Source organism: Topomyia yanbarensis, chromosome 3, assembly GCF_030247195.1.
Source record: "Topomyia yanbarensis strain Yona2022 chromosome 3, ASM3024719v1, whole genome shotgun sequence".
Taxonomy (NCBI): Eukaryota; Metazoa; Arthropoda; class Insecta; order Diptera; family Culicidae; genus Topomyia; species Topomyia yanbarensis.
The window spans coordinates 235981344-236046254 of NC_080672.1; the positions used below are offsets into that span (position 1 = coordinate 235981344).

Below are 64911 nucleotides of genomic sequence, written 5' to 3' on the forward strand. Positions count from 1 at the left end.
ATCGCCAAAGCGACAACCACTGTCATCAAAATGAGCCATAACAAACCTTTGACACGTTCAGTTTCATCTTCTGCTGGCCTCAACGTTGAAGGCAATGTCAACAAACGTTCTAGAGAAGACATAACTGATTTATCCCAGGATAGCAACGAGATCTCAACCATAAATGAGCTGTGGAACAATATTCAACAAATGTTCAATAACACAAATGCTCACATTGAAGGTAAAATCGATTCTTGCAAAGCTGAGCTTGGAAAACGTATCGATGGTCTGGAGAATCAGCTCGCGGAGCTCAAAGGAGAGTGCAGTGCTGAAATCAAAACTGTGGCAGCCAAAGTGGATGATATTCGTGTTGACCTCGATCTTGCAGCAAATAGTGTGTGTCGACTAGAGAAATCTCAAGACCTGATCATATCTGGAATACCCTTTTTGAATGGCGAAAATTTAAAACAAATATTTCGAAGGATTGCATCTCATCTTGCCTATGATAACGAGGATATACCCCATGTCGATCTCAAGCGCCTCGCGAAACTACCTATTGCAGCAGGAGCATCACCGCCGATCATCTGCCAATTTGCGTTGCGCAATGTCAGAGATGACTTTTACAGAAGGTACCTTAGGAGTAGAACAATAACGCTTCGTCACATAGGACTGGATAATGACAACCGCATTTTTCTCAACGAAAATCTCACTAAAAGTGCAAGAGAAGTACGTACGGCAGCTGTTAAGTTAAAAAAGCAAGGTCGTGTACAGAAGGTATTCACAAAGGATGGCCTTGTATACGTTGCTGTGGCTGATGGTAATCCGGAGGCATACTTCGCCGTAAAGGATCTCTATAGTAAATTAAACCTTTCCAAATAGTTTCTCTTTTTCTACCTTTTTTCCATGTCTCCATCCTAGATTTCCTTGTATTCTTCCCCTCCTAGAAGTACTAAAACCCTTTCCTAGTTTATCTCACTTCCTATACTTTTGTTACATCCATGACTCCAATCCTCTCTTCCCGTGATTGTTCCCTCCTAAAAGTCTGGACATCGTTGCTGCTGCTGCTGTTTTTGCTGCTGTTGCTGTTTTCTGCTGTTGATACAGGTCTTTGTACCTACGACCGATGCCGGCTAAACTGTGCCACACGACTTGTTATTAGAAGAAATTTGTATAACGTTAGGTGTTGTCTCTCAGTCATATTAAAATCGTGTATAGTTGGTTAGTTTTCGTTACGTGGTTCATCGGCTCCTCATACATGATAATGGATAACAATTCCAATTCGAACAGTCTCATACCAAGAGCTGTATTTAGTGCAATTTTAAAAGATGATAAGCTCAACATGTGTCATATAAATGTACAGAGCCTTTGTGCGCGTAAATTTTCCAAGTTCAATGAATTGAAGATGAACTTTTTGAATGGCAGAATGGACATTATATGTATGACAGAAACGTGGCTAGATTGTACTGTTAGTGATTCCATGGTTTCAATTGATGGTTATCGTTTGATTAGGAATGATCGAAATCGGAATGGAGGTGGCATTTGTGCTTACATAAAAAACGATCTGTTATGTAGAACAGTTCGTAAATCTTTGTACAGTGACATACATTCGAATGGTTGCAAAGTGGAATATCTTTTATTGGAGTTTCATATCGCTCATGAAAAATTTATGTTAGGTATATACTACAACCCGCCCGAGTCGAATTGTTCAGAAGTTTTGTTGGGGCATCTGGAAGAGTACACTATAAAATATGAGTCTACTTACTTCATTGGTGATTTCAACACAGATTTACGTAAGTCAGTTAGGAAATCGCGCGATTTCCAAGACGTTCTCTGCAATATGGCGTACACGTGTGTAAACTCAGAGCCAACTTTCTTCCATCAATCTGGCAGCTCTTTGCTCGCTCTTTGCTAGCTGTTTTAAGACTGAGAGCAACAAACAATAACATAAGATCTAATTCTATAGTGATATCAATTGTAACATTAAAAAAGGCAATTGCCTTACGTTACATTATTATGAATAAATAAATAAATAAATAAATTAATTAATACAGATACTATAATCAATGCAATATATATATATATATATATATATATATATATATATATATATATATATATATATATATATATATATATATATATATATATATATATATATATATATATATATATATATATATATATATATATATATATATATATATATATATATATATATATATATATATATATATATATATATATATATATATATATATATATATATATATATATATATATATATATATATATATATATATATATATATATATATATATATATATATATATATATATATATATATATATATATATATATATATATATATATATATATATAATGTAACACGATATTTGGGATGAAAATAATGCATATAACAGTGTATCAGCCGCCGTTTTCATCTGTTGTATAATAACATAGTATAAATGATAAATTTATGTAAAAATATAATAAAATTATGAATATAATGAAATTACTACATGCGTCTAACTGCGAACATTGGGATTGCTAAAAAATTATAACAAATAGTATTATAAATACTATAAGCAAAGCCAATCGAAGGAAATATGATAGTAAGTAATGTACAGCATTTAATATAATAGTTATCATAAATAAAATAAACATGACCAATATAAGTAACATTTTGTTCTGGCCTGATAAGAGTCCTTACAACCAAGCAATTAAATAACATATGGCAGTATTGTATGTAACATGACAATATTGCTGAAATCAAACTATAAAGAAATAAAAAATGAAATAAAATAAAGATTGATAAAATGGATATTATTAATTACAATGTATAATATAGCACTTAACCACACCTTACTGCTCAGTAATGACAATACTGGCACCTCGTGTAAGGTGCCCTTATGCCTGTCAGTCCCCTGTATTGTAGCGCTCAATCATTTTTTGTTGTTGTCTGCTTTATCGCCTCATTCGGCCTTACAATCACAATCCGAACCTAAAGCAGGAAACACGCATGATGCACTATACTCGATCACATGAATACATACAAAATACGGGCCGAAAAAAAACACGATACCAATGCAACCACGATATTCAGAATACTAAGGGCAGCTATTCCGGGCTCTCGCTCCGCTAATATTATAGCACTCTGCAAATAAAAAACGAACACACTACAGACCAAACGTCCTGCAGCGCACGTGTAGATGCAATCTATTTTGGATTAAGCCTTCGCGACAACCACAAATGCAGGCCAATTGACAAGATTGAGGTTACATCGGGTAGAATTTGATGAGGTTAAATTAGATGTCGAATTGCAAACATCGCGCTACACGTATGTTGGCTTTACTGTATTTGTATCCTAGACATCAAAAAAGTCAATTCCTGAAAACATCACTGACATATAATAAGAACAACACTCCCTTTAGCAACCTCCACCGTCCATGAGATTTTAACAGCTGCGCAATTCCAGCCAACAGCATTCTGAACTAGTGGTACTATCTCTTCCGAGCTATACCTTGGGTCTACACAATTATTTATTCGACTACCCTCACACTCACAGACTGCAGTAATTAAGCTGGACGTAAGCAAACACAAATCAACATGCAATAATATGTTCATAAACAAACCAATTAAGTCTCACAGGGCACCACTGCTGAAGACTGCAACGGTAACGAAGAAACAGGACCAAGGATACCGGTTCGGAAATGAACGAAAACAATCAAATAAAAAGCACACTTTGATTTGGTAACGTTGCCAGTTTCATTTTTTTCGCCGTATCGAACCTGTCAAAACGAAACAGACGAATTGGGTTGTGTAATTTGTTTGTCGGTGAGCCGAAAATTGATGACCCTTTTGTATGGGACCTTGGCGTATCTAATTTGTATTTGCTATAATGGTAAAACCGTGATTTAAAAAAACAAATGAAAGTGAAAAAATGAAAGGTAAGTATTTTAGAAAGCTTGAGGCTCTTATTCTATGGAATGATTTTTGTTTGGGTGAAAACACATATTAAGCCGTATGAATAAAAACTAGCATTTGCCCAGCTTCTTGAGATTCGAACAGTCGAGCAGCTGCGTTGAGCATTTACTCAAGTTGGTATGAATAAAACTTTGCTTTGACAGTTGCTTTCTCAATTTGAGTGTTTGCTTTTCGAATTTCTGATTCCGTATGAAATCTTGAGTAAATGCTCAGCGAAATTTAAGCAAAAGGTAAAAACTGTTGAGCATGCTCGTTTGCATGCTAAAATTTTTTTTTTTACTCAAGATGATAACAAAACGAACTTTCTCGTGAGAAAAACACTGTCGGAATTCAGGAATCAGAATATATTGGCTCAAATGGCACGTTCCCCGGACATAGTCGGGGATTTGTGCCTAGTAACTGGTACATTTCGTTCCCCCTTTTTCAAATTTGTTGAATTTTAAATGCTTTTAGCCCCGATTTCTTGTTAGCTGCCGTTTGTTCAAAGAGATCGTAAATATTTCTTTTGAATGGGGGAGCTCACCAAACAGAATTATGATCGTTATCAAGTGATTTCTAGATTTCATTTAAATTTCATTTGATGTAAAAATCAAATTATATAATATACATCTAGCGGAGAACGATGAAGGGCTGGAAAAGTTTTCTTGCGAGCAATGCGATAATCGAAGTATCCATCAGTTCTAAATGCAATAAAGACCATTGTAACGCTTCTGAGCGTTCTTCCAAATCAATGTTTCTAACCATTCGATGCAGTAAAAATCCACTGAACACAAGAACGACGAATAATGACCTGTAGTTTCTAGTAACTAATGTAGTAACGGAACAAAGAAAATACGGCTTTGGAAAGGCATACGTGCAGCTGACATAAATGAAACTAGAGAATAAAATGACATGCACGGAGAACCAAAATTCAGCTCAGATGCGAAAACTTTAGTTGATTTTCTGAATTTAATTAGTAGGACAACTAAGAAAATTCTCAATTTGCTAATTTTGATTAGTTGCTCTCCATCCTCCTGAATAGAGCTAAAATGCTAGTTGGAAATTCTGTTTTTTTCTCTTAATTTGGCGAGAAAATGATGCTGTCACTTTTAGCGAAGACACATTCTTCGTTTTCTCAACTATATTTTTTGCTGAATTTAGTGCTATTTTCTGTTAGTTTCAACCAATACATTTTCTAAATTCAAAAACTTTTTGCTTTAAAATCAACTATTTTTTGCTAGGGGGAAATCACTTTAAACTTAGTCTGGTTCCGAACCCTACCAAAAAAGTTTAGGCGGGATTAGAAAAGTTTAATTTGGGATCTTTCAGGATTAAAATAGTGTATTTTAATGGGTAAGATTTTGAAGTGACAGTGACAGCTCTAATAGTCTAGTTTTGTTATTGTTATTGTTCCTCGCAAAATGAATTTAAAAAGAGTTGATAATTATTTTCAATTATCTGTCGTACCTGGCCCTGATTCATGTTCCAAAAAATACTCCTTTTCATCAACCTTCCAACGGAAACCTATTCTGGTGTATCCTGTTTGAACAGTGAACCACGAATCTTCCTGATACGAATTGCACGAACAATCACACGCGCGATGGAGAATCCGATCCGGAGTGCGATCGAAAATGTGCCAACAAGGGCGTCTGTAACGAGGACATGATCTGCGTCTGTCCCTAGGGTTACATGGGCCGGTACTGCCAGACGGCACGAGGGTAACTGTACCGCGCCGGGAAACTGTTCCCGCCCATCCGGATACCAAGGCCAACACTGCGAGTATAGTAAGTTTTTTCATTTGATATTTGTGCAGAGGGGGAACAACTTGACAGCTCCTATACAAATCGTTGAAACCACTTTATTTGGGTCTGTGGGTCTAAAATGGCGGTTCAAACTTTATTCAAGAGCAATTTCTAAAAAAGCGAAAACTTGTTCACAGCGAAAATTTTCTTGTTCAGACTTTTGTACTTTGGATAATTCATTTTTGAAGACTTTTTGGGGGTTTAGTGTTGTTTTGTTATAAAAATAATGCATCTTTATTCCGATGCATTATTTTTAAATAATTCATGATTTTTTGGAATCATCAGCATACAAACCAGCGGCACTTATACTAGTTAGTGAGCACCTTCATTTAGTCTTAAGGTATTAGGTAGTAATATTTGTATTGCAATGTAAAAAACACACAATGGTACTGGACTGTTTTTCTCCCTCTCCGATAAAAATGAGTGGTCATCACTTCTGAATTTCGTGGAAACCTTTGCACCGTAAATGTCACAGCGGCTATCAGTTAGATGCTATGCTGTCAGAAATAAACAATCGAAGTCAATCCCGCCTTGTTAAATGCGAAGTGAAAAATAATCAAAAAACTAATGTATTTAAGGATTAACGACAAACTTTCGAAAATTGTCATATGCGAAAGATGTTTCAAGGGCAACGGGAGAAGAAAAAGTTCACACTAGAAGCGTACTCAAATCAAATCATGCATTTTACATTCAGCACAATTTGTAATCCGTTTATGAAACTCCAAAATTACGAATTCACTTGTTTGTATTTATATTAAATTATTACGCTGTTTTGAAATGATCATCTTGGTTACCTCTTCCGAATGTAAATAAAGAAAACAAGTTCGTAAAAGACGTCACGGAATTATTTTCTCACATAGAAATATACAGTATCACAATTAGTGGACGGCGTTCTATGGTGGCGACATCATTCGAAACACGGTGGTTTCAAGCAACTTAGGCTAAACGTCAAGTTGCGGGAGGGTTGTATTTGTGATTATTCTCAAAGCAGCTAATTAATTATTGATGAAGACTATGTGTTAGTCATTAGACACATTTTTTGAAAAAAGAAAATCGAAAAGTGACGAACCAGCTTTTGCGAAAATTGATTTGAAGGTTGTGGGTGCTTTAGATAAAGCACCCACAATCCTCGTTAACACTAATAAAATAAATTACAAAATATAAATTAGATTCAACCCAAAAAAATCCATTAAAATCGTTTTTGCACCCTTTTCGATCCAAACTTCTTTAAAACCCACAGGCATCTGCTCGGAGAAATGCCTCGAATGTGCAAAGTGCATGCAAAAGGATAAGTGCGAGTATACTAAAGCTACCAGTACACTGTTTGTAATAACGTCAAATATTTGACATCTTTCGTGAAATAAATTTGAACTGTACTGGCTCTTCAAATATTTGATCAAACACAGTTTGCCAAATTTTTCATTCGTGTTTGTCAAAGCGATTATTTGTCTATTTGTCAAACAGTGTACTGACCAGTTTGTCAAAACTTCAAACAGTGTAACGCTGCAGTTTGTCAAACTTGTCGATGGAGAAGTTTGTCAAATTTGTTGATGGAGAAGTTTGTAAAACTTGTTAAAGGAGAAATTTGTCAAACTTGTTGATGGAGAAGTTTGACAAACGTGCTTTGCTCATTCAGGATAGCAAAATACGCCGTACGCGAAAATGATTTGTTTTGACAGAATTTGTTGTCAAAACGAAAAAAAAGGTTTGAAATTCGGCTGATTGATTGATTGTTTTATTTACGTGGCTTTAAATAATTCATTCGCCACGTTAAAAAAAATCGGCGCTATTTTGATATTGTTGGTATTTGTCTTTCCAGGAAAATCATGCCTCAAATAAATCGGAAAGGTACAAACTATTTGAATTCAATTGTTTGATACATGCTGAAATGTAAGCAAATGCCATTTCTTTTGAATCCTTTCCGATAGTTCACCAAGAATCAGCTGCTCTTGAAAAGCATACAGCAGTTGAGTATACTGCCAGTCTTGCGTGGTATTATTGTCGAATGTATCTAGTTGAATTCTACATCCTGGTCGGACCGTAGCCTGTGTTGACTATTGTTATTTCATCATAAAGTACTTAATAAGCTCATGGAAGTCGAGATGATGAAGAGTCTGTCGATAGCGATTACATCGAATCCATCAAACGGAACCTGCGTCTGGCGCTGGATATTTACGCTATGTTGGTGCGCCAAATACTACCCAATAAACGGATACCCTATCCTCGCCCCTTGTCAAAAACATGCTCAGGACTAATTGCTCAAGTTGCCCGGTGTTGTGCTTGGTAGCTTTAACAATTTGGGAACGAGAAAGTTATTTTAGCTTCGGCAAATCGCCTCTCCTTCGTCCGTCTCCAGATCTCTCAAAACCTCTGTCGAACTAGAAAAACTCTAGTAAGAGAACTGCGGAGAGAAAAACAGCATTTTTGGGAACGTATGCCCCGGCATTGTATGGCAACACGTCCAATGTTATAAGGATAGGCAATGTTCGATTGGATTCCTTTTTTGACAGCTAAACGCGAATCCAATCGATCCAAAATGGAGTCTCCGCAGTTCTCTTTCTAGAGTTTTTCTATGTCGAACCGTTTGTGTTTGGTTTTGTTGCTCATGTGGTACACCCCGCTTTGCTGATGCTTGAATGTTTGGCTGTAGATTTTACACGAGTACACCTTTTCCTTCACGTCGGTATTAGAAGCCTTGCATTTGGACACATATGTGTTATACTTTTTACCACAATCGCGACAATCGACCAGTTTCCCGGTGGCATGCAACTTCTCGTGCAGCCGGAAACTTTTCGCCGATCGGTAGACCTTGCTACATACTCATTTGTGCTCGGACTGCACGTCGACTTCGCGTCCTATACCATTATCTGGTTGTGTTGGGTTCGCAGGTGCACCGTCAGATTGTAGGATTGAGTGAACCCTCGGTCGCAGTATTCGCACACGTACGGAGTTTTCCCGGATGTGCAACCTGACGTGTATCTTCAGCGTTATCGATTGAGTGAATGTTTTCGAACAGTGGGGACACATTTGAAGGGCTTTTCACCTGTAACAGTAAACAGTATATAATTGGAATTTACAGAAAAGAAAATAAGTAAAACCTTATCCTACTCGTATGCCATCGAATGTGCGTCGTCATCCGGTACTTGTCCGCAAACTCTTTATTACAATATGGACATCGGTTCCGAATGGGTAATGAACGATCCTTCTTTAGCAGCAAACCAGCAGATCCCTTTTCTCCCTTCGAACTATTTTGTTTCATCTTGCGATCCGGATCCATAAATCGACGAAAACGCTCTGCAAATCACCCATTTCAACTTTTTCCTCTCTCATCCCGCTAATAACGTAAATCTTCCCATTCTCTCCTTTGATGCGCATTTCGATTTTTGGTTCCAAAGGAAAATGTTTAATTCATCAGCATCTTCCACTGCGTTTTCGATATCTGATCGCTCATCGTCCGCGTCCTCGTGTACTAACTCTGGATCCACTTTGATGTCAACTTCTTCCGCGCTAGGCCAAATCTGAAAGCAGCTTTCGGAAATAATTAGCTGCTGTGTGAGGGTTCGGCGGCATTTGTAACATGTAATGTAGTTAGATTGCACTAGCGAAGCAATGGAGAAATTTGGCATCGTCAGGGTGCACCTCATTTGTTCCTTTCGGTCTTCCGTAACGGCAAGCACGCGCCGAAAGAGTGCTCTACATAGGCCAGCGCAGAAACCACACCTGTCGGAGATGTGGGAGGAATATGGCCACTTAACTGTAAATGTGAGAAAGTACATAAACAAGTGAGCAAGAAATGCAACTAAAATCCATACCGTGTTTATCGCTGTTTTTTATGTCCAACAATACAAGAGGATTAAATATTTTTCAAATTCCCGTTCTATTAATTTTTTGTCCAATTGAAGTCTGCCTAAACTTTTTTTGGGTAGACCTTGTTGCTGTAAAGTTATATGCAATTCCTTTCACACACGCTAATTGGGGTTTTGTTTTCCTCCAGCTGACATACATAAAACTCAACCAATTTAAACGTTCGAAATAGCTCGCCTGAAGTATTTATAATGGTGTTGAAATGCTCTGTGTCGCTGTAAAACTTATTCAGGAGACGTACTCTATAGATATCTGACGTTTGAAATACGCACACCAAGATCTCGCAATTTTATACTACCGCCCTCCCCTTAAGCCCAGGAGTGGTTTGTTTTCCTCCCAATCCAAACGTCAAAACGGCACAGTACCAACGCAGCTGGATAAGTCTATACCGGTTGGTCAGGTTCTATCATAAAAAAAATCCGACCGAAAAGCTATTTTCGATTTGTTTTCCTCCACCTGTGATTGGTGGAAGAAAACAAATCGTCGAACACACAAACGCAGTTACAGATTGCCAAGTACTCTATAAAATGAAAACAAATGAAATGAAAATTTCAATCATATATGAACAGCATGCTTTGATCGAACAGCGCTTCCAAATTAATTTTTCTTCTACAATTCGACCTGTCAACACGAAGGGTAGACAAATTTAATTGCGTGGTGAGTCATAAAATGATTACCCTTTTATATGTGACCTTGGTGTATTTAATTTGTATTTGATCACACTCTGCATAATCACGAACAAAGGAGTGTGATATAGTTGCTTCGACCAATCATAAAAATGGTCGGCATCCCTGCGCTAACACAAATATTTCATGTGTTTGCACTCTTGAAAATTCATGAAGTTCAAACAACACAAATTTTTTTCGCATGGCGATTTGTTTGACGTATACGCCGGTTTGACTATATTTGACAAACAGTGTACTGATCCATCAAACTTGTTTTATTATGTTTGTTAAACAATATTAGGCGTAACGTCCGGTAACGCATCAATGCAAATATTTGATGAAAAAAGTTTGTTAAACAGTTGATCTCGTGTACTGGCCTTGTCAAATTTGTTTGTCAAACACGTTTATTTGATCAAATTTTGCTTCATCAAATATTTTACGTTATGACAAACAGTGTACTGGTAGCTTTAGTTTTGCGTCCAAGACCCTCACCAGCACAGAGAAGAAGTATGCCCAGAACCAGCGCGAAGCTTTGGGTGCTGTTTGGGCCGTAGAATATTTTTCGCATTTTCTACTAGGATGGCAGTTTACGTTGCGTACGGATGCCAAGGGCATAACCTTCATTTTAAATAGAACCCGAGAAAAATCTAAAAGGGCACTGAGTCGAGCAGATGGTTGGGCGTTACGACTCAGTCCTTATCGCTATGATGTTGAGTTCATACGTGGCCTTGAGAACATTGCTGATCCTTCTTCTCACCTATATTGTGGACACGATGAGGCTTTCAACGAAGAAACAAGTCCGTGGGAAATTGCCCATTTGGAAGCAAACACTGTTGAATTTTTTACTGAGACGGAAATTAGAGACGCTACTAATCGTGATACCACACTCCAGCGGGTTGAAGAATCACTGGAATCGTCAGATTGGCCTAAGGATCTACAGGCATATAAAGTTGTATCGAGTGACTTATATTCTAAGGAAGGTTTGCTCGTAAAGAACGGTTGTATCGTGGTACCCGAGGAACTTAGATTAAAAGCTCTAGAAGTGACTCACGCAGGGCACCCACAAACTGCAAAATTTCAAAGCATCCTGCGTGAACGTGTTTGGTGGTCTGGAATTACAGGTGATGCGGAAAAGTGGGTGAAATCTTGTGACGCCTGTGCAGTGAATGGAAAACCAGAGAAGCACACACCCATGGAGCGAACACTGGTCCCTCGTACTGTCTGGGAAGTCATTGCGATGGACTTTAATGGACCATATGCGAAGTTTGGAGGCATATCTATCTTAGTAATCATTGATTTACGATCCAGGTTTGCAATCGCACGTCCAGTCAAATCTACAGCGTTCACCAAGAAGATCCTGGACGACATATTTGTAAGGGAGGGGTTTCCGAAGTCTATAAAAACAGACAACGGGCCTCCATTCAATGGGGCTGAATATAAGCAGTATTGTACAGATCGTGGTATACAAACGATCTTTTCGACTCCTTTCTTTCCTCGGCAAAACGGACTAGCTGAAAGCTTTATGAAAGTCGTCAACAAAGCTATGTCCGTGGCAGTGTCTAGTGGGAACAGTTATGTGACGGAGCTTCAGAACGCAGTTCATGCCTACAATGCCGGTGCTCATTCTGTTATAAAAGTGCCCCCGGAAGAAATAATGATGGGTCGCAAAATTAAACGGAGGCTTCCCTTGTTGGAGCATAAAAAGTCAGCGCACGTCGAGGAATTGCTTGATTCGAGAGATTATGAAGGTAAATTGGAAGGAAAAGCACGAGAAGATAGACGTCGAGGGGCGAAATGCTGTTCAGTAAAACCTGGCGATACGGTGATACTTGAACGACATTCAAGGGAAAAGGGTCAATCTCGTTTCGATTCAAAACGGTATACTGTGTTAACAGAGCAAAATGGGAGCCTACTTCTTACTGACCAGGAAGGACACACTGTAAAGCGTCACGTAACTAAAACAAAAAAAGTTCATCAATGGAGAAACATGCAAAAAACAAATGCCCAACTAAATGCCGAAAATCAAAATGTGAGATGGAGATGAAATTGTATAATACAAGAACAACTTTGATTTCTGAAAAAATAAAAAAAAACAAGATCTTTGCTGAAGTTTTTTTTCTTGTTTTTCCTGTAAGAAAAGGGGAAATGTGTGGTGTGAAAAAGTCTACTATAGTAGAACCCAGTGGCAATATGAACCGGTCTATTGCACGTTAGCTTGTATGTGTATTAACGCACCGTTTGAGCGAGAGAGTCTGCATTGTGTTCGTTGCATTGACCATTGTATGAAATGCCTTAACCTCACAAATTTGACAGGTGCTGGTCCTTTTGTTTACAGTTTGGACTTAACAAATGTGGAATCCATTAAAACAAGCTTAGTGCTAATAATTAATTCCCAAGAAATTTTACCGCAAAACTACTTACCGATTCAGAGAACACTAGAAGTAATTGATAAACAAATAATTAGTTCACTTATTTGATCTTGCATATACATTTTCCTACAGTAGGGAATAGGACAATTTAATTGTATGACGTTCTATAGAACATTTATACTTCCAAAAACATGATTCCCAATATATTTCAAGTGCTTCCCAATATATCTTTTTGAGAATATGAATAATCTCTAAGTTAAGGGTAATCAACAGGACCACCACCTGTCACATTTAGTACATGACGTCACTGTGCAATGACCAATTGCTTCGGTCGTTTGTCTCACACTCCACGATATTACGGCACTCCCTAGGAAAGGGTTTTTTTTTTGAAGGGGTCCACGGCCGGAACTCTATGTCCCGTAATTTTTGATCCAGAGCCAAAAACCAAAGCTTTTTAAACTTCTTAGAACGACAGCAAGCGGTGTACGTAAGATTTTTTCTATGTCTTGATTTTTCGCGAAATGGCACATTTTTTAGTCGAAAAACGCTGCAAACGTGTTAAAAATCGACACAAAATTGCTTATTAAAAATTATGCAATGAAAAAATTAAATCCCACGTACATCGCTGGAGAAAGTAATCTTGAACATGCTGTAAAAATTTTAGGTTGATCAAAAATCATTTGTTCGAGTTACATTTTCGGCCTGATCAAAAAAAATTATTTCGAGAAAAACACGGTTAACGTTTTCAGTATACTCGGGGTATACATAAAAGGCGTTGCGAAAAATTTGAATATTTATTTATTGTTTTCGCGATTCATTTTTTGGAATATTATTTTCAGCATCCTAAAGCACCATTAAACAAAATTCAAACAATAAATAAAAATTAAATGTATAAAAAAATCTACAGTGCTGTAACCCCTTGAAAGTACTGTACCGGTCAAATAGAAGCGCTTCTAAATTGGCACGTCATTATTTTCAATAACGCGCTATCTTGTTTTATGTGGACTGTATCTCGGAAAAGTTGGTTATCGGATAAGACTCTTCTCGTGTGAGTGGGAGAGAATTACAATGCCTGCGTATGATAATAATCGAAAACGAGTGTAATACCAGGACATTACTTGTAATGGATCACTTTACTTTTTGGCGTCGCCAAATTCGTAATCAAAATAAGTTAAATTACCATTGAGTTATTCAGTCGAACAAAAAATAGGCCGGTCCTAATGTGGATGTACAAATCCCGTCTTACATCTGTTATACGATTAATCTGATCCTACAGATCATTATAAACTTTGTTTATACCAGCCGATACATTGATACGTAAAATGTTTTCCTTGTTTGCCCCTAGGCTCGAATACTTCAGGTTTCCCACGGTAGTGTAACAACACTCTATAAACTCGTAAGCTTTACCAAGCAATGAAATCTTCAGTAGAAAATCATATAAGCTTGAAATAATGGATGGTGGTGGCATCCACACAACACAACGCAACAACCAGTGCAAATTAAATCAATCTCACCCGCACTGCCGCTTGTGAGACGAAAACAAACCAAAGATCACACGCCAGTGAATACACCACAGCGACTCTGGGGCGCGCGCTGTGGCGAATTTATCTGAGCGCGCCACTGAGAATTTCAAGAGCTCTTCTCCACACTCTAGATCGTTCCAGTGTTGGGTGTATGAAAATTTACCTCTGCCATCAACATGCGCTTACACATATCAAATACGGTGGTGTATATGAACGAAAGAGAAGCGCTCTCGTTTTGTTTGCCAGAGTGTGGGGAGTAATTTCAATTTCTCTTTACTGCACAGAGGATAGGGACATCACTGATGTCCCGGAATAGAGTTGTTCTGAAAACCTTGCCGCAACACACCTTGATTTTGTTGCTCTCGTAGCTGCGCTTCAATTTGCTGTCGCTGTATCTGCTCCTGGTGTAATTGTCGTTCCAATTGCTGTCGTTGCTGTTGCATCTGATCAAGTGATTGTTGAAACTGCTGTCCTTGCCGTTGTTGTTGAAGTCTAAGCTGCTGTTCCTGTCGTAGTTGTTGCTGATGCTGACGTATCATCTATTGTTGCTGCTGTAATTGCTGCTGCTGTTTCTCCATTTGCTGTTGATGCATTTGCTGTTCTTGTTCACGCTGATCGTCCGAGACGGGTTGATTTATCGGTTGCTGCAATTGTTGTTGAAGTAACTGTTCCTGAAGTTCCTGCTCTAATTGTTGTTGCTGCTGGAAACCTTCTTTTATGCTTGATTGAAGCTGGGCGATCTTGAGCCGTTGAAGAGTCTCTGGATCTCTTCTTCTGGATCGGGGTCGTTCTCTTGTTGTTCTGAATTCACAACCGACATATTCACTAAAAAAGCTTCAATTCTTTCCAGAGTTTTGTCGATCTTTACCAGCTTTTTGTTAGCATTTGCTGTGATTAATGAATCCGATATAATAGACAGTCTGAATCTGTAGTGTAAAAGCCTTGACCTGTAGATCTTTATCTGACCTTCGTCCTTCTTCCGTAATGCTGATTCCAAAGCCTGTCTAATTTGTGGTAATTTTGCTGGACACTGGTATATGCTATCGACGTCCGAAAGCACGTGTGAAGACGATGTAGGTGTAAGTGCTCCTCCATTGTTCTCCTTTCTGATGAGTTGTGATAGTTTTGTGATTTTCCAGTTGCTATCTTTTCATCTCAAACCTTGAACTGTTCTCACCATTAGTTCGAAATCCAATTCTTCTGGGGTGAGATACTCCAACTCCATGATGATGCACTTGTTGATGATCCACCGAAAAGTTATTTATTACTCACTGATCACTCACCTGACTGTTCGTTCAATTTGCTGTACGCGAAAGTGGGTTTTTTATTTGGGCGCCATTGTTACAAACTTGCAGAACGAGACCAGACGACGCAAAATCTGACGACTGCAACAGCGGACTAACTGACAGGTATTAAGGCAACCGTCACTTCAGTAGGTCTGGCCCGTCAATGTCACTCGATACAGGAGTATCAGTGGCCAACAAAAGGGTTAAGGTAGCGGAATCTAAGCTCAATTAAGCAAAATAACACATGCGAGGTACGGTAGAGATTTTCGCTTAACTATAATCTATCTATAAACAACATGCGCTTACATCTATTTTATACATACAATCTTCTTTCACTAAGTCTTCAGCGCCTTGTACTGCATTGTGTCGGTGGGGGCCCGTTTTCCTGCAACTGCTGCTCTGGTTTTTCCGCCTTCGCAGCGTCGCATCCGTTGTATCATGCAATCGGCTGACCTCTCTGCTTGTAGCAAATCTGCATTAACGTCCACTCTCTAGCCGCGTCCGCGAACCGTGTTTCGCACCCGTGTGTCTTATTTGTTACGCGGCTCTCACACACTCGTTGTAGTTTGTGGCGCGACCACGCATACGTTAGGGATCTCGCCGTCCTCTCGTTCGATGAGTAGTGTGGAACGTATGGCTTGAGCAACAGGGTTAAGTGATTGTGGTCTGCTCTGCTTCACATTAACTGCCCTGGATCGGTATCACCGCTCGGCTGTTACCGTCACACGATCGTTATCGTGCGGGTGAGAATTAAGTGTTCAGCCTGAAAACAAAAAGCCCTCTGACGAAGTTTTTCTCGTTGTTTGGGATTTGTGAGCCACTCATACACAAACTATTGTACCTGATGAAGGGCTTTTGGTCTTCCTTGTGGTATCGCCTCGTGATATCGCATGCAATTTGATGGTGTTGGGTGATCCTGCACTGCCACACTTGGCTCTTTCCATGTGCTTCTGGATGATGCGAAATGATTAAAACTCATTCAGAGTTAATAGTTGTGTCGGATTACCTGTGACCTTGAGATGTCAAGCAGCAGTTCTTTCCGTCTGAACTGTACGTGGTCTTTGATCGATGCTACGACCCAGATATCATCCGAACATGCAAAAAAAGCTGTAACCAACACGTTAGAATAGGCACGATATTGGCATTAACTGTTACCTTTTAGGGATGATTCACGTGATGACAATGGATTTCAGGGAGATCGATTTCCACGTGTTCGATTATCGAAATGACGTGTATGCCTTGAATCTTCAAATACAGCAAGTTAACATCAGTTGTATAATGATGTTCTGCGGTTTACATTCCGTTTAATAGCTGTGCTGTCCAGAGTACAGTAGAAATTTGCGATCCGATGGGCTCAATTGCTCACATTGCGAAACCTTCAACAGCATGCGCTGTTCACCACACACCACTTTTGTTCAGACTGTTTTAATTGTACCTATCCATGCGGCTTTGAGACCAAAGATCCTCGCTGCGGTACAAGAGCGGGAACGATATATGTTTGATCATTTCGTGTGAAAGATAGATCGTGCATCTCTTTTAGAATTGGCTGCGTTCTGGTTCTAATTGTGCACTCTGAGAAATATTTTTTGTATTTCGTCGACCGAATCTAAAATAAATATTGACGCAATTGAATCAAACTTGATGGAATTGCTTTATAGCAGAAAAAATCTGTCACGTTACATAAGATACTGTGTTTTCTTAAAAATTAATAAAACTTTAAAGTTTTCACAATACAGTCTCAAAAAGTAGACCCAAAGTAGTAAGAAAAAATGCAGGTTAGACATTGTATGCATGGTGCTGTTGTGGTACACAAAACTTTTTTGAATTTTTGATCTGTCGCGTTACAAGTTATTTGGTTTCCATTACTTCACAACTGAAAATAAGCAATAATCCGTATTCATCAAAATTTTTCAAGCAATATCATCAAATTTAAATTAGACTACGATAGAAAAATGTGGTTGTAAGCAAAAAGTTGAAAATTTGGATTTTGTTTACCTTTTTATCTCCTTACGGTCTTTTAGTCATTTTCAGGTCATGCAAGTAGCATCAAAAAACTTTCATAAATGACAGACATGAAATTTTTTTCTGGGATCACCATTCATATTTTTTAATATTAGAGGTTATATACATACGGAAAACACAGTTTGACGCAAAATTTGATAAAAAAATAATTTCGCCTGTGGTTGCCATTTTCGGAGCCTTGACCACTATTCACGCTTGTGCTATTTATTTTAAAGACGGAGAATCGGACGATTTGAGTTTTACTAGTTTTATTTCAATTGCTGACTTCACTAAACATAATCATGTCGCAGTTCGTTTATTTTTTACTTTTACTCAGATGGATCAGGAAGCCAACACAAAAATAAAATGACGGCATTTAATTTGTGCAACATGCAAAAAGATTTTGGCATTGATGCCGAATGGATTTTTTTCGCAACTTGTCATGGAAAGGGTCCTTGTGATGCTTTGGGAGGAGTATTGAAACGAAACGCTGCGAAAGCGAGTTTTCAAGGCCATCATATAACAACAGCCCAAGAACTTTATTCATGGGCTATTTCTAAGCCAGATTCAAAAAATACACTATCAGCTTTTTCAGAATCCGAATACAATAACATGGAAAAAAAAGTTAAAAAATCGTTATACACGTGTAAAGCAAATTTTGGGAACACAGTCATTCCATAGTTTTAAGCCTCAAAATGAAAACTATATTATTGTCAAACGGTTTTCATTTTCGACGGAAGAAATATGTATTAAACTGTAGCTAAAGAAATGAAATACCTTGTGAAAAATAAAACGAATAGAGCTTTAAAAATGTTTCACTTATTTCTCTTCGTGCTTCTTCTGTATTTTTGATACAAAAATAAATCATGCCGAAATATGACCCTTTTAAAACCACCTGGATTTTTATTGAAGTGGAATTTCTAACCAAAGATGACGCCCGGTAAAATTTTTTTGAACGCAAGGGTCTGCAATGTCTGAATTTTCTTTACGTGGTTAATGGACAACCCCCAAGTTGAAACGAATGTTGCACCCAGCTTGTAAGTAAATCATAGATTTCTTTATTCACAGCTGCTGTAACTCGCTGGAAGTGTATGGTGAACTACCATGCGATTACATCGTTTCCATGAATGTGGGGTGTATACATTATAGTGGTTCGCGGTTATATGGAAAACTTCAAAATGATTTAAACTATCGGGCACAGCCCTTTTTGAGTTCCTTTTGTGGTCCCAAATGCATGTGCAAAATTTGGAAGCAGCCGGTTGCATTGCGTTCAAAGTTTGTATGCGATTTTATATGCGGAAATCAACTATTTTGCATTTACGTTAATAAAGATCGCCATTTCACTGAATATGAAAAACCAGCTTTATAAAAATATAGTTCAAACCTTGGTTAACAACTTTCTGGAAGACGGTGGCTAGCTACGAGTTTTCAAAAAATTGTTAAAACGATTCAAAACTTACGTTTCAATCCAAATGCAGAAATTTATTATATTTCCAACACTGCCAGTGCACCACCGACATCGACATTTAAAACTTAAATAAATGAGAATACAGTCATCACAGAGACTTGTTACGTTTGAATGAAATGTTCAGAATGAATTGCTGAATAACATACGCACTTAATTTTATTCTACCGAATCCCAGCTTTTTTCGCAACGTTTACCGAGTTTTACACAGCCGAGCACTCAGCTAACAAAGCTTTCACCGAGATCTCAGTAGAAGTGTCGTTTGTTTTGATGAAACTCAGAAAATATATCGCAGAAAATTAGTAAATTAAAGCCATTTTGCTGAGATATCAGTTTAAAAATGTTACTGGCTGTTCAGCTGTGCTGAAATTACCGAACTGAATTGGGTGTGTAGACGTAGTCAGAAAATGAAAAGAAAAGGGGGAGGCGATTGTGTACTCCCCAGTTTTTTAATTTTTTAGATTGTTTTGTATAAGACTAAGAATTATTACGTCCTTGTAAATGTGAACGACTGAACCTTCTTAATATTTTGATAGACCCAAATATCACTCATACTACAATCGCTGCTATGGGACAACATTTAGGATTTACACCTAAAACTTATGTGTTGCTCTTGCTTGCGGCTGAAACTAACCCAGTTCTGGAAATCCTCTTGGGTTCTAACCTGAAGTATATTTCAGATTTTCTAACATCATCACTGGTTTGTGTGAACCTAACTCAATTTCATCAAACACGTTTGTTTGAAGTAACTATCCTGGTTACGTTCCTAGATCCACCAACGAATATGCAATAGAAATAATTCCGAGACATGTCAATAGATTCCAAGGAATCTATTGATATGCATGTTATTTTTTTCTCTGAACGGCTAAGAAATAGGGTTCTAAAATATGTAAAACATATAAACCGTAGTACCATTTTAAATGAGATAACAGCGGAGCCCTTAAATAGTACCACCCAAACACGTAAGATTAATTTTTAATTCGGCGGTATAAACCTGCGTTGAAGATGTACTCCTTATGTTATACTAAACTATCTAAAAAGGGGACTGGGGAGTACACTAGCCCCGCCCCCCTTTCTTTTCATTTTCTGACTACGTCTATGTTATTCAGCAATTCATTCTGAATATTTTATTCAAAGGTACCAAGTCTCTGCGATGATTACATTCTCATTTATTTAGGTTTAAAGTATCGGTGTCGGTGGTGTACTGACAGTGTTGGAAGAAATAATAAATTTCTGCATTTGGATTGAACCATAAGTTTTTAAATCGTTATAATTTTTTTTGAAAACTCGTAGCTAGTTATCGTCTTTGACAATGTTGTTAATCAAGGTTTGAACTATAGCTGGTTTTTCATATTAAGTGAAAGAGCGATCTTTATTAACGTGAATGCAAAATAATTGATTTCCCCCTATAAAATCCCATACAAACTTTGAACGCAATGCGCAAACCCGGGAAGCAACAGAACGCTCCCAAATTTTGCACATGCATTTGGGACTACAAAAGGAACTCAAAAAGTGCTGTGCTGGAAAATGTCATATGTCGAGCCACTCTAGTATACATAGATTTTTTATTTAAAAAAAATATCTCCGAGGCCTCTAGATCTGGTTCAAAAGTATTTTTGGAGATGTTGTGTAGAATTGAATGATATATCAAATAAAAATATAAAAGTATGGAGTATTCAAGTACCCTCGCAGTATATATATATATATATATATATATATATATATATATATATATATATATATATATATATATATATATATATATATATATATATATATATATGTATATTATATATATATATATATATATATATATATATATATATATATATATATATATATATATATATATATATATATATATATATATATATATATATATATATATATATATATATATATATATATATATATATATATATATATATATATATATATATATATATATATATATATATATATCTATATATATATATATCTATATATATATATATATATATATATATATATATATATATATATATATATATATATATATATATATATATATATATATATATATATATATATATATATATATATATATATATTTTTTTTTTATATATATGTATATTTACGAAACGTTTTTCATCCGACCTTTGACTTCAAGATTATTTGCTGCTTCGACGTACCATCATAAGGGGACGCGGACGATAGTGACGGTCTCATGGAGTCATCGCGGATGAAGACGTGCTTGCAGCTTTGTAGATCACGATGCACAAAGACGTCACGTTTACCGTGCCATGCTGTTGCTTTTGATTTAAGATTCTGCATGGTCTCTCGTAGCTTGATGACGAAATCTGTTTCGCTGTTATTGGCAGAGTTTTCGACGAAAAACTCGGATGGTATTCGGAGAGTAGAACCATACACCATCTCAGCAGGGGATGCTCCGATGTCTTCCTTGTGGGTTGTTCGCAGGCCAAGTAAGATCATCGGTAAGTGATCAGACCACCGATCGGGGTTATGGTACAGAATTGCTGCTTTAAGTGTACGATGCCACCGGTCGATGATGCCATTCACTTGCGGATGGTACGCCGTTGTTCGCAGGTGGCTGATCTCTAACATGCAATCCAACTCGGAGAATAGAGATGATTCAAACTGCCGTCCTTGGTCGGTAGTGACGTAGATAGGCACGCCGAATCGAGCAATCCATTCGGTGACGAGTGCATGAGCGATCGTCGGTGCAGTCATGTCTGGAACGGGAATGGCTTCTGGCCATCGAGAGAACCGGTCGATGATGGTTAAGCAGTAACGATAACCATTGCTTGGGGGAAACGGTCCCACAATGTCTACGTTGATGTGAGAGAATCGACCAACTGGCGGCATATATTGGGTGACGGGCGATTGAGTGTGGCGAGTCACCTTGGACCGTTGACACTGCAGGCAAAGGCGAAAGGGATGCTGTCTTTCCTTACGTTAGATCAAACGAATCGTTGGGTCATCAATTTAGCCGTAGCACGTGTACCAGGATGGTAGAGATTGTGCGTCGCTTGCCGTGCAGTGTTACGAAAAACTTTCGTAATGAACGGTCGAATTTGATTGCCAGAACAATCACAAAACAATTATTTTGAACAGCCTGGAATGGTATAAAGCAATAGTTTTAAAAAGGTATTTTGTTTACCTTTAACAATGTTTTGAATCTCCTCATCGGTTTGCTAATCGTCAGCAAAGGCATCGAAATCGATGGCGGGGACGGCTTGAACTGCATCGATTCGGGACAATAAATCGGCTACGGTGTTTTCCTTGCCAGAAATGTGTCGGATGTCTGTCGTAATCTGCCCGATGAAGCCCAAGTGGCGTGCTTGACGATTGGAGGCCTTGTCGAGCTTCTGATGGAAAGCATATACGATTGGCTTGTGATCCGTATATACGTGGCAACTGCGTCCTTCCGCCATCTATTTAAAGTGTCGTATCGCAAGGTAAATTGCAGTTAGCTCACAATCGTAGGTGCTGTAACGAAGCTGAGCCGAGTCAATTTTTTTGGAAAAGAATCCAAGTGGTTGAACGTTTCCATTAACGATTTGGTGTAGAACTGCACCGGCTGCGTAATCGGACGCCTCCACACAGAGAGACAGCTCGGCCGACTTCGCAGGATGTGCCAGCAAGGTTGCCTCTGCGAGTTGCTGCTTGCACCTTTCAAACGCTGCAGTGGTTCCGTCGGTCCAGGTCAATGGAGTTCGATCGTTGCGTTTATTACCTGGAGTGAGCTTCGATTGCATTTGGCATAAATCGTCGATAAAAGTTGATCATCGCCAAAAAACTAGACGGTTTTCGAAAATTTTGAACAGCTTTCACTCATTCTCGAAGAGGGTAGATTCCTGCGGCAGTGACTGAATGACCCAGAAAGGAGATTTCCGCGCAACCAAACTCGCATTTTGCAACATTGATTGCTAATTCGTGTTGTTTTAATCTCTCAAACAACTGGCGCAAATGATCGCGATGTTCTTCCGGCGATGACGAGGCGATGAACAAATCGTCGATGTATGGGAAGACGAAATCCAATCCTCGAACGACCTCGTGGATAAGTCGCTGGAATATCTGAGCAGCGTTCCGCAGACCAAACGTCATAAATGAAAACTCGAAAAGTCCGAATGGCGTCGTAATGGCCGTTTTGGGAATGTCTTCAGGATGAATCGGTACTTGATAGAACGCTTTTTGCAGGTCAATTTTTGAGAAAATAGTTTTACCTTGCAAAATCGCCGTGAAATCCTGCAGATATGGCAGCGGGTATCGATCCGGAATCGTCTGGGCATTGTACAGATATCTTTTAGTGAAATGTATTACATGACTTTTTACTAGTAAAACAACTCAAAATTTGCATTTTTTGGTGATTTTTGTAATTATTCTAATTATTAATCAACTAAATTTATCGTCACTATTGTTCATTTGGTGCCCCTTAATACTCTCTACAACTTATTATGATACTTTATCCCTATCGCTTTTTAATTCACTGCAATTTAATAGTTAACACAGCATGACCTCATCACAAATGCAGTGGGTTCGAAATCATTGTTTTTGCATATGAAACGAGAAGATAAAAATGATTTTGCTTCGAAACTAAAAGAGATAATTGAATGGAGCCAAAGAAAGAATTGTAGAACTTGCTGAGATGCATTAATTCCATGATAATAATGGTGAAGTTTGTTATTTACTATTTTAAGAAAATAACGAAAATGCTAATAATAACAATAATACTATGTTCACACTACAGAGTTAAAACACGTTATAATAATTAGCAACAAGGAAAGTGTCATCAAGATATCCTTAAAACACGATTTAACTCGTAGTGTTAACGTAGTATAACTTTAAACTAATTAAGTTCTAAAAGAATACTAAATTCACTTAACTGAAAGGTATTAATGCATTTTTCTCTGCAAATTTTTCTGGCTTTCGTATAAAAATAAGAAAAGGTACAATAAGTGCCATACTTTTTCAATAAGAGCTAGTATTAGTGAATATGAGATAAAAATATCCAAGTTCAATAACCCAAACACACACACACATATATATATATATATATATATATATATATATATATATATATATATATATATATATATATATATATATATATATATATATATATATATATATATATATATATATATATATATATATATATATATATATATATATATATATATATATATTTATATATATATATATATATATATATATATATATATATATATATGTATATATGTATATATATATGTATATATATATGTATATATATATGTATATATATATATATATATATATATATATATATATATATATATATATATATATATATATATATATATATATATATATATATATATATATATATATATATATATATATGTATATATATACAGTATATATATATATACAGTAATGTTTCGATTATATCACTATGCGTTTATATCAATACTCGTTTATATCACGGTTTTATCTCGATTATATCACGCTTTTTGAAAAACAGACAAGGCACACTACGTTTTGATCAAATTAAGCCACATGTTGTGTCCTGGCACTTTTAGGATTTTTACATTTGATTTGCTTATTTACTTGTAGGGTAATGAGCCTATTATTGGGTTTCGGACTATTTCGTTAAGGGTTTATATATGATGAGGTCGGTCAAAAAGACGAACTTTTCTATATACCTTAAAGTATAGAATCTTAAGAAAGTATCTGAAATTTTTATAGAGGTCTAAGCAGTAGAAGCAAAGTTATAGCGCTGTTCATCTTGTCCATTTACGTGAACGGAGGGCGTGGCGCGAAACTTTAAACGTGAATAATCTCGACATCATGTTTTACCAAAAACGTTGTTGCAATGTCTTCTAGGAGTGTCGAAACATCTTTCGGTCGATTCCAATTTTAGTTTAAAATTCTTATTTTTCGTGTCCTTCCCTGCCCTTTTGCTCAGTAAGGGGAATGGGCGCGTTGTGACAGGTTGGTCGAGGCACAATTCGATTGTGAGTCAGTGAATGCATGACGCACAAAAGAGCCTGAGCCGATTGCAATTACTGTCAGGGATCAATCGAAGACTTAGAAATGGAAACATGTATGTCATTAAAATCGGTTTAGTTTACATAGTTATAATTCGCCAACCGCTTTGGGTCACTAAACTATAATATACTATAATTAAACGCAGTGTATGTATCTCAAAATATGACTAACCATATTCCTGTTTCATTCCGTTGAACCATTCTGAGTGGCCAACATAAACTTATTTTTTCATAACACTCACCTTTTTCCTCTCTGTATCGTTTTAGTATTTTTTTTCTTCTCTGGAGAAGCGGACAAGATTTACTAAGGCTTAATGATGTGCAAAAACCCATGCATAAGATTATCAAGAGTGAACAAAAGGATGATAGCTCAGTATATCGCTGATCGAGAATCTACAATTATATGCCCACATAATACTGGCACCTCAAGTAACATTCGATTCCTCGATTCCACAATGCTGAGAAATAAGTTCTCAAAATATCTAATATTTACTGCTTGTTAATGTCGCACAATTCAGCGCACCCACCGGAAGGTTAAGTAAGAAATATCTGCTGATATATCTTTTATCCTGGGAGATTCGGAAACAATGAATGAAACTAAGAAACACATACATATATGCACACATGAATATAAGCAAAAACAAAGGAAAAGAAATATACAAGTGCACTGGCGCCGGAGACTCCTGAAGGCACTGAAACAAACAAAAAAAGGGTAGAGTATAAAGGATAAGAAAAAATAACCCATGAAATCGTGGACACAATGAGCTTACTAACAAAACGGAAAAAGGACTAAGAAAGAAGAAAGAACGAAGGGAAAGTACCAACTGACCCATGACAGGCAGAGAACGCCGACATAAGCGGGGATTAAGGTAATATCAAATGTGCTAATCCACTCGTACCTTACAGAGAAAAAAGGTGAAATCTGAAATCTAAAATAGCATCCATACTCTCAAAAGAACAAGGAATGATGATGAAAAATAGGCGGTAAATATTAGCGTAAAGGTAAATTAATGGAACGGAAAGGTAAGAATGCAACAACCAATGATAATAATAACACAGAGAACAGACGTCCATCTTCAGCATTCAACTTGTGTAAAATCTCTAACGGTTTCGAAGGTAGTTGGGATATCCAAACCAGGTGCGCTACTGTCGTCATGTTTTTTTGTGGTTGAGTTCGACAGAATTGACAACGGTTATTCCTCTACCCAGTCAAACTAGTCCGAAACCGGTTCGGAATGCCAACATGAATTCCAGCTCAAATGCATCAACCGATAGAGTCGGAATCGGTTGTTTTCTTTGAGCAAGATTTCATACTGAAACCATTCAGGATTTCGAACCGGTTCCAGAATGGACTTGACGGATAGTTGGGATAGGTTGGTGTGGCGGCGCTAGTGTTTATCGTATATTAATTCAAATGTTTACACAAGTTTTTTAAATATTTTTGTTCGATCATGGATGTCTGTTCTCTGTGATAATAATGATATCAAATGACATTCTTTATATTGAAAAAGGTGTTTAAATGGCGCCCATGCGCTAATTCGTCCTAGTTTAAAATTTGGGTTGAGGGGGCACGCTTTTTTGGATTAGGGCAGAAATGCCGATCAGACCGGATCTACACCAAAAATGTACTATAAGGAAAACTATAAGGAAATTCTTATTTGTCGTGTCCTTGAGGGCCGTCTGGTGTATTGGGTAAAAAATCGACTTCTTTTTTATTCGCTTAATTGTTAGTTATCCGCAGAAAAATTTAGCAAAATAATGAGAAAACCAAAATACGCAAGATATGGTAGGTATGCCGAGATATGCATTTTCTCTTGAATTGATTACCTTTTCTTTTGAAAGGACACAAAAAACAATTGGAGATGGGACTAGTTCTATGGATGTTGAAACAACGACAACTTAATCGTAGTCTCTTCGAATACACTGATTTTAATAGTCATGATATTTGTCCAAAACCTTAACGTGCCAGATTCCTTCAAGTTCAGCTTTGGGTGGTTCAACAACTTTATGAAATGGTAAAGTGAATCTGTGTGGAGAAAAATTATATGACCCAATGCGTTTAACAAAGATGGCAGACGTTGCTCTAACCAAGGACTGCAAATGGGTAGCTTGATAATAGAAACATGGCAAAAATAGGCTCTTTACCCTACTATGATTTATTCTTTTTGACTAACTTTAACTTTTTATTACACGGTTAAATAAAACAACCTGCAGAATAAGTTCTTTTAACTTACTTTTGAGTTGTGCGTCGCTTTCGCACTTATTAGTGTTGTCAAAAACAAAAGGAGAGATTCGACTCAGTCGAGGTCTTCCGTGGAGGAAGGTACTTTTGAGTTGTTTGGGGTGAACTCAAAATTAGGTAAATTCAACTTAAATTTGACTATAAAAAACCTATCAATGAGTTGTAATTTTTACTGTGGTTAAATGGAAACTACCTTCAACACGGTTTACCTAATTTTAAGTTCCCCCACGATACCACGAGATTGAGTCAAAGGAACTCAATTTTAGGTAGTTTTTCGTTTCCGTGTACTTTTTGTTTATAGAAGCAAATGGGTTAATGCTTGAATGTAATATAGCAACACTGCCAAACATCATTTTGATATTCGCGATCTAAAGCTGGATGTAGACCGCAAGATGGCATGAAAGTGCAATGATGATGTTTTTACTTTCAACTGTCAAAACACATTGAAAATTAAACTTTGAAATTCATAAACTCAATCAAAATTATAATCAAATGTGATTTCATCTAATGAAAAGAAAAATTGATGAAGAAAATATGTTTCCTACGTTTGAAAAATATCTTGATGGTAAATACACCACTAAGAATTCGTTCTTCCGGTTTCAGTTTATGCTAAAATGAAATTTAAAGATTGAAATCTCAATAAAACACGATAGTGGGCGAAAATCACTGGATTAAAGAGTGCAGGTATTGAAAGTCGAGGTTATCCACTGATAAATCCAATTTCTAAGTAAACATTTCGCGTATCTAAATCAACCGACATAACCTCAACAATACAAAAATAATTCCGGATCTCAATAATTCGTAATAAAACGTGAACCAAGTTATTTGCATGAATGTTTAAATACATGCAAACATCTTTTTTCTGTAAATCACTACCAGCTAGTGGGAGATAGGATGGTTAACACACACACACACACACACAATAATTCGTAATAAAACATCGAGTTCGAACTGAATTTTTTGGTGCCAAACGAAAGAACGAGTTTTTTCTTATCACATATAATTAATTTTTTTGTGGAACTATGTATTGTTTATCTTAAAACAATTAAAATAGTACAACCGTCCTACATCATCAATGCAAGAAAATATTTTTATCATCATTTGACTGGTATCAATAATGAAATCTAGTTGGCGCGTCGATCGGATAAGTTTCACGTTTGAGAGCCAATCCCTGCAGTAACATTGCGTCCCAGTTAAACTCCCCTCTAAGAACGGTTGGTTTCAAAATCGTCCAATTAAGGACGTTCGTTGGACCAATTTGGGCATCGTCCAAATTACCGTTCAACGAACGTCCATCGTTGGACCCGTGTTGAACGATTTTGAAACAATTTTTTGGACGTCTCAGTGGGTCATTCCGGAACCGGTTCGGATTTCTGAATGGAGTCATTATGGATTCCAAATCAAATGTAACAACCGATTCCGACTCAGACTCGGTTGTTGCATTTGATTTGGAATCTATACTGACTTCATTCAGGATTCCGAATCAAATTCCGAATGGTTTGACCGGAGTATGGCGCAAATGTCAAATGCCGGAGCCAATCGAGCATGACGTCACATAACATGTTCTTTTCGGATGTTTATGGAAAAGGTATAGTGATTATGGTTATTAATTATTTTACTTTTTCCTTGTGTTTTCGAACGTAGAAAAAAGAACATGAATAAAAAAAATCTGCAACACCAAGTCATGTATGAAATTACATCATATCATCGGATTCGTGCATGTGAAGTTCTTGCTGACGACATCAACAATGAAACTATTATGCTAGAGCTTGAACATTTGCATGGGATGCCAGTGTTTTTTTTTCCTGGAATAAGCGCTGCAAGTTTTTCGGCTTTTGTGCCCGCCTAACTATGAATATAGTAACTAGGGTGATGTGCCTATTATGGCAGTAGAGCCTATTGTGACCCTATTTCGTACCCCTTGGTTTCGAACCAAGCATATGAGATAATGACAATATCGATTTGGCTAAAACAGGTGTGCAAAAATAAGCTCAAGTTATATTCTTTATTTGTTGTGCACATACGTATTCCGAACTATCCACTAAATCCAACTTTTAATTAAAACAAAATCACCTTATTGATATATCTGCTGATCCGCCTCACTCGCGTAGTGAACCGAAACAGGACGCAACGGCGCTTAGCAAAATAAACACTTTCGAGCCAGCGTTTACCGCCTCATATCTCGTTATTCCGGCACAAATATATTAAATATTGCACTGATACATACCTTTATTTTAGCTGGAGAACCTTTTTACGATTATTTCACTTTAAAAGCACTCGTCAAATACTAGGATATGCCTAGTGTTATAATAGGAAAATATTAAATACTGGCGTTCATAATTTTGCCATGTTTTGCCGATACACTACCACAATCAAAACAAACTTTTTTCCATCCATCGTACAGAAAAGAATCACCAGTGCGGCCAACCCAAAACATGAACTTGAAAATATATTGTAATGCAATTTAATGTATAAGTAATCAATTATTTCAAGCTATTCAACTAATTGTTGATTGCAGATATTTTATTTTCATCTGCACATACAATTTGGATCGGGAGGAAGTAATGTGTGAAACTTTATATTCCAGTTGTTAACTTTCGCATGGTTATTTCCTGCATGCGCAGTTCTGGGCGCTCTTCTACTAACAGCTGATGAGTTTCTTTCGTGTGCGTTTGTTTTGATCGGCTAAAAAAAGCAGAATGATTCGTTTTACAAATCACGCGTTGGCGTCCATGATCTGGATGCCTAGTTTGAATCGACGCAAATGAAATATGAGGCATTGCGTTTCAACTAGATTGTTTTTCGATGAGGTGGAAATCGGCACACCCATGAGGCGATAATTGGAACGTTCAGGTGGGAATAGATGCACAGAATAGAACATTTATTTTCATTTATGCTGAAAATTGAGACAATTCTGCCAAATAAGCATTATACAGATGTTTAAGAAACAGTACACTGTTACTTTATTCTGAAAAAGGTTATAGGTAATATGGCTTCTTTTTAAGTTGTTCAAAAAATAGTGCGACCCTCTCCATAATGGTGCCAAAATAGGCTCATCACCCTATATTGTGTTTATCACTGGAAATTAGCAAAAATAGCGAAAAAACAAGATAGCGACAAGATTGCGAAACCGCCATTTTTAAGATTTAACCTTTTCAATTCGGCAAGGCTACAAAAATGTAATTTGAATTGATTTTTAAATGAAGTGTTCGAGCAACTATTGCCCTTGAACCAAGGAAAAACTTAGGAGGATGCAAAAGAATCGAGTTAAGCATCAAAAAGGCACACTAAACAATAAATCAAATGGGTACCAAAAATAGTAACAAATAATTTCCGATTTACGCTCAACAGGTAGTGAAGAGGTGAATAAATCCATGAACTGTCAATTCATGACCGTCCGATACCTGACCAACAGGGCCTATATATTGCTAGATGTTTGTTTTAAACTGAGCAGATGGAGCTAACAGAGTATATTTTCAATTCTTTCGCTATTTTGAATTGATTCCGTCGCATGCTAATCTTCGATGAAAAGCACAATAATCATGAGTAGTTATTCTCTACACGCTCATTCAAAACTACTCAAAATTTGAGTTCGGAGCACTCAATTTCAAAAGTAATAGCAATATGTCAAAAAATGAGTTTTAATTTGAGTAGAACTAACTCATTTCTTGAGTAATCATAAAATCTTCAAAGTTCTGAGTAAAAAAATACTCTCAAAAAAGTGTGCGGAATTAGGTGTTGATTTAAATTTTAAAAAGAGCCTGAAGTTAAAGCCGATGATCGTCCATAAAACTAGAAGGTAAATTTCATTGAGTTTTACTTGCTTTCAAATCTTACTTCCAGTTGTGTTTTTGTAATTTCGGCAATTTATACAAGATGCCGATCGGCATGAAATAGATGTAGAGAACGACCCTTGGATTAAGTTCCCGAACATCGCAAACACCTGGACAACGGTCTGGAGGATCAGGTAAATGATATTTGAAATGCCAATGAATGTCTTTGTACTTTTATTAAAAATGCAGAATGATTATTTTCTGTATTTCCCTCTTGAGTAAAATGTACTCAAATTTGACATTGTTGTCCCAAACTCAAAACTGAGTAAACGAGGAAAACTCAATTTTTGACTATGTGCACTTTTAATGAAATTGAGTGGCTGGCTACTCAAATTTGAGTTGTTATGGATGATCGTGTAGGGAGAGATATGCACGCTCATTCATAGCAACTCAAATTTGAGTGGCTGGCCACTCTATTTCATAAAAAGTGCACGTAGTCAAAAAATGAGTTTGTCTCAATTACTCAGTTTTGAGTTTGGGATGCAAATGTCAAATTTGAGTACATTTTACTCAAAAATCAAATGTGAAAAATAATCATTTAGTATTTTTCTTATTATTACAAAGAATGATATCGATACTTCAATTATCATTTACCTGTACCTCCAGGCACTAGCGATGTCCGGAAATATAATCCGACGACGTTTTCACAGAGAACAGACGTCCATCTTCAGCATTCAACTTGTGTAAAATCTCTAACGGTTTCGAAGGTAGTTTGGATATCTAAACCAGGTGCGCTACTGTCGTCATGTTTTTTGTGGCTGAGTGCGACAGAATTGACAGCGGTTATTCCTCTACCCAGTCAAACTAGTCCGGAACCGATTCGGACTTCCAGCATGAATTCCAGCTCAAATGCGTCAACCGATAGAGTCGGAATCGGTTGTTTTCTTTGAGCTAGATTCCATGCTGAATCCATCCAGGATTTCGAACCGGTTCCAGAATCGATTTGACGGATAGTTGGGATAGGTTGGTGTGGCGGCGCTAGTGTTTTTCGTATATTAATTCAAATGTTTACACACGTTTTTTAAATATTTTTGTTCGATCATGGATGTTTGTTCTCTGTGACGTTTTGGACATCTCTTTCATGCTAATCGGCACTTCGTAGTAATGGCTTAAACTATTAAAACAAGAAAGAAATTTAGATTTGAATAAAAACAAAACTCAGAGAAACCTACCTTTTAGTTTCCTGAATGTTCCGCGTAGACTCTACAGCTACTAGTTCCGAGGCATGATCTTTTATAATGGTTTTAATCGGCGTTAAACTCCACGCTCACTATTTTTTTCACCCGAAGCTTTAAAAATTTAATGGTTACTCACCAGTTGAGTTAATTCTACTGAAATTGAAACTCATTTTTTGACAGACTGCCTCTATTTTTGAAATTGAGTGCTCTGAACTCAAATTTTGAGTAGTTTTGAATGAGCGTGTGCGGAGGAAAAAAAGGCAAACTAGCAACGGTAAATATCACGATAAAAAACTAGCATCACTTATTGCGAACCAAGTTTAGCGTGACTTTATTATCATAAGAAATGAAGTGTATTGGAAAATTTTGTGCGAATCGGCCTTGTAATTGCGCTCTAATAGCTAAAATAAGTTTTTTTTCGGTACCCGAAGGATGCTGCATTACGCGATAAATGGCTTAAATTTTTCGAGTTCCGGAGACTTCCCGTTGCTGGATTCTATGCGGCTATGTAGCGCAAGTATTATTCAAACAAAAATCAGTAAATATGTATATAATGAAAAGAACAAACTGCAAAAAAAACTCCGTTCCTGTGTATTCGCACGTTACACAGTTATAGGAGTTTAAGGAAAACAAAAAAGCACATCCAAACGTTTTCTCCCAGCAAACATTTGATGATGGATCTATTTCCCGCAGAAAACCATTCTTGACCCTATCGAACAACGTAAACAATCTACAGAAGTTAGATTAGATGCATAAAATATACCATGCTGTAGCTTTCGGACAAAAAATCATCTCTTCAGATCAACCAAAAGCAACACTACCGGCAACGCAACCATCCGGAAAAAATCAGACCGACGATTCCGCCGGGAATCCGACCTTTGGATATAGGTTGGTTACCCTAATTGAACAGCATTATTCTTGTCAGGAAAGTTCAACTTACAATAGCGCCTATTTATAATTTGTTGTCTAATGTTTATCAACGAAAATTCAAAAAATAACATTACTACCCAAAAATATTGCAGTCAAATAATGATCGTGATCGACTGGCTCAAAATTTTGACAGTAAGCTGGCTCAAGATGGCGTCTTCGCATACACGGTAAGAATCTGGTACCCAAAATGTAGGTTATTTTCACCCATCTCAAAGCATTCAGCCTATTACTTAAAATTAGGTAAAAAATCAATATGGCAACTACCCAAACTTTGAACAATTTCCTGTTTGGGGCCATACACTAATTACGTAAGGGCATATAGGAGGAGGGAGGGTTTCAAAATATCTTACAAATTCTTAGCTGAGGGGAAGGGAGGGTTCGTCCCCTCTTACGTAATATCATAAAACATTCATGAAAAATGAAATTAATAAGAAAAATATTCTTTTCATAACAAAAGAAACTATTTCCTCTTTGTGCCATGAACGTTTTGTACATCAAACAATATAAGCATATATTGTACATCATGGAAAGGCGGACCTCAAATGGAAGTGTTTTGCAGCGACAGAATATGATAGTTAAATTAGTTATGGAATTTTGTTGATTTTGCCAACGTGAGGAGCTGTTTAATTGTCGATGGTTTTGGAGCAGTTACAGCAATTTCTTGACTCTTGGTGGTACATTGTTCTGATCAAGAACTGGAGTCACAATCTGTCTTACAAGTTAAGAAGTGTTGATACCCTTATAGTTGGAATAAATTCACACTAGAAGAGGTTATAAATTCTTTTGAGTTCTACATCACAAGGCAATAGACTCAAAGAACGTGGAATATAGCGAAGCAAATTATGTTGACCAAATCAAAGTTGCTGAATATCTACAAAACATTAATCTGAAATTTCTACTGGGCGAGATTAGTACGCAAATAAAATTACTGCAGATGATTGTAGTTAAATTTTGTCCAGAATTTTCTTTTAATAGTTCTATCAGTATCGTTTTCGCTACAATTTAATGAACATTATGATTTTTTAATTACACAAGATCTTATGTAGGGGGAGGGGGAGTTCACCGAAATCTTACAAACTCTTATCTGGGGGGAGGTTGAAAAGTTCTAAAAAAGCCTTACGTAATTAGTGTACGTTCCCTTTACTAATTTTAGGTAATTTTTCACACTTCAGTCCATTGTTCTGGAAGCCCGAGAGTTCAGTTGAACGGAGTCCGCCATTTGTTAGTTGAAAATTGTTATTGCCTTTTCCTTCGAATTATTTTCAAATTGATAGAATGGACAGTACAGTGAATAATAGTGACGGTAAGTTTAACGAGAGAAACATTATATATTATTTTTGTTAAATTTAAATGCTCTTGTAAGTTGTATATTCTCCACCACCAATCTCGAGTGGGGAACCAGCAGAAAAAACCGGAATTCTAGCTGGGGCTGCTGATCCGGCTCCAGTGACACAACCAATTCTAATTACAATCTATTGTGTCACTGGAGCTGGATACTAACTAGAACCAGCCAGAATTCCAGCTGAACTTAGTACGTTTGAGAACCTAACTCCTGGGCCATTATGGCACAGGGCTGCGTCACGAGATCCAGAAATGAATGTTCATAAGGTTTCACACCTAACAAACAATTGTTTATGTCACACTAGACATTCCAAACACTAAATCATGCAGTTTCGGATGTTATGGCGCATAAAACTGCACTACTTGCACATCACGATTTCCCAGATATTATGATGCGCATTCATTTATGGATTTCGGGTTGAAATCGACTTTATGAAAACTGTGACGGAATCCTAGTTTTGGATCTTATGATACACACTATAATGAGCGCTATAATGTCCTACATTATATGACGCACCGCCTTTTGTATTTTCTAATCTGGAACGTTCAAGTATAAACACTATTTTCATTATCTTTATTCTAGGAAATGTCAGTCAACCAAGCACAGCAATGAACGAAATTTTTGTAAGTACCCTTTTTATTGATTCCCAACAAAAAAACAGAATCATATATCAATTACTACATAAGCCAATTCTGATTTACCAGTCTAGTCTCATTCACATAAGACCAACAACAGTAGCAACCAACCCATTCTTTGGGACTTGTAATCACTAGACCAAGCGCTAAATTCTTTCCTCAGTTTAAATCTTAACGTTATTAAGTTAATCTTACAATTACTATCTACGAAATAAATAACAGCACATTACCAACTCACCCCTTTATAACCAACCAAATGTCTTCAGACGAACGAGATCGTAAATGTGTTGAACCAAAACAGCAAATTCCGTAACATACTTGCCAGTAAGTTGAACTTGAGTAGCGTTCCCTCCCATACGGAATTACTACACATGGTTCGAATCCTGTGCGATCATTTTTTCGGCAACCGGATCAGAGAGCAGCATGAGTAAGTATGAACATAAAATATTAATTGCTGGACTTAACAAGAAATTTTGAATGCAGCGTTTTTTATTCATAGCAATGTTTCTTCCAAAGGGTCGTACACGTAACGCTTTTTTAAAAAAATTCAACCTCCCCCGAGATAAGAGTTCGTAAGATTTTGGTGAACTTTTCCTCCCCCTACATAAGATCTTATCATAATTTTCGCAATTAAAAAATCATATTGTTAATTCATTAAATAATAAGTTAACAAAAACGATACTTATAGACCTATTACGAGAAAATTCAGATCTTTAGGAAATAATCAGAACCTCCGATTTGGTCCACATAATCTGCTTCGCTATATTCCACTTCCTTTGAATCTATTTCCTTGTGATGTAGAACTTAAAATAATTTATAACCTCTTCTGGCGTGAATTTATTCTAAGTCCCAATAACGCTTATCGTACGCATAGAGCTCCGACATGGCCATCTTTGAATTTTCGTGAAGTAAAATAAACGCTCTGAAAATATCCGGCTCACAAGATCTTTGACAATCACATGACAAAAAAAATTACCGGAGGCCTTGCGGATTTGAAGCGAAAGTTTGAAAAGGATGTTGGCCTAACAGCATGAAGGGTATCAATCCACACTTCTTAACTTGTAAGGCAGATTGTGACGCCAGCTCCCAATCAGAACAAAAAGTCAAAAAATTACTGAAACTGCTCCAAAACCATCGACAATTAAGCCGCTCCTTACATTGGCAACGATCAGCCCCCTGCTAGGCGGCCTTTTTGTCCTAACCAACATCTGCCTTTGTTAAAATCAAAACCACCCAATGCTATTGCATGGGCGACATGGGCCTAGAAGCGACTAGGCCCATCATATGTTGACTAATGTTAAAGTCTGTATATCTCCATAGCGAATGACAGGAATGACACCCCTGGCAACGACCAACAAAATTACATAACTACTTTAACAATCATATTCTGCCGCTGAAAACACACTGCAATTCGGTGTCCGCCCTTGATGTACATAATGCGCTCATTTTGTTTGATATTCAGAATATTCATGGCACGAATTAGAAATAGTTTATTTTCTTATGAAAAGAATATTTTTCTTATTGATTTCTTTTTTCATACTTGTTTATGATATTACGTAAGAAAGGACGAACCCTCCCTCCCCTCAGATAAGAATTTGTAAGATACTTTGAAACCCTCTCCCCCCATATGCCCTTACGTAATTAGTGTATGGCCCCCAACGTCAAGCGGTTCATAGACGATCAATATCATCGACGGAATTTTCAAACTTGTCCATTGTCATTCCTGCTTTAAGACATAGTATTATAGCTTTTGAAAGTCCACAAAATTAGGAATTTCTTAACTTAATATTTCTCTATAGGTCCTTGAAACATTTTTAATTCATGATACCGCAGTTTAAAATTTTGTTATATTATATGATTGTGCTACAGACAAATTGGTTTCTCTTAAATAATAAGACAATTCTATATTGAATACATTTAACAATGTACACCAATTACATATGCCACTTATAGACTAATAGAAGCAGCGAATAATCCAATTGATAGTTTGGTACTTGATGGTTCTATCGTGGCTCAAGGTTCTCACGTAACAAATGTGTGGTTTCTTTCGTACGTGCGTACATATTACTTGTTTCTGGACAGCAGATTCGCCAAAGGCAGAGAAGAGAAGGGCCACTCGAAATCAAAACTTCTCACAATTCTTTTTAAAATCACTAGCGGCACGTGGTGTCGAAGCCCTGCAAAATACACTGTTAATCAACACATTAGTTAAAAATTATACGAGGTTACTGGTATAAAATGTCTAGCAAATTCATCCCCGATAATCCGACAAGTGGTCAGAATATGTTCTTCCAAATAAAAATTGTCATGCAATAATTAACCCATCTTTCAAACATTGACTGCGTTTTTGGGTTACAAACGGATATTTTAATTTAAATATTAACCTATCCTTTTCCATCGAAAAACGAAAGTTTTAATGTAGAAGTTTGTAAGCATATATTTACGTTTAAATATCGAAACTTTTAACTGCATAGTTCATTCTTAGTGCACTGACCAAGAAAGATTTTCAATGTATATCTTCCCAAGGGTTATTGTATGTCCTTTCTTTTGAGAACCACCACATAAGGATATTAAATTTAAACACAAACAACATTTTGATAGCCAACCATTTTCCTTTTCCAGGATTCGATATAAGTTTTTTGGTCCTAATAAAAGTAGAGGAAATTAGTTTTTAATTATTTTCAATCTTTAATATTAAAGGCTGCTTTGTATAAATTCTCATGAGTACCTTTTCAAGGATTTAACGTCGCATTTCAATTTTTAGAAAATGCCACCAAGGTCTGTAAACCATGATAGGCTCGAAAACCTCAGCGGATTAATTCGTATGAAAAATGCAAACGACAATCGGTCTGACTACTCACCAGTGTTGCCACAATTAAATCTGCACTGGGAGTTGAAAATTTTTCGTATTCTGTACTAACACAATGACAAACAAAATTATTTTATATAATTATTTTTCATTCGAGATAGTAATATGCTGAGTTGGTGCTGATGCTGATATTTGGCTGCGAAAAACCAAAAACCAGTTATCAGTTATTTCATTTGCGATAAAATTTCGCCAAAAACCAGTCAAAATTCCAGAGTATTTAACTGGATAATTTCAAAATCAGCTCCAGTTCAAATTCTCGTTGTAATTTTGTTTTCAACCTAAGCTGAGCTGCGGCCAGGGCCACATTGGAAGCTGTGTTTCAGTCTAGAAAATCTTTTAGCCATCTGTTTTGCTTTAAACAGAAGGAAGATCTGTGTAAAATTTCAAAAATGAAATATTGAAATATTTCCAAAAATCAGCAGAAATCGGTGAAATTTTCATAAAAATGTTAAAAATCTGTCTGCTGAATAAAAGAAGCTGCGACCAAATATTTGGCAATCTATGAGACGTTTGATTGGCAACTCAGTGGTGGGTTTTGTCAACAAGTTTGATTTGCTTTACTCCTGCGAACAGAAAAACCCGTCAGACAAACATCTTTCATTAGTTCAGATTCGTTGGATGTTGGATAGAATCAACGGTTTTGTCGGACATTGTGCCCAGCAGTGCGGAGTAACGTCAAAAGAAAGAATCAAGAAATAATCAGCAACACGTCTCATGGATTGCCTAATTGTTTAATAAATCTGTGACATTAAAGAAAAATTTGTGAATGTGGCAACTCTGTCTGTGGCTTGTACTAACATTTGGATGCGAGATGTGACAAACCTGGATTCAGCAAATCAAATGAAGCCTATAGAGTTCTATGCAAATCATTTCACACACAAACTAATTGGAGGTTTGTTTTCCACCAACTGTCATATATAAAACTGTCAGTCAATTTAAACATTTGAAGTAGCTCGCTTAAAGTATTTTTTTCAATGGTGTTGTCATGATCTACGCCGCCGTAAAACTTATTCCAGATACGTACAATACTGATTAGTTAGGACCCGTATAAATAAATAGCATTCCAGAAATCTTCGGAACCATTTCCAAACTATTCGTATAATGCTCACCATATTCGGAATACTACTGATATATTTCATCATTATAATTTAACTGTTATACTACCATACCCATTTTAGTTATCATTTCCAATACCTTCCGTTGGTTAATGGTGAATCTATTGTTGAACGAACCATATTGAAAATGGTTTTGAAACGATTGGTGCAATGGTTGGCATATGGTACACATTTATACGGATCGCCATCTTCTGAAGAATGCTTCGTTGACACTAAGTGGACTGACACTTTATCCAATTGAGCTATCTCCGTAATATTGTTAGACGAGGATTTTTGACCATCTTAAACTACAGATTTTTGGAGCGTGGTAAACAGATATACGAATAACAAAGCCCACCAGAGCAATATTAACCTCTGGCGCCAAAGGACAATGTAGTATACAAATCTTCAATATAGGATACACGGAAGGTATTGGAAATGGTAACTAAACTGGATATAGTCTGTTATACTACCAAATTATTAAATTATGATGATGAAATATATCAGTAGTATACCGAATATGGTGAGCATTATACGAATAGTTTGGAAATGGTTCCGAAGATTTCTGGAATGCTATTTATTTATACGGGGAGTGCAAAATAATATTTCATCAATCGATAGAATTGAAATGTGAAGGGGGAGAGATTTTTTTCACCAGCTTATATTTTATCCATCGGTAGACCTAAAATATGCATGCCACTATAATCTGTATGGTTCTTGAATGGTATGTTGTCAAAATGTATATGGAAAACAGCACATTTTGGTATGGTGACTGTTCTTAACAACCCGTTGTTTGTATGGTCGAGTATGGAAAAACGACACTGGTTATGTTCGATATGATACTAGGCAATGGTTAATCTATTGTTGAACGAACCATATTGAAAATGGTTTTGAAACGATTGATGCAATGGTTGGCATATGGTACATATTTATACGGGGCGATCCATCATGAAAATATTCCGACCGAAAAGCTATTTTCGATTTGTTTTTCTCCACTTATGACAGGTGGAGTAAAGATGCTGAATTACTGAACTTGACTAAAGACTCGCCATCTTATCCCAACTAAATAAAATGGTTTGGCAACATTATTTTCCGCAAACTAGCACCGCAGAGTTGCAACGTCGATAATTTCTTCATCATGAAGTGCTGTGTGAAGTTTTGTACCAATAAAACTACCGCCGGTTTTAAAAATATTGGTTTTTTTCGCTTCCTGATAAACTACGACCTTCGTGCGGAATGGGTCCGATTTGGTGGTTTACCAGAAAATAACAACATTGTGGATAGCTGCAATGGTTGATGCAACTTTTAGAACGCACTGTAACGATAAAAGTTGTGTTTTACCTTGCCTTAGAGATTCGAAACAGAAATTTATTCAAAATTTTAACTCACTATCACAATACTTTCCAAAATTCATTCATCAGATTGCAACATTTGACAAGTCTTCTGCTCGATTGGAATGACATTGACAGGTCTCGTGCTCGATTGGAATGACACTGACAGATAAATGGTAAACAAACTATTGACGTGTCGAGCCTTCATCCAGAAGGATTCAGCGTCCTTAAGGTGGAGGAAAACAAATCGTTGAACACACTAATACAGTTACAGATTGTCAAGTACTCTATGGGTGCTTACAGAGTGGCGGCGAGAAGCTAAGCTGACATTATAATGCGAGAACCCTGCTTGCTGCAAACCAAAGGGATGATGTCAAAGTGAAAGCCGAGCGGATCTGCACCGGTTACCTGCTTTTACTCTGATAGGTTCCATTTGATACCCGAATAGAATTATACGGTAACAAAACCATGATTTTCACTGTGACAGTACAGTAATTTTACTATAATTTATAGTAAATTCTAGTAATATGCTACCACGCAAAAACAATAAACTTTAACGTTTCTACAGTAAATTTCAATGTAAAATCGATTTTTGCAATAGAAAAGGGGGGTGGTTATGTATCTTAACATCAAAAAAATTGATTTTTCTTCATACTTTTTTTTCTCGAAAACAGTCAAATTTAATGTGAATTTACCGTATCAGTTTTTTCTGAACAGTAAAATTGATTGTTACATGAAATTTTATTGTAAATCTACTGCGAGAACGCTGTGTCGAACCGTGTTGAAACAGTAGAAACTATAATATTTATTGTTTTATGATTGTTTGTAGGGTAAATGCTATTGTAAAATTCTATCCGGGTAGGCTGCAAGCAGGTTTCTAGCATCTCGCATCCTACTGTCAGTACCAGCCCCTACACAGTTTCTCGCCGCCACTCTGCAAGCGGCCTATTACAATAAACGCAAGCAATCCGCGCAGATCCACTCGGCTTTCATTAGGTTTGTTTCAATACACGCTTCTTGCTCCTAGCTGCTCCTTGCAAACAGGAACAAAAAAAAACTTGCTAATTTTTAATTCGGTTTGCTACTAGAGGTAGAAAATGAGAAGTACTTCCAGTTTCTCCCGGTACTGTACGGTACTGTGACATCAATCCTTTGATTTGCTGCAAGCAAGTGTCTCGAATCCCGCATCCTAATGTCAGTGCTAGCTCCAGTTCAGTTTCTCGCCATCACTCTGTCAGCGGTCTAACTCAACATTTACAACCTGTTTACTGGTATTCATCGCAGTGTTAAATTATTTTATATGTCATGTTAAAAAAAATCTGCACTTTTTTACAAAAATATGTTATTCATATCGTACAGAATCTGTACCAAAAATACTCGAAACTAAACCTTTACCTTTCTAGATAAATCTGTACTTGTGACAACGCTGTTACACACTTTTCAGATCTGCGTACCAAGAATTTATCAGTTACTCAGCAGCCAAGTTAAAATTATTATTTATCAGTTACTCAGCAGCCAAGTTAAAGAATTTTTCTAAAAAAAAATTAAAAATAGTTAGACTGTTAGAGAAAACAACTCAAATGCTGTTCCGACGATGGCGAGATTTTATACGTTAATTGGGTCATTAAGCCATATGCTGTTTTCGATTTGTTCTGATGCAACTGACGTATGATCGAACTTTTTTTATTTTCTTGTTCGCAAAATTACAAATATTTTTTAACAAAATTGAATTGTCACGACAAAATCTTCCATTGGATTGCCTAATATGGGACCATTCATAAATTACGTAACGCTTTTAGGGGGGGGGGGGTAGGTGGTACAACAAGTTGTGACATAGGGGGGAGGGGGAGTTAGCTAGATCGTTACGTAACATGTTTTCACCGAAGAAAAAAAAATTTCTGGGAATTTGTTACGTAATAGGGGAGGGGGGGATGGAGAAATTTGTGACAATTTGTTACATGGGGGGAGGGGGGAGTCAATTTTGGGCAATTTTTGCGTTACGTAATTTATGAATGGTCTCTATGTGCTAAGTGCTCTTGTGACTTTAAGTACTTACATTAGCTTTCACTGCATTGGATTGGAATTCAAAAAAAGTTTACTTCTTCAGCTTAAGGGTGCAGATAAGTCAAGAAACGGAATTCCGTTTTCTTGCATCCCTTTTCCGGCTGCCCTTTTTTCTATTTTTATCTCTCTCTAAAACGGAATGAAAACTATTCCGTTTCGTGATCAGGGTTGTGTTAAACTCGAAGAAAATCTTCCGTTCCACAAATATTTGACATTTCGTTCCACAGCTTCCACATAGAGCTGTCAACATTGTTTTGACTGTTGTTACTCTGAATATAAACATTTGATATTATATTATTGCTATTAGATAGATTTCAAATAGTTACAAACAAAAAGTTAATGTTAAATCTTGTTTGTACCACTGTTGTTCCAAATCTTAGGAAAAAAAAAGTTTATTCAGTTGGTATAAGGACAGACATGCAATTTGAAGACAACATATATGTGCAATTAAAATGACGACGAAAATAAGTTGTTTTGAAAACGAGTGCGTAGTGTTCCAGTTATGACCTAGTTCTTGTGGTGGTCAAGTTTCATTGCATTATAGACTGCTTTTATGTGTATCAAAATTTATTCATTGGCTACCATTGTGAATAACTTGCAATGGACAAGTTCATCTGAAACCTTTTTATTAGATATTAAAACTCTAATCATTGGCTTATTGTGTCGCAGTTTTCCCAATTGTAGATAGTAAAATTAAAGTCGTTCCTAGCAAACAATCGTGCATTCTGTTGGTTAATTTGATCTGCATAGTATCAGTGAGTAGTTGAGGGATATAACAATATAAACATTCGCGATATTCTAATCTGCATCTGTTTCTCATGCTGAATTATCGATATATCGTTTTGCATCACCTGCTAGTAAATATATCATTTTGCCTCATGTGCTTTAGTAAAATCATTGTTTTGCCTCACCTACTAAAGAAGAAAATTGATGTTGTTTATTTCTGTTTACAGTTTGTGACCAACGTGTATTTGTTCCTGCTGTCCAACAATTCGCTCGTTCAAAGGCAACAAACGGAGGATAGCGAATCGCTACCGGAACCAACGCAAATTCTGCTGATTGATCGTGTCAATTGTGCTTAACAACGAATCGCTATACTCCGGGCTGATCGTGGTCCGGCACAAGATGCTATACCGGATCTACGATTGCACGGGAAATTGTAACATACCGAAACCGAATGAGGGGGAAGATGCATCAAACGGTGCGGGTAAGTTCGATGGCGAATAAATATGAAAAATCATTACTGACTTCCGTTCATTGCAGAATCGTCCCCACTGGGCTACCGACCAACGTGTAATTGTTCCTGCTGTCTGAAAGGTTGACCGGACTCGCTCGATCAAGTACCAAACGGGATACTGAGTCGCTACCGGAAGCGACACCAATTCCGCTGAAATCTATCGTTTGTGTGTTACCACGAACCGCTATACTCAGCGCTGATCGTGCTCCGGAACGAAATGCTACACCGGTTCTACGCTTGCATGGGAATTTTAATCGTACCGAAACGGTAAGAGTCAATGTCCATCTGCTTCCAGTGTGCGGCAATGAGATTTCAGCTCGCCGGATACACCACGGCCGCAGCTGCTTGTAGCAGGTGAATTTGCTCAACACCATATTACGTTTAAAAGCGACCCAGACCGCCCGAAATGTCACCTGATTTGCTCTCTGAACGCGTTGCTCATCCAGAGTTGCTTATTTTGGCTATTCGCAACTAACCTACACTGGATACAAGTCGTTCCTGCATCCGCCACCCGTGGACGCGCTCGATGGCTCTCAACTGAGTTTGTGTATGTATGTGAGTATCAAATAATACAATGATACAAAGTTTATGTAACTGACAAGTTTTCGTTCTGCTGATAAATAAATTACAAAATTACAAATTACAAATAATATCACTTTTCTCAGAGATGGTTGGACCGATTTAAACAATGTTATACTCAAATGAAAGGTGCAACATAGCCATAGGCTGCTATTGAATTTTATTTGGATCTGGTTCTGGAGTTATGAGTTGGAAAGTGCGATCGCACATGAAATTATCTAAACCTTTGTGCTTTTTGCATATAAAGAAATACTATGCAATCACTCCACAAATCAACTTTTCAACTGAGACTCGGGGGCCGAATGTCATAATCCATTCGATTCAGTTCGTCGAGATCGGTCAATGTCTGTGTGTGCATGTGTGCACATCTAGGGGGAAGTGGCCCAATTCGGACCGCTGGCCAATTCGGACCCCAGCTGTTTCTCAGCTATGGTAATATTATGAAAAGCGTATATATCATTGTCATGGCTGTCATGTAGCTCTGTTTTATATCACAAAATTTTGCGGTTCTCAGTTTTCGTATGCGTGCGCTGGGGGCGAATGTTGTTTTGGAGCGCTTTTTTGAAAAATGTGTAAGCCAAAAAACACAATTTTCGTTGGCAACAACAATATATCAAGTCAAATGCATTATCGTGATTTTGGATCTACTGGATAATATCTTTTATTTAATATCTTGTTTTGGGCGAGACTAACAACTGTTTTCGTTTAATTGGTGTGTGAATAATAGAATATGGGATGAGCTTGTCAAATTCCAGCAAAAATCCGCATTGCCGTCGACGGGGGTACGAATCGATGGGTTGACTTTCTTAAGGAAAATATTGGCACAGAAGAACAGTTCGGTGACGGGGAATTTCGATTCCTGCACCGATTAATCTATGACTTAAGGAAAGCGGTTGAATTGCAAGGTAAGAACATTACAAATTAAAAAAAAAATTTCACTCGTTACTGATGTCTATTTAACAGATAATCAAAACACCCAAATGCTACAGATTTTACAAAATCTCTCAAAGCGATTTAGAGCACCAGTTACGATAGCGAAATAAGTCGAATTCTGGTGTTGTGTGAAAGTTCTGGCCGGTTGTACCAAATCATGGCCAACATTAATTCTTTGTCCCTGGCCCGTGACATTCTACCGAATGCATTTGTATTCTTGCGATCCAGTAACTCTCAGTTGGCTGCTACCGGCGGGAACCCACTTAATTCAAATTTCCCCTCGGTTGGTACACGAACGTATCTGGTGTTCGCTTGTTCCTATTGGACAACGGGCCGTATGTAGCACTAGTGGATTGCACTGGAACCTCGACAACCGGGCTGTTTGGTAAGCACTTCGAACACTCACTCTAGCCAGGAAGTTCAAATTCAATCAGAGAGTGCCGTACTTTGGTTAATGGGAACGACCCCGAAGGATATGTGATAAGAGTATTGCCTGCAACTGAAAATACGCGTTCATGTCAACGGGCTTTTAGGTGCCTAATAAAATTCCCTCATCTCTCTGTATGTTGCTTTATTAGATATAATACAAATATATTGATATAGAATGACAATATTTTATTTTCTTAAAGTAAAAGTGTCAATTTCTAGCTTTTTAGTAATACTGTTCAGAGAAATCGACCTCCGACAATTAATCGGCGATCGTCTTCACATCTAGACATGTAAAATGATTTAATTTTCGCGGGAAACCGGCACAGCATTATTGGTTCGTTTATTTGCTCCGTCATTTTTCGTTCCGGACCCTCCGGAATATCATCGCCAAACTCATAAAAAGTTCCATCATTCTTGGTGACGTTGTTCTCCTTTAGCCAGTCAATAGCATCGACATAGTTCGGTGGCATAAAATTCGGGTTAAGATGACCCCACGGAGATTTCAATACTCGATCGACAACATCTACTATCAAATCTTCCAGCCGATCAAGTAGCTCTTTGAAAGTAATAAAGGGACATTCACCCTCAATATAACTGTATTCTGCTAAATCACGTCGAGCAAGACTCTGCTCTGCACGGTAACTTTGAGAAATGCAATAGTCGCCCAATGCCGGCAAACAGGTTTCCATATATTTTTCTGAGCTTTGCGTCAGGAATGCTTCCGCCCTAAAATGTATTTATTGTTTGAGCAAATACTTCTAATGCGAACATTTTTTATTTACCTAAAATAGTCCAGTTTGAACAGAGTCGACCCTCCTTCAACTTGTGTTTGCACCAGCGTCGGCGGCGTTACCTCCGTGTAACCACGTTCATGATAATGCTCCCTAAATGCCATCATAATGACATCTCTCATCTTGAGAATCTTAGAAGTATTTTCGCCTCTAATCATAATGTGTCTGTTATCGAGCTAGACATCAGGATAAGCATCCTCGTTCAAAATAGAATCTGCCCCACCGGCCGGAGCTAATCCAATTAGCTACCAATAATCAACGTGCAGCTCATGTCCACCGGGAGCGGACTTACCTTCTGGAACCTCTGACACAAGGTATCGCTGAGAACGCTTTTCAAGAATTTTCTTGAGCTGAGATTTGGCTACTAGTTCGTAGGGTGATTCCGATTTTGCATCCTTAGCGTTTACATAAATTCTTGGAAAAGGTTCCTTGCCGGTGTGCTTCATGGCTTGTAGGATTGTTTTGAAGGGTTTTTCCGCTGTTCCATCACCGAACTCGTCATCGCCACGCTTTTCCAAGGTGTAGAGATCGTCTGGAGGTGGTGAGAAAAATTGGATCAATATTCAATTATTATTATCCATCACCGTTGGTTGAATTTCAGCGACCGTTCACTTTCCGGCAAGTGTAATGGATAAGAGTACTTACTGGCAACGTTTGAGTGCCGAACAGGGGATTGATTTCCGTTTCATCCTAACTACGAGTAGGTTATGCTTCTTTTACCATCTCAGCATAGATATCAGTTTCGGCTGCCAACGTCGGATGGTAATCTAACGAGAAGAGATTATATTAAATTCAAAAAAAATTTTATCTTAAAGAAAGAAACCACCCAACTTACCACTAAGAATTGAAACTTTTCATAGCTAGCGTCATACTGTTGAACTTCGCTGTCCAAGCATTCCTGACATTCTTCCGGGTGTTGCATGTGCATCTACGCCCCCCGGAACGAACGGTCGGGGTGAAACGGATAGTAGATTCTTCGTATACCACTAACCGTATCGTGGGGGATAAAACATTCCTTCTTCATAGCCTCCAACAGTTCTTAGTGCATCTGGTGTAGGATAAATCGATTCCAATTTTGAATTAGACTGATCAGATTGATGTTAGCAATGTTGCTTCGGTCCGAAGAAAATATTAACCCCAGGGCAGCTTCTTCCGGAAAGAGAATTCCTTACAACAGCAGTGCGTAATGGGTCGAAGTGACAGCTGCTATCTAAACCAAGACTATTGAAAACTATAGGTAGGATTATTCAAGATTAGCTAAAACTAGTCGAGATTATTTTGGGAATAAAAAAGTTCACTAATTTATTTTAGTCCAACATTTAGAGTGATTTCCCCCTAGGGGTATGGATGTTTTTTTATAACCGTTGGCTGAATTTTCGTGAAAAAGTATATGTCGCCACGCGATGGGAGTACAATGTACGATTATTTCAAGTCAATTTGAATAGCTTTCAATAAATATTTTCTTTGATATTTCACAGGTGCCATTAGGAGCCTTGAGGACAACCATAACAACTGGGTGACTAAACAGAACAGCGGGACATTATGATTTAGAGCAACACACCACCGTTCTATGAATCGTTGGGGTTTGCACCATGCGATGTAGAATAATATAGTCAATGAGACAAAATAACTAATCGAATGATTCACTGCGTATAGTTTTTCTCATGTTCCCAATCTTCTATTGGCAGATTGGCGCTTTAAATAATCGGTGCAACGTCGTAACATTATTTAGTGGATTCTTGGTGGAAATGTGGTGCTTCCTGCCGATGTTGGTGACTCGAAGGCAAACCGAATAAAAGGGCTCCAGATTGAAACAGTTAAACATATAGGGTAGATGATTTAATTTTTCTCAAACTATTAGGGTGCTACACTATGTTCCGATGAATATACTGGAAGAGGTAGAGATTTTGTGCGAAGTAGGGATACCAATTTTTTATCCCATAATTTGAACAGCAGACGATGTGTTCGGTTAGGTACAATAAATAGATAGGCTACGATGATATAAAGAGATGTAACCCTCTCAGTGGGAGGCACGATTCTCGAGAGTCTAAGATAGAATATTTATGCAATTTCACCCGATCGAAGTGAATTATAACTCTTACAGAAACATGGACAAATATATTGCGAATGAATAAATTATGTTTCTAAAGTAAATTGCTTTATGTATCGAAAGAAAATATCCAGTTAAGTTATAAAAGTTTGCCCTCTTGCTTTGGAACAATTCAGCATTTTAAAACTCTCTTAAAATTAGACGTGCACACTCTGGGAGCCAAAAGCGATATACGAAGAATAAACTGAATCGTAATGACATTCTATAGAGAAAAGAAAGGAATTTGGCTTTCTTTCATTCATAATCTTTAGTAAAAACAGCGTGTGGTGATATTTCATTCGTTTGTCTATTCCTTATATAGTTTTAGTCGAATAGTTATCAGCCAGCTCCAAATCGCATTATGGCACGTTGAAATCTCGTATCGAGGGTATCCATTTCCACGTGTAGCCTTCAAAACTGCATGATCGCTGGTCCAAATAGCAGCTGTGTATCAAAGATGCTAACACGTTTCACTCGTTGTAATTTCGTAATTTGTATTGCCATACAAAAGAGCCTTCAACTGAAAGAGTACAGAAAAGAAACAAATATCAAACTGAATTTATTGAAAAATCCCGGGGCGGTGGATTGCTCTCGAGTTGCACTTTCTAGCAGAAGAGCAGGCCACTGGACGTGTTTCATTCCCACTTCTGCTAGAAAGTGAAACACCAAGGCAATCCACCGCCTCGGTATTTTTCAATGAAAAACGACATGAATGAGTTTACAAATGAAAAAGTATTATATCTTCAGTACAATGGAATCACTATCAGTGGGAACCTTGTTTAAGCTTCCGGGGTGAAGTCTTCTCACTACATGATCTTCTTATTGGCTCCTTAAAACACTACACAAGATCTTCCTACACTAGTTTCTAATCTGATTTGGATTAATCGAATTACACATCATAATTACACATCATAATACCAATACACAAAGGTGATTTATTGTTCGCAATAGAATAGAATTTATCATCAGGCATTATTTCAACCGTACATCGCTCATCAACAATTTGTCATTTTTGTTGACATGGTGTTAAAAAATATCCACTCTCGCTAGCTTACTATTCGGAAAAACAACAACAAAACTCCACAAGCACTTCCGGAACTTTTTTATGCTCCGATTGTAGTGAAAAACTTTTGCTAATATATATTTTTAATTGCAGAAAGATTTAAAATGTGATTGAAATTTTCGTTTGCTGCTTTTAATACTATATGTAAACAAAGTTTTTTATCTCTTTCTGACTGGTAACGCAACGCATGATGACACACGAAAGAAAAATTGATAGGAGAAAAAGAGATGATCGATTTGTTTTGCTCTGGTTTAGACATATGCACAGGGTTGAACATAAGTTCCACTGCGATCCACAACGTCAAAACGGAACGGAATCGGAATGGAATTTCAGCTTATCTGGGCCCTAATTATCACAAGTAATATTTTGACGACAAATTATGACAAATGGAAAAATCCACCATCCATGCGGAAGATCACGTTCCACTACTTAGAAAGAGGGCTCTGCAATCATGTGTTGCTTAGTAAAGGTTCCTTACGAGTTACTCTTCAATGTGCCAAATTAAAAAAAGCATTCCCGTCGGACCAGGTAATTAGAGAACATTCCGTTGAAACTGGACGATTGTTTGGACGCCCCGCAAAAATAACAGATAATGTCGTTTTAGAAAACGAGCGTTCAATGATAATATACAGCAATAAGCATAATATCAATCAGAAAAGTAAAATCTATGATACGAAATGCAATAATACATTTCCTGTTATTTGCTGTACGCTTTAGCGAAGCTCGACCGTACTGCCTGGAACGATTTATACGAGCCAGTCTTAAAATTTATACTAGTTGTCATACGGGTGCACTCTCACATCAAAGCAAGGAAAACCAGCAACAAATCCGATTCGCTTTTGTGAGAACTTTCGTGATTTTTTTTGTTCTAGGTTGTACTTCTCTTCTCTGGTTCGGAGCTGGGACGGGACCTGCGGAAAGAAAAAAAACGCGTGTCAAATTGATCCAGCACCCAAATGTCAGCTTGAACCGGCTGTCCTCAGAGTAATTAATATGGGGAGTATTTTATTTGGAATTGAGAAAATGCTAACTTTTTTTCAAATATTTGATATATTATTTAATAATAATTAATCATTAGATCAATAATGATAGTGGAGATGCTAGTGCTTTCATTAATTTCGAGATCGTCAATTCTTGTGAACTTCTCCCACTGTTCTCTCAAATCGAGATTCAGCGGAAAATGGTGAAAAGTTATCTCCGGATTTTTCGCTTTACTACGACCGCAATTTTTTACCTTGCACTTCATGATAATGGATTCACGAAAAAAAATTGAAAGTTCAATTCTTGAAGGTTATTTAAAAAAGTCATGTCATTTCTTGAACTACACCAAGTATTAGTGTGTGTGAATCGAAGAAGTAAGACATAACAAACAAAAAGAAAGATTAAGAAAACACGAATCCGCAGGTCCCGTCCCAGGTAATAGCAATATGTCAAAAAATGAGTTTTAATTTGAGTAGAACTAACTCATTTCTTGAGTAGTCATAAAATCTTCAAAGTTCTGAGTAAAAAAATACTCTCAAAAAAGTGTGCGGAATTAGGTGTTGATTTGAATTTTAAAAAGAGCCTGAAGTTAAAGCCGATGATCGTCCATAAAACTAGAAGGGAAGTTTCATTGAGTTTTGCTTGCTTTCAAATCTTACTTCCAGTTGTGTTTTTGTAATTTCGGCAATAGACCTTTCTCGTCAAAAAATTTTATATGATAGGATGCTTCCTTTTTTATCCCCAATTCGTTACTACCTATTGCCACGATGATTTGGTACCTCTAACTATTGAAAAAATCAAAAATAGTGCAGGCTGCTCATTTAACCCCATATTCTGAATACCTATCTTGCCTTGTTTCCCCGTATTTTTACACCATTTGGATGAATTTCATGTGGGGAATATTAAAAGGATGCCAGATCTGCATATATATTAGTAAATCTGCTGATTTTGCATTTTTACTGCAGATCTTTTGCAGATTACAAATATTTAGCAGAAAAAAGCCTATGCCAGCCAATTTATACGCCAGCCTTCAACATTTTTGATCATTTAAATTATATACATACTACATTTCTACGTCGCATTTATTGAACATTTTTGTAGCAATCTGCAGACTTTTATATTTTTACTGCAGGCTATTGTTTAAATAGACCTGGCATCACTGATGCTGAAATGATTCATTCATATACCTGTCAAAAATATAGAGCATTGTATGAAAATGTATAACCTCACTTTTCTGACAGTTTCGGTGTGCTTGTTTACACGGACTTTTAAAATTTACATTACTTGAATACTTTCGATGCTCTTTGAAAGAATATCAACTCAAGAGGGATGAGGATTGGAACAATGGTAACCTGGTTCATACATTGACCAATCGGCGCTGGATGTAAAACCCGGTGGCATATGCTGAATCGCAAGATCAAGCATTGGGCTATAAAACGATTGCTTTCTGGATGATGGATCCTTATCACATTTGTACACATTTGTTTGTTTGCTCGTGGGTTAATTCCTAACAAGATGATCCGATTGATTATTCATTTTTAGGTGGTGAAGTTTACCTGAACTTTATAGGTAACGAATTCGGTCGAGGATAAGTTGTTGAAATGATTTTGATCGTTCAATGCCCATATCGAAGAACGCTTCCATTGGTCAGAATGCCTACCAGCGTATGATAGCTGCAAACATGAGGACAACAAGGTTATCGCTTTCGAATGGAACAATTATTTATTATTCGTGTTCAAGTTCCATTACAGCAAAAGTATGGTCGATTATCGCATTGTCGTTGATTTAGCCGGCAAATGCAAAATAGCGCCCGGCACTGACGATAAGGAGTAAGAAGGATTTGATTGGAGTGATAATAATGCAGAGCATTAAACATTCTGATAGAATATCAGGGAGGAGAAATTATATGTAAATTTATATTATATCCCGAGTTGCCATCATTTTGGCACCGCAATAAAGCTATCTGCTGTCTTGTTCAAATTGGCACGAAATAACTAGGCAGCGAATGATAAATTTCATAGTCAATTTATTTACTTTTTCGGAAGGATAAGTAATTAGTATGTTGTGAATATATGTGTCGCCGGTGCCGTGTGTACCACCATAACCGGACGGAACCGTTGGTCAGCAGACCGTCCTTGTCGTACTGGTCATAGATGCGACGTTTTTTCTCATCTGATAGCACTTGACATGCTTGGGAGATCTGTCTTAACGCTCTCTACTTAGCGCAGGATACGCGAAACCGCTGCTAGCTTTCGAAAAAAAATTCCTAGCTGCTGCTACCCTATCAGTCTCTCTCTCGGCTGAGGACTACAATTTCGGTCGATTAAATTATGCTACGAAAATTGTACATCCTGGAATTTCATCTAACGAGGTCAATTCATTGTGAGGAATTTCGCTGCGTTCCAATATTGCTTGCCTCTGTAGGTGATGATGTGTGTGGATTGACTTCGGCAGCCAGCTCTTATGTTTTGGATAATTTTGCTATCTTATTCTGCTGAATAAATCATCTGCCTAAAGCCTCTACGTTATACTACGGCCACTTTAAAAACGCTCTGCTATTTAATCTTGTAGCTCTTGGCAAGTTAGTCCTGGCACTCTTCTCGATTATTCCTGGCACTATACCGCTGACGTCGCACTTATAACGGTGATCAAACTTGGCGAGAGTGGCTGTGGTTTCGTCGGAATTGTTCACTCGACAAGCAGTAAGTGCAAGGACTCTGCTACTTATGCCTGAGCCCCTCATTGAAACCTTCGTCCTGCCGGAGTGTTAGCTTCGTCCGATACCGGAGCGTATTGCTGAACCGAAGCAGTCTGCAACTGGCGCAGCTTCCTTCGAATCGGAATCGCTGAATATTCCCGTTAGCCGAATGTCCAACGTGGCCGAAGGCAAACCGATTGCAGCAACACCACCAGCCGTAGCTGACCTTTTAGCCTTTAATCCAAGTCCGTGCCATTGGCATAGCGACAGACGAGTGCGGCGCAGGCTGGACATCGGTTGACTCGGTGTCGGACGAGGCGAAACAGCTGCAACAGGAGCGGACCTAGTATGGGGTGTAAAGGTCATCAATTGCCATAGGTCACCAAAACGCTCTGCGACTAATATTGTGAACAAAACAAAACAAATGAAATTGATCACAACAACGATAAAATAATCTAAATTTTACCCAAACATTTGAAACTTTTGAAAAGGGTCTAACTGCCAAACGTAAACCTTGAGAAAAAGGCAAAAGAAGTTTTGGTCGAATTCATTATAATTCTATTGCGCACTTCCCACCAACCTGGACTCCGCACTTTCGAAGTGCGAGTGATCAAACTGCTACTGAAAACTGCGAGCTGTCAAATCACATGTATTTCCAGTGATAGAGATGGTATTTTCATGGACAGACCAGTCGAGCTAACCAGTCTATGAGAAGAATTCAATAGAAGAATAGTAAGTGCGCAGTGTGGTTAGAATCCAGTTTTTACTGCCACAAGCAATATTTAAAAATTTAATACTGTTTTATTTAGTTTGATTGCGCATATTGTTTACATCAGACACTCCCCTCAATTCATTGAGTACGTATTTCACTGCCTTTATAATCCTTTTGGAATCAGTTACAATAATCCTTTATAATCATTTTATAATAAGCGTATTGCTAGTTAGGACTTTTATATCAGCCGGGCCCTTCTATAATTTGTTATAAAATCATTAACAAAATTCTTCATAATCCATTTTTGCGTTATGTTTATGCACATGGCCAGATAGATAGTTTTTAACTGGGACGTGACGTGTGGATACGAAAAAACCTAATGTCAATTGCAGCCTGGAGGAGCTGTCAAATGCAGTCAAAGAGAACCGTCAAATGCAGTCAGGGGGAACTGTCAAATGTAGCCAGTCCATTTAAAATATGTGAGGAAGAAAGAGTGGCTATGCAAGACAAGATATCAAATGAACAGAAAAAAAGAAAAAGAAAACATATATCCACAGGTTTTGTCCCAGGATTTTAATAGAGAACATGAAAATTCGATTTGTTTGCATTTGGCAGTGGGCCTTTTTCAAATGTTTGGCTAGAAATTCCTTACTTCTACAATGAATCATGTACAAGAAAAGTAAAAATGTTAAATTTAACGAAACAATGTATGATGCCGACATCAAATAAAAAATTACAGCTGAGCGACCTTGTTTGGAAAGTGTTAACATTTGGCAGCGAACCAAACCAAGTTTCTCATACTATGATCGAATCAACAAAAATTCCAAGACCATGTAAACAATCTCTCTGAACTGTCAAAAAAGTGAGGTTAAACATTATCATGCAATGTTCTCCACCGAGAGGTTCACTTTAGTTTGTTTACATAACCAATGAACTTTGTACCGCGACTCACCACTTCATTTGCCGCGTTGCCAGGAACTCAAGCAAAAATATTCAAAACAGTGTTGCCCAAACACACATTTTGAGTCCCATTATTCTTGCAAAGGTGGAAAAAATACTCAACATTCTTGCATTTTTCAAATTTAAAAAAATCATTAAAAAATCACGATAGCTCCAAATAGTCTTATTTCAACGGCAATATTCTTAAAAATGTGTAGTCTTTTGAATAAAAATAAGAAAAAAGGGGGTTAGGTCGGACGAGAAAGGTCTATTTATACAAGATGCCGATCGGCATGAAATGGATGTAGAGAACGACCCTTGGATTAAGTTCCCGAACATCGCAAACACCTGGACAACGGTCTGGAGGATCAGGTAAATGATATTTGAAATGCCAGTGAGTCTTTGTACTTTTATTAAAAATGCAGAATGATTATTTTCTGTATTTCCCTCTTGAGTAAAATGTACTCAAATTTGACATTGTTATCCCAAACCAGAGAAGAGAAGTACCACTTAGAACAAAACAAATCACGAAAGTTCTCACAAAAGCGAATCGGATTTGTTGCTGGTTTTCCTTGCTTTGATGTGAGAGTGCACCCGTATGACGTTTCAACTAGTATAAATTTTAAGACTGGCTCGTATAAATCGTTCCAGGCAGTACGGTCGAGCTTCGCTAAAGCGTACAGTAAATAACAGGAAATGTTGTATTGCATTTCGTATCATAGATTTTACTTTTCTGATTGATATTATGCTTATTGCTGTATATTATCATTGAACGCTCGTTTTCTAAAACGACATTATCTGTTATTTTTGCGGGGCATCCAAACAATCATCCAGTTTCAACGGAATGTTCTCTAATTACCTGGTCCGACGGGAAAGCTTTTATTAATTTGGCACATTGAAGAGTAACTCGTAAGGAACCTTTACTAAGCAACACATGATTGCAGAGCCCTCTTTCTAAGTAGTGGAACGTGATCTTCCGCATGGATGGTGGATTTTTCTATTTGTCATAATTTGTCGTCAAAATATTACTTGTGATAATTAAGCTGAAGAAGTAAACTTTTTTTGAATTCCAATCCAATGCAGTGAAAGCTAATGTAAGTACTTAAAGTCACAAGAGCACTTAGCACATAGAGACCATTAATAAATTACGTAACGCAAAAATTGCCCAAAATTGACTCCCCCCTCCCCCCATGTAACAAATTGTCACAAATTTCTCCATCCCCCCTCCCCTATTACGTAACAAATTCCCAGAAATTTTTTTTTCTTCGGTGAGAACATGTTACGTAACGATCTAGCTAACTCCCCCTCCCCCTATGTCACAACATGTCACAACTTGTTGTACCACCTACCCCCCCCCCCCCCCCCCTAAAAGCGTTACGTAATTTATGAATGGTCCCATATTAGGCAATCCAATGGAAGATTTTGTCGTGACAATTCAATTTTGTTAAAAAATATTTGTAATTTTGCGAACAAGAAAATAAAAAACGTTCGATCATACGTCAGCTGCATCAGAACAAATCGAAAACAGCATATGGCTTAATGACCCAATTAACGTATAAAATCTCGCCATCGTCGGAACAGCATTTGAGTTGTTTTCTCTAACAGTCTAACTATTTTTAATTTTTTTTTTTAGAAAAATTCTTTAACTTGGCTGCTGAGTAACTGATAAATAATAATTTTAACTTGGCTGCTGAGTAACTGATAAATTCTTGGTACGCAGATCTGAAAAGTGTGTAACAGCGTTGTCACAAGTACAGATTTATCTAGAAAGGTAAAGGTTTAGTTTAGAGTATTTTTGGTACAGATTCTGTACGATATGGATAACATATTTTTGTAAAAAAGTGCAGATTTTTTTTAACATGACATATAAAATAATTTAACACTGCGATGAATACCAGTAAACAGGTTGTAAATGTTGAGTTAGACCGCTGACAGAGTGATGGCGAGAAACTGAACTGGAGCTAGCACTGACATTAGGATGCGGGATTCGAGACACTTGCTTGCAGCAAATCAAAGGATTGATGTCACAGTACCGTACAGTACCGGGAGAAACTGGAAGTACTTCTCATTTTCTACTTCTAGTAGCAAACCGAATTAAAAATTAGCAAGTTTTTTTTTGTTCCTGTTTGCAAGGAGCAGCTAGGAGCAAGAAGCGTGTATTGAAACAAACCTAATGAAAGCCGAGTGGATCTGCGCGGATTGCTTGCGTTTAGTGTAATAGGCCGCTTGCAGAGTGGCGGCGAGAAACTGTGTAGGGGCTGGTACTGACAGTAGGATGCGAGATGCTAGAAACCTGCTTGCAGCCTACCCGGATAGAATTTTACAATAGCATTTACCCTACAAACAATCATAAAACAATAAATATTATAGTTTCTACTGTTTCAACACGGTTCGACACAGCGTTCTCGCAGTAGATTTACAATAAAATTTCATGTAACAATTTTACTGTTCAGAAAAAACTGATACGGTAAATTCACATTAAATTTGACTGTTTTCGAGAAAAAAAAGTATGAAGAAAAATCAATTTTTTTGATGTTAAGATACATAACCACCCCCCTTTTCTATTGCAAAAATCGATTTTACATTGAAATTTACTGTAGAAACGTTAAAGTTTATTGTTTTTGCGTGGTAGCATATTACTAGAATTTACTATAAATTATAGTAAAATTACTGTACTGTCACAGTGAAAATCATGGTTTTGTTACCGTATAATTCTATTCGGGTATCAAATGGAACCTATCAGAGTAAAAGCAGGTAACCGGTGCAGATCCGCTCGGCTTTCACTTTGACATCATCCCTTTGGTTTGCAGCAAGCAGGGTTCTCGCATTATAATGTCAGCTTAGCTTCTCGCCGCCACTCTGTAAGCACCCATAGAGTACTTGACAATCTGTAACTGTATTAGTGTGTTCAACGATTTGTTTTCCTCCACCTTAAGGACGCTGAATCCTTCTGGATGAAAGCTCGACACGTCAATAGTTTGTTTACCATTTATCTGTCAGTGTCATTCCAATCGAGCACGAGACCTGTCAATGTCATTCCAATCGAGCAGAAGACTTGTCAAATGTTGCAATCTGATGAATGAATTTTGGAAAGTATTGTGATAGTGAGTTAAAATTTTGAATAAATTTCTGTTTCGAATCTCTAAGGCAAGGTAAAACACAACTTTTATCGTTACAGTGCGTTCTAAAAGTTGCATCAACCATTGCAGCTATCCGCAATGTTGTTATTTTCTGGTAAACCACCAAATCGGACCCATTCCGCACGAAGGTCGTAGTTTACCAGGAAGCGAAAAAAACCAATATTTTTAAAACCGGCGGTAGTTTTATTGGTACAAAACTTCACACAGCACTTCATGATGAAGAAATTATCGACGTTGCAACTCTGCGGTGCTAGTTTGCGGAAAATAATGTTGCCAAACCATTTTATTTAGTTGGGATAAGATGACGAGTCTTTAGTCGAGTTCAGTAATTCAGCATCTTTACTCCACCTGTCATAAGTGGAGAAAAACAAATCGAAAATAGCTTTTCGGTCGGAATATTTTCATGATGGATCGCCCCGCATAAATGTGTACCATATGCCAACCATTGCATCAATCGTTTCAAAACCATGTTACATGGGCGACTGTCGAGGGGGAATCAAAAGACCTCGAGCAGCCCCGGAAAGCTCAGAAAATGCGCTCACAAAACTGAAAACACAACAAATCTTCATATTCAACATAAAACTTTATTGGCGCTGCTTCGCCCCTCTCCTCAAACTCAATTTCACCTTCATTTTCCTTCTTTTCTCTACTCTCCTCCTTTCTATTTCCTATTCAACTGCATCTCGCTCCCTTCTCTACTCTGTTCTTACACTTTACGCACATATTTTGTTTTACTCACTGATTTTTTCCGGGGCGCCCCTCTACGCATAAACAATACCGCTCATTTCCATTCTTCCTCTCCCGACGCCTTCGCCTACGCACACGCCTTCGCGGCCTATTACACAGCATCCCGGTTCAATTGTCCGTTGTTGGCTCACCCAGCCACATGCTGCTTCCGAAACTGTACTCCAGCTGCTACAAAAGTGTGATGACCGTCTCGGATTCTTGATCGTAGGGGACGACGTGACTTGTGGATTTGTCGGATGGTTACTTGCTGACGAGAATCTGCAATATAAAACAAAAACCTTCCGATGGAAGGCTTTTGTTCTTGGTCTAAGCAATCCGCCACGTGATTTGTTCCGAAAAACTTCTCTCACGGTTTGATGAATCGCACGGTAGCCTTGCTTTCTCGTGGATGTCAAACTGTTCAGCTGTGGCTAGTTGCCCAATGAGCAGGATAAAATCTGTGACAAATACAAGCGAATGCCTTTATTAAGCTGAACTTTCATCCACGCGCTATGTTCATGCTTACTATTGTCTGCACCGGGTATTCTTTGCCGGCTTCCTTGCAAGATGGCGGCGCTAGCGTCCACACTCCAGACTGTGATTTTCCCTAAGCCGTAAAAGTTGAGTTTAGCACGACATAAATGCGATCTGGTTTCGCTTACCTTGCCTTCAGTGATTTTACTGCTGAAAATTCGGCAAAGCGGATGCTTTTCTCGCGGACCAGACAATTTTCTGCCGTGTCTTTAATTGGCGTCCCTACGAACTGGATGCGTTGTGCGCGAACTGGGTAAAACTAATCATGCTCTTCGTCGCAATCGTATGCTCACCCCTTCGATGAGTCTTATAATGTGTGAGAATGAGCGAATGATGAACGTAAAGCTCTCCGCTCTAGCAGCGGTCCGATGGTCTGATTTTGCTTGCCTCCCTTTGGCGATGTACGTGTGTATTCTCTGAGCAAAGACTCTCCTATTTGCCAAGGTGAGTAAGTGAGAATTCGCAGCATAGATTGACTGAACGAGACAGCCACATGTTTGTTGGTTGACGGGTGAAATGAGAAATCTTCGCGCAGGGTTGTGCGCGATCGGTGTGCGTAGGGATGCATTTGTTTTCACGTTTTGAGTTTACATTTTATTCTAAATGCTAAATATTTTCTAATTATTGCAGCAAACAAACTTAAACGTAACACAACTCTACCGTAGCGGAAGAATTTTTCATAAATCGGTGATCGAACGATTTATGAAAAATTCAAAAAAATCTTAGCTCATCCCTTGGGATGATGGTCAGAGACAAATCGGTTAACTAAACTCTTGAGTAGACCTCAAATTACTTCTGCATCCTGAATATAACATATACGCAAGCCTAACGTGCTTGCCAAATCAAATCTCTTTCTTAAACCCTTAATCTTAATCTCATCATCATCTAATCGCGCCAGCTGTATCTGGCAAAATTGTTCAACCTCTCAAGTCGTCTCTGACCAAAGTCCTTATATATCTTTCACAAATCCAAGCCAACTACGGCAAAACATACAAATCGGATTCTAGTCTATTGTATTGGCTAAAATAGACTTAATCTCACACGAAACAATTAGGTGCTATATATACAAGGACAAATTTGGTTTATTTTGGTTTGTGCGGTTTACTGAGAAAAGAAGCATTTCCGCAACTTAATCGCCATGAGCCCAAGAATAGGGTTTTACCGCGCCCTGGTTCGCGTTGCTTTGGGTTGAAGATTTCATGACGATCCCCAGATCATTAACCCTTGGCCACGCATTCGATCTTACTGGAAACACTGAGGGGGTTTGTGTACATCAATCCAGCCGTGGACGTGTTTGTTGTGCCGATATCGTGTTTTGAATTGTTGGAAGCTGATGCAACTCATAGCTTTGTAATGTGCGTAGTCCTATCCCATTCTGTTCACTCTTAGTACCACACCCATGATATTCTGCTGTGCCTGATAGTGGCCGTAAGCATTGACTCCGCGTCGAACCGATTTGCCGTCGTCGATCTTCGGGGCTTCGCTCCTCCTATCCAGAAAATTATATGGTGTACTGCTGAGTTCCCTGCAACCCGCTTACAGTCTGCAGGGTACGATTTCTCCCGATTCGTGAACGGAACGCCTGCTAAGGCTTCTGCTTTCCCGAAATGCGTTTTCTCCCGATTCGCTAACTGCGCGCCTGTGGCTGGCAGGTTTCTGTCCTTGTTGGTGGAAGTCCTGTCCCGTCCCTCACGTCTCGACAGCTCCTTGCTGCGACTGCGAGTTGTCATGGGCCTTCCTAGACAGCTCCTCGAATCCAACTGACGCTGGCTCAAGTGCCATGGTGGGGAGGTAGTTTGAAATAGTTGTTGCTCGCCGCACCATGACAGGGCACGATTTTTCCCGATCGGCTAACGGTGTTTTTGAGGCACAATGCTCGTGGTTAGCAGGGTGAACCTGCCGACATAGCTGGACTTTGTTCGTTTCAGTCGGCTTTGATATCCTTTGCGTGATACCTGCCTTTCTTCCCACTCAAAACGTCTTCTAAAACGTACAGGTTCGTTCCAAGGACATCCTTGACGATTGCCGGGACGAATTTCGGCTCTAGTTTGCTGCTGATCTGTTCCGCTTTCGATGAGAGTACAAATGATCGCCTCCATACCAGATCTCCGACTTTGAATACTACTGATCTCGCGCGGAGGTTGTATCGCTGTTTTGCTCGTTGGTGGTTGTTCTTGATGCGTTCAGTTATAAGCTTCTGAATCCGGCGAATGGTCGATTGGTGTCGATTGATCGATGGTGTTAATAGTGTGTAGTCCATTTCGTATAAATATGCGTAAGGGTTAAAATAAGATTATCGTAGGCCAGATAATCAAATGCAAACAACCAAAATCTTAAACCAAAAAAATATTTCGCTAAACGGTAGTATACTTTTGTGGATTTTCAGTTGGGCGCCAATGTTACATGGGCGACTGTCGAGGGGGAATCAAAAGACCTCGAGCAGTCCCGGAAAGCTCAGAAAATGCGCTCACAAAACTGAAAACACAACAAATCTTCATATTCAACATAAAACTTTATTGGCGCTGCTTCGCCCCTCTCCTCAAACTCAATTTCACCTTCATTTTCCTTCTTTTCTCTACTCTCCTCCTTTCTATTTCCTATTCAACTGCATCTCGCTCCCTTCTCTACTCTGTTCTTACACTTTACGCACATATTTTGTTTTACTCACTGATTTTTTCCGGGGCGCCCCTCTACGCATAAACAATACCGCTCATTTCCATTCTTCCTCTCCCGACGCCTTCGCCTACGCACACGCCTTCGCGGCCTATTACACAGCATCCCGGTTCAATTGTCCGTTGTTGGCTCACCCAGCCACATGCTGCTTCCGAAACTGTACTCCAGCTGCTACAAAAGTGTGATGACCGTCTCGGATTCTTGATCGTAGGGGACGACGTGACTTGTGGATTTGTCGGATGGTTACTTGCTGACGAGAATCTGCAATATAAAACAAAAACCTTCCGATGGAAGGCTTTTGTTCTTGGTCTAAGCAATCCGCCACGTGATTTGTTCCGAAAAACTTCTCTCACGGTTTGATGAATCGCACGGTAGCCTTGCTTTCTCGTGGATGTCAAACTGTTCAGCTGTGGCTAGTTGCCCAATGAGCAGGATAAAATCTGTGACAAATACAAGCGAATGCCTTTATTAAGCTGAACTTTCATCCACGCGCTATGTTCATGCTTACTATTGTCTGCACCGGGTATTCTTTGCCGGCTTCCTTGCAAGATGGCGGCGCTAGCGTCCACACTCCAGACTGTGATTTTCCCTAAGCCGTAAAAGTTGAGTTTAGCACGACATAAATGCGATCTGGTTTCGCTTACCTTGCCTTCAGTGATTTTACTGCTGAAAATTCGGCAAAGCGGATGCTTTTCTCGCGGACCAGACAATTTTCTGCCGTGTCTTTAATTGGCGTCCCTACGAACTGGATGCGTTGTGCGCGAACTGGGTAAAACTAATCATGCTCTTCGTCGCAATCGTATGCTCACCCCTTCGATGAGTCTTATAATGTGTGAGAATGAGCGAATGATGAACGTAAAGCTCTCCGCTCTAGCAGCGGTCCGATGGTCTGATTTTGCTTGCCTCCCTTTGGCGATGTACGTGTGTATTCTCTGAGCAAAGACTCTCCTATTTGCCAAGGTGAGTAAGTGAGAATTCGCAGCATAGATTGACTGAACGAGACAGCCACATGTTTGTTGGTTGACGGGTGAAATGAGAAATCTTCGCGCAGGGTTGTGCGCGATCGGTGTGCGTAGGGATGCATTTGTTTTCACGTTTTGAGTTTACATTTTATTCTAAATGCTAAATATTTTCTAATTATTGCAGCAAACAAACTTAAACGTAACAACCATTTTCAATATGGTTCGTTCAACAATAGATTAACCATTGCCTAGTATCATATCGAACATAACCAGTGTCGTTTTTCCATACTCGACCATACAAACAACGGGTTGTTAAGAACAGTCACCATACCAAAATGTGCTGTTTTCCATATACATTTTGACAACATACCATTCAAGAACCATACAGATTATAGTGGCATGCATATTTTAGGTCTAGCGATGGATAAAATATAAGCTGGTGAAAAAAATCTCTCCCCCTTCACATTTCAATTCTATCGATTGATGAAATATTATTTTGCACTCCCCGTATAAATAAATAGCATTCCAGAAATCTTCGGAACCATTTCCAAACTATTCGTATAATGCTCACCATATTCGGTATACTACTGATATATTTCATCATCATAATTTAATAATTTGGTAGTATAACAGACCATATCCAGTTTAGTTACCATTTCCAATACCTTCCGTGTATCCTATATTGAAGATTTGTATACTACATTGTCCTTTGGCGCCAGAGGTTATTATTGCTCTGGTGGGCTTTGTTATTCGTATATCTGTTTACCACGCTCCAAAAATCTGTAGTTTAAGATGGTCAAAAATCCTCGTCTAACAATATTACGGAGATAGCTCAATTGGATAAAGTGTCAGTCCACTTAGTGTCAACGAAGCATTCTTCAGAAGATGGCGATCCGTATAAATGTGTACCATATGCCAACCATTGCACCAATCGTTTCAAAACCATTTTCAATATGGTTCGTTCAACAATAGATTCACCATTAACCAACGGAAGGTATTGGAAATGATAACTAAAATGGGTATGGTAGTATAACAGTTAAATTATAATGATGAAATATATCAGTAGTATTCCGAATATGGTGAGCATTATACGAATAGTTTGGAAATGGTTCCGAAGATTTCTGGAATGCTATTTATTTATACGGGTCCTAACTAATCAGTATTGTACGTATCTGGAATAAGTTTTACGGCGGCGTAGATCATGACAACACCATTGAAAAAAATACTTTAAGCGAGCTACTTCAAATGTTTAAATTGACTGACAGTTTTATATATGACAGTTGGTGGAAAACAAACCTCCAATTAGTTTGTGTGTGAAATGATTTGCATAGAACTCTATAGGCTTCATTTGATTTGCTGAATCCAGGTTTGCCACATCTCGCATCCAAATGTTAGTACAAGCCACAGACAGAGTTGCCACATTCACAAATTTTTCTTTAATGTCACAGATTTATTAAACAATTAGGCAATCCATGAGACGTGTTGCTGATTATTTCTTGATTCTTTCTTCTGACGTTACTCCGCACTGCTGGGCACAATGTCCGACAAAACCGTTGATTCTATCCAACATCCAACGAATCTGAACTAATGAAAGATGTTTGTCTGACGGGTTTTTCTGTTCGCAGGAGTAAAGCAAATCAAACTTGTTGACAAAACCCACCACTGAGTTGCCAATCAAACGTCTCATAGATTGCCAAATATTTGGTCGCAGCTTCTTTTATTCAGCAGACAGATTTTTAACATTTTTATGAAAATTTCACCGATTTCCGCTGATTTTTGGAAATATTTCAATTTTTCATATTTTTTTTTGGAAATTTTACACAGATCTTCCTTCTGTTTAAAGCAAAACAGATGGCTAAAAGATTTTCTAAACTGAAACACAGCTTCCAATGTGGCCCTGGCCGCAGCTCAGCTTAGGTTGAAAACAAAATTACAACGAGAATTTGAACTGGAGCTGA

The 64911-nt window shown here is 37.8% G+C and overlaps 3 protein-coding genes, 1 long non-coding RNA gene and 1 pseudogene across 15 annotated transcripts; 1 reads left to right on the forward strand and 4 right to left on the reverse strand.

Moving 5' to 3' along the window:
• Positions 1-8125: 8125 nt before the first annotated feature.
• LOC131690296 (zinc finger protein 544-like) lies at positions 8126-9432 on the reverse strand (annotated as a pseudogene).
• Positions 9433-21044: 11612 nt separating this feature from the next.
• Positions 21045-21782, reverse strand: LOC131687777 (protein NYNRIN-like). The gene has a single exon (XM_058971870.1). It carries the CDS (start codon positions 21780-21782, stop codon positions 21045-21047), a length of 738 nt encoding a protein of 245 aa, XP_058827853.1.
• A 10733-nt stretch (positions 21783-32515) lies between these two features.
• On the forward strand, positions 32516-48590 carry LOC131690298 (uncharacterized). Of its 12 annotated transcripts, none has more exons than XR_009305558.1 (7): positions 32516-32719; positions 32896-33299; positions 34286-34435; positions 35057-35097; positions 43421-43674; positions 43731-44259; positions 47915-48590. XR_009305558.1 is itself a non-coding variant. In XM_058975961.1 (7 exons), exons 1-5 carry the CDS (start codon positions 32951-32953, stop codon positions 43547-43549), a joined length of 414 nt encoding a protein of 137 aa, XP_058831944.1. In that variant the 5' UTR covers positions 32516-32950; the 3' UTR covers positions 43550-43674; positions 43731-44259; positions 47915-48590. The 12 variants fall into 12 exon arrangements, 1 of the variants encoding a protein (XP_058831944.1); XM_058975961.1 differs by having other exon boundaries at positions 32516-33090; positions 33225-33299; positions 34407-34435; XR_009305562.1 differs by lacking the exon at positions 32516-32719 and having other exon boundaries at positions 33076-33090; positions 33225-33299.
• LOC131690297 (asparagine--tRNA ligase, cytoplasmic-like) lies at positions 45773-47741 on the reverse strand. The gene is made up of 4 exons (XM_058975960.1): positions 47272-47741; positions 47082-47203; positions 46428-46968; positions 45773-46371 (listed from the first exon to the last, which is right to left on the reverse strand). Exons 3-4 carry the CDS (start codon positions 46592-46594, stop codon positions 45882-45884), a joined length of 657 nt encoding a protein of 218 aa, XP_058831943.1. The 5' UTR covers positions 46595-46968; positions 47082-47203; positions 47272-47741; the 3' UTR covers positions 45773-45881.
• A 223-nt stretch (positions 48591-48813) lies between the features above and the next one.
• Positions 48814-49927, reverse strand: LOC131690300 (uncharacterized). Its single transcript, XR_009305565.1, has 2 exons — positions 49300-49927; positions 48814-49045 (listed from the first exon to the last, which is right to left on the reverse strand). It is a non-coding gene; the product is annotated as an uncharacterized LOC131690300 (long non-coding RNA).
• Positions 49928-64911: the final 14984 nt, after the last annotated feature.

Coding starts and splice junctions, on each gene's coding strand:
- LOC131687777 (XM_058971870.1), bottom strand. CDS start 21,782: ATGCCGCCAGTTGGTCGATTCTCTCACATCAACGTAGACATTGTGGGA.
- LOC131690297 (XM_058975960.1), bottom strand. CDS start 46,594: ATGATTAGAGGCGAAAATACTTCTAAGATTCTCAAGATGAGAGATGTC. Junction 46,372..46,427: donor TTCAAACTGGACTATTTTAG/GTAAATAAAAAA, acceptor AATACATTTTAG/GGCGGAAGCATTCCTGACGC.
- LOC131690298 (XM_058975961.1), top strand. CDS start 32,951: ATGCATAAAATATACCATGCTGTAGCTTTCGGACAAAAAATCATCTCT. Junction 33,091..33,224: donor AATCCGACCTTTGGATATAG/GTTGGTTACCCT, acceptor AAAATATTGCAG/TCAAATAATGATCGTGATCG. Junction 34,436..35,056: donor TACAGTGAATAATAGTGACG/GTAAGTTTAACG, acceptor TCTTTATTCTAG/GAAATGTCAGTCAACCAAGC.